We start from the raw sequence: 72,089 nt of genomic DNA, 5'->3' as shown, positions 1-72,089 counted from the left end.
GTATGTCATAGTTATTCGATACAATGAGAAACATTTTTTTCGACTGAGCTATTTCGTTCCACGCGCCTCTATAAATCAGGTCAGCTCTCAACATCTTTTTACATTTTTTTCTTTTATCATTGTTGAGGTAGAAAGAGAATATGCGATTCGTGCAGCAGTCGCAGACCATTAAAGTGGCGAATTTCGACGACAAGATATAGTTAATGTCTGAGAAAAGGCTACGCAAGCATGGAAATATACCGATTTCTATATGCGATATCATCTGTGGTCCATTAAACTGTGGCAAGACAAACGTGCTGATAAGCTTGCTAGAAAGTTCACACAATGTACGCTTCGAGAACGTGTACGTATACTCGAAATCGCAGCAACAAACCGAAATCGCAGCAACAACCGAAATATCAATACTTGGAGAATTTACTGACAAAAGAAATTAGTTATTTTACATTTTCCAATAACAGTGACGTCATTCCACCGAATGAAGCACTTCCGAATTCTATTTTTATTTTTGATGACGTGATATGCGTGGCAAGCAAGACGTTATAAGAGAATACTTTGCAATGGGCCGACACGCCGATCAATTGCTTCTATCTCTGTCAGACATACGCAAAGATACCAAAACATCTTATACGTGACAATGCGAATCTATTAATTCTATTCAAATAGGATGGTACTAACCTGAAACATGTATTTAACTATCACTAATACTGACATGTATGAGGATTTCTGTGAATTGTGTCGTACTTGCTGGCAGCAAAAGTATGGATTCCTAATAATAGACAAGGATAGTGCAGATGGGCGATATAGAAAAGGATTTAATGACTTTGCGGTACTATGACGTGGTTAGTTGTTGCCGATATGCCAACTAGGTAACGTTCTTCTAAGATGAACAACAGCAACAAGGATCGTGAGAGGATTTTGAAACAAATTGCGAAAACGAGCGATTCAATTCGCAAAAAATATCATACTTTAAAAACTGGTAAAATAGAGGCAGATATAGCATTGGAGAAACACTTTAAACCCATCATCGAACTTCTGAAACAGATCATCGAAACGCACCGAGGAGTCTCAGCCGATTAAAAAAGAAGCTAATGTTATGAAAGATATCAGTATTAAGAAAGAAGCCAATGTTGTGAAAAATATCATAGAAAAACTGCGAACATAGCGATAATGATGATGATAATGATGCATACTGGCTGGATGATGGATGGCTGAAATTAATATCTCAGCCAAAAAAGTACGAAACAATTGAACAACATGTCAAATTTATCAATGCTCAGTTCTATAGATTTACCGATAGAATCATCAATAGAATTATCGAAAACTGTCAAAATCATCAAAAGAGAAAACCATCGAAAATACCATCATTCGTATCGAAGGAAGAAGTTTTTGAAACAAAAGACGACAGTGAAATGACAGTCGCTCGAAACTTCGTCAGACAAACTCTGCAAACACAATAAGGTCGAGAGGCACTACTTAGTTAATTGAGATTGGCGCAAAAGTACGTAAGCACTCTCCTCGATGATGACAGAAAAAATGAAATTGATCACGTATACGGTGTCTATCTCGACAAAAATGGTACGATGCTCGGCGATAAACAATTCGACGTCGACAAAGATAAGACTCCATAATCATAAACAATGTGAGATACAATGGTACACCAGATTTATATGAATTGATCTTTAAAAAACTTCTCGATAATGCAGTTTTTACCGAGAATGACAAACAAACATATAAGAATATATTGTTAACAATGAATGCTCACAGACGTGGTCACAAGACCGATAAGCATCATAAGTAACAAGGGATATAAAAGTACAAGTATATCATTAGTTCGCTTGTATAAAACTGGCGCTAAAAAAAGGTGCAGGCGTGGGCAATATATTATTCAGCGTAAAGTTAACTGATAACATTCGATCGATTATATTTATTGGGTACATTTATTCGATCCCAATGAATTAGTGGATCGCCTTCGATTGCTCGATACTTCTCGTCGAGCGGGCAACAACGCTCATGATAACAAGATTTTATCGATAATCGAAGAACTTTGCGAAGTTAGTCTTATAAATTAAACCGTGCGATACGAGTCATTTAGTCAACGTCGAAATGCTGATCAAGGTTGAAATATCACTCGAAAAAAGTGGGGCGGAACCATACTACTAAGTCGGATTAGTCAGAAATTTTGTGCGTGATAACGTTCTTTGCATGGTTGCCACCAACTTTGACGCAAAATCAAGATTCGACGTTTAGTTCTGCAGTAGATGATGTTACCAACAAACGATATGTGCAGCAAAGCATGCAAATTTTGAAAGACCGACAGGATGAAATCGAGAAAAAGATTGCGGAACTCCAAAATAATGTGAGCCTACGCTAAAACGAGTTTCAACAAATGATAATTACTCATCTCGTTGAGAGTACGCACAAGTAAATAAATACGTATAATACACTTTGCGTCATTTGCGTCATTTGCGTATCGTACATCGTAATCAAACATGTCTGAAAAGAAGAAAAACTCCGAGAAGCGATGATTGGTAGAGGAACTGCATGTGCCGGCGAGAAGAAATTTTTTCACGAAGACTCATGATCGTGATCGTTTATGGATACGATGACTTGTAGCAGGCGGATGTATTACAAAAAAGTTCTGAGCTTTTTTTTGTAAAATTCAATCTTTATTCAAAAACAAACAAAAAAATATTAATCAGCGAAATATTCCCCGTTTGCATCAACGACCTTTTGCCATCTTTCGGGTAGCTTGTGAATTCCTTGACGAGAGAAGCTCACCGGCTTCGAAGCGATAAAGTCATCAATGCATTTTCGTATCTCTTCAAATTTCACGAAATGTATATCAGCCAAATGATGCTGCAGCGACCAGAATAGGTAGTAATCGGAAGGCGCCATGTCTGGGCTATACGCCGCGTGCAAAAGAAGTTCCCAGCCTAACGCAAAGATATGGTTCTGAGTCGCTTTTGCAACATGTGGTTGAGCATTGTCATGAAGCAAGATCACTTTACGACGTCCTTGGCCAGTAAATGGCCTCTTTTCTTCTAATGTATCGCTCAAATTGGTCAATTGTTGATAGCGATCTGCCGTGATTGTTTCACCCGGTTGTAACAATTCGTAATACAACACATCTTTCCAATCCCAGATACAGAGCAAAACCTTCTTGGCATGGATTGGGCTTTGGCGTCGATGTCGAAGGTTGATCAGGGTGAACCCATGATTTTCTACGTTTAGGGTTATCATAAAGAATCCACTTTTCATCGCCTGTAATGATCTTGTGCAGAAAATCTTTTTTCCGGAACTTTGAAAGCAAAATGAGTGCAGTGTCACGCCGACGATTTTTGTTGTCTTCGGACAATTCATGCGGAACCCATCTGCCTTCCTTCTGAACCTTTCCCATCGTATGTAAACGTACGGAAATGGTTTACTACGTAACGCCAAGCTGTTCTGCAAACTCCTTTTCAGTTTGCGCAGAGTTTATATCCAGCAGTGCTTGCAATTCGTCCGTTTCAATCTTTTGAGGGCGTCCAGCACGCGGTTTATCTTCAAGACTGAAATCTCCTTGACGAAATTTTTGATACCATCCTTTTACACGTAGTATGACTTACAGCGTTCTCTTCATATGCAGCACAAATCATTGCAGTGGCTTCAGCAGCATTTTTCTCCAGATGAAACGCGAAGTGGATGGAAAATCGAATATGCTCTTTTGTTATTGTGAACACTACTGATTTTTGAGGTTATGTCATCAAGCGCCAAACCGTATGGCATTTTAGAAGGCCAAATGTCAACGCTTTAAAACCGCAAAAGGGCGAGGAGATATATAAAATTTAAATTGTTATTTCGGTTGAAACCTAAAGCTCAGAACTTTTTTGTACACCTAATAGTTGAGATGCATTCTTATTCAACAAAGGTTACCACTACAGTCTCACCGTCAGTGATGTGCTAAGCAAGTATGCATGGGTCGTACCGCTCAAAACCAAGAGTGAAGATGAAATGGCTCGAGTGACCGCAAAGATAATTCGAAATGATGAAAGATGTCTGAAAAATTTGCAAACCGATATGGGAAAAGAATTTTACAACGTAAACGTGCAAAAATTCTTGAAGAAATGCTTGAAGAAATATAACATCATTATTCTACGTATTCTGTAATGAAGCGTCGATGGTCGAACGATGTAATTGTACGTTAAAGAACGACATGTGGAAACTATTTACACTCAACGGAAGCTATAAAGGATCGATTTGTTACCGCGTCTCGTGTTAGAGTACAACGCACGAAAACATCGAACTATCGTTATGCGACCCATTGCGTAAAGATTGCTGCACTTGCGCGATTCAAAGTGGGCGACTCAGTATGCGTTAGTAAATTCAAGACAATTTTTGAGAAAGGTTACACACCAAATTAGACCACGGAGGTATTTAAAATCATCAAAGTACAGAAAACTAATCCTGTGACATATCTACTGGAAGATTATAAGGGAAAACCTTTTGCTGGATTCTACGCGTACGAGTTGCATCGCGTCGCTAATCCTAACGTATATCTTGTAGAAAAAGGGGGATAAGGTTTATGTAAAATGGTTGGAATTTGACAATTCACACAATTCTTGGATACACGAGGATAATGCATTATAAAAAAATAAAAACATACGTTAGTATAATATATCTTATTACAAAGATATTTTATTATAAATTTATACTAATGCGTTATAAAAATAAATTTATTATAACATATCTTATTATAACAGCACGCGACATACTGCGAATCATCTCATTTTTGTACTGCTTGTACTGTGATTATCTGTAATGTACTAAGATCCGTTAGAACATCACTGACAGTATCATTCGGTTTTCTTTCGTGCGCGTATATTTTAGACGTAACATTTGTCATGAAATATTATCGTCATAAATATATTGTCATTTAATCGTTATTTTTAAGCCATTTTTAATAAATAAATAATAAAATAACATTATTAATTACTATCTTTTTTAATTAACCAATTAACTATAATATATATAAATAAGAAAAATATTTAATACAATTATTAATAAATTCATAAACAAATAAACAAAATATGTATAACAATTTATAAACAATTTTCATAAGAAAAATGATTCTCATCAAACATAATATATTCACGACTTTATATATGTAATTAAATTATCTACAAGAATTACATGCAATTGAGATTTTAAAATTGAGACTGTTTATACGACAATATTAACATTCGACTGTTTATACGACAATAGTAACATTCATTAATCAGATCTGTCATATTTTATGCCAAAATTCTGTATTCACTTATATCATCATTTCAGTAGTAGGTTTCATCCCAACATAGAAGTGAAGCAGCATCGAACCAGGATCCCAAGTTGGATGGGTGATCGTTTTAGAAACATGCGATGGTACCAAGATAAAAGATTTTCATCACTTTCTCTTATTTTTTTTTAATTTTTTCATTTTTTTACTTATTTTCCGTAAGGAGTGTCATTATAGATTTTCAGTACTAGCAATATCGAAACGCAACTATAATTTACTGAAAACTTCCCGTTTTCATCCTTTCCTAATACTGTCATCATGCGCTGCGAATATTCGCGGCGAAATTCCATAGAAGGTGTTACTCCGGACATAGGAACGTACTTAGTCGATCGTAGTACGTATGAGAATATTCTGAGATGATCGTAATATATCCATTGCGATCTTCTCAGAACATACTCAGAACGTACGCGTGCTGTTAGGGAAAATATTTTATTACAAAAATTTATACTTTAAATTATTACTAAAAATACGATTAAAAAATTATATGTAAGAATTAATAATTCACGATTTGGTTATAGAAACGTTAAAATGTATAAAAATAGTATTGTAAAACTGACATTGCGCGATACTTGTTTATACATGAAGCCATCAACCGTATTATTTTTATTTGAATTGGAACATTGCATCAAGCATACATATATTTGGTTATGTCAAAATATACATGGCATAAATGAAAAATTTAAATAATTTGTAAACTTTTTACGTCAAAATTGTATCATCGATAAATGCGATGCCGTGCAAGTTTTGCACACGATTTATGATAAAAATTCACATATAGAGTGCGAATAAATATCTTACCCTATAAATAATATTGTGCACTATGCGTTAAATAAAATAAAATGTGTATATTGAAAAATATTATTCTTTCGAATTTAAAATTTTTTAATATAAAAAATAAATACTGAAGAAATATATTAATTTATTAATTACTTTTTCCCTTCTCCACCATTCCCTATGATATTATTATTATTATTATAACAATGATATTGATATTATCAATATTAATATCAAATAATAAAAATCGGATAAATATAATCCAAAATAATCCGCCTGAATCATATATTTTTGTATTTATTGAAGACAAACCCTTATCCCTTCCCGCAGTCTGACAATATTAAATAACAATAATGTTATTATTCAAACAATAAAATTAAAAAAAGATCTTCGAAAAAGAGAGAACGCTTAAAAGAACTGTAATGGGGAAGGGGGAGAGCATGCAACGGTAAGATGAGAAGGAGAAGGAGAGATCCTATCTGTGATTCAGGTGCGTAAGTATACATGTGAAAGAGATAGCAAACATGCTGGATAGCGGCGAGCAGGGGCGGACCCCGACGGACCTATACCCTCCTCAATGCGCATCAAGAGTAGTTGGTAATAATTTGATTGACATTGATAGTAGTTTAACAATGATTGATAGTCGTTCAATAGTAGTAGTAGTACAACGCAGTTCGATTGACATTCAAAATGGTTGATGATAGTTTGATTGATAGTAGTTTAAATAATCATTGATAGCCGTTCGATAGTAATATGATAGTGATACAACGCAGTTCGATCGACGTTCAATATGACGCAATATTCGCTTTTTTCACGTAATCATTGATTGACGTTGATAGTAGTTTAATAATAATTGATAGTCATTCGTTAATAGTATGATAGTAGTACAAGTTTGTTCGACGTAGAGGGAGAGAGAACGCAAAGAGAGAGATTCCCCCTTTCCCCGTGGGTGCTTGTTACGTAACAATATTATGGACAAATATCGTGACGCACCCTTCTTATTCGGGGGCCATGCTTGATGCACTCTCTCCTGCCGCGCACCAGGAGATTATTTGCCAATGGCGTTGAAGGGTGTCGCCGTTGCAGTCCGACCTACATCCATCGAGAGACTAGGACCATCATCTCTCTGGAATACCGGTCGTGGGGATTCGAGAGAATGCATATATACATGTATATTGTAATATACATATATATGTGTATCATTGTATTGTTGACGTGTTATTCTAAACACGTTAATTGCGATAAATATCATCACATGCCTCGGTAATCGAAGGGATAAGATGCCTGCCCGGTAAGCAGGAGATTCAGATTCGATTCCTGGTTGAGGTAGTATTTTTTCGCAAAATTGTAACGGAGCGCATTCCCTCCGCTCCGTTCCTCCTCCGATTTTCCCCCGACCGACCATCCGTCGGGGACCGCCGAACAATAGGCGGAGTACGACAGTGGCCGCAAGAGGCATTTATGCCTCCTTTTTTTAATCATTACAATACGCAAACTCCGAAGCGTCGGAGAATACCATGAAAATATGTCTGTTTTCGTGGTATTTCCTCGCACCGCGCCACGCGTCGCGCCACCAAGCGCTAGCGCACCCCGCGCCACACCACGCACCAAGTGTAAATGCGTCCCGCGCCGCACCGACGCCGCGTCCAAGCGCGACACAAGCGAGCGAGCATCCCGCACCGCGCCACGACCGCGTCTACACGCGCGTGACCACCCCCGCATCGCGCCGTTACCTTCCCACCGAATTCCTTCCCTACTCTTAAATATCCCCCGCTCCTATTCCTTATAATCCCCAAAAAACCAATTATACCCGATCCTTTTTTTCCGCTCCTGGGGAGAGGGATGCTAACCCCGAGATCGACCAATCCGACTGATCCGACCGAAAATACCGAGGTCGATCTCGGGTATAAAAAGGCATCGCTCTCCACAGGAAATCACTCCTCGTTGACTCCTGTTCCTCGCTCGTTTTCCGAGAGTCTCAAGGAAGCGAGCATCCGAAATTGGTAGAAAGCCTGAGTTTTGTTGGGGCTTTCCCCAACGCGCCAAGTTCGCTTGGCCTGGCCGAAAGCCGTATCTCCGAATCTCTTACAGCAAGCCGAGAGCTGCTGGGGTCTCCCCCGCGCGTCGAGTTCGCTCGATCCGACTCCACCGTTCCCGAGATTTCTCCGCCGGACATCGGGGTTCTCTCCGATACCACCGTTTCTCTCCGAGCACCGGGGTATGCCCTAGTCGGCCGAGTACACTCAGCACTGATGCCTCTTTCTTTGCACACAGCTGGGGCCCTCCCCGGCTGGCCGAGTTCACTCGGCTCACTGAGACAGACGGGGATACACCCCCCATCAGCCGAGCCCTCTCGGCAAGGAAACGGGCCCACCCGTTCTCCAATCTAAACGATCCAACGACCTCGCGAATATCTCACCCTCGCGACAACGCCCGCAACACGCGTGCACGCTTTAAATCATCGCTGATTTAAAGGTTTGCGACGAACACGTGCGACGCCGCGCGCGCCTCGCGCCACCGAACTTCGCACAGCGACCAGTATCGCGTCGACCGAGCGATACCTCATTTGTATCAAAACAATATACGCGCGCTGATCGCCGTCTCGCTCGTCCACGGCCACGATTCGCGAAGATCGGTGCATTCCATCGCACCCCCCACTGTTATTCCTTTATTTGAATAAATCATTATCATTTCTTATTATTATCGCCTAACAACTTGATAACCAAATTTCTGTCTCCAACGTCCTCGCTTCCTCCTTCTGGTAACCGACTGACCGCTCTCCGCGCGGGAAAGCGAGACCGTTTTAAAATAATTACTAGTTTTCACGACTAGTCGGGCCCCGCCGTGACGCACATCCTCCCTTCTTATGGACAAATTTCGTATATAATAATATATGTTTATATATCTTTATATATATGTTCCCTGTACAATTTTTCGGAGAAAATCTCTTTTTTTATGTTACATATATATGAATATATAAAAAATTAATACATTGACAAATGTATATATTTTTATCAATGTTAATTAATATTTTAGTCTATAATAAAAGAAAATCAATCGATTCGATATCGATTCGACGTCGATTCCATTAATATTTCTCGCTGGGCTATTAGTTCATATTAGTTTCTTTCTTTTGTAAAATTTCTATTTAATATAAAAAAATAATATAATAGTAATAAGAAGATTAAAAATAATTAAAAGGATAATTTTCGCATTTTTTTTGTACAGGAAGTTAAGTCAACTTTGAAAAAAAAATCGCCTATATATAATCAGAAATATTTATAAAAGTATATATATGAATTAAAAGTATATATATGATTATATATAGACAATTTTTTTCAATTTTTCAAACCTAAACTTTCTGTAGAAGAAAAAACGGAAATTATCCTTTTAATTATTTCTTATATCTTCTCATTACTATTATTATTTTTTTTATACCAAACAAAAACTTTACAAAGAAAAACTACATGAGCGTTGTTATGTCCATTGTTGAACTCCGATTCTCTTCCCCAAAAGCGTTATTAATAATATTTTTTTTTCTTATATAAGAATATTGGTTTCGATCTTTTATTAATAAGTAGACATGAAGCAAGAGAAAAAGAATTGTAACTGCTCCAACTATTCAAGTACATTAGAAAAAGCTTTTTATTTAATGTGAAAAGAATATTATTAAATATTATTTTTAAAACTTCCACGGTTACTATTTTCAAAAAAGTAAATATTTTTACGGGTATTATCCGTGTCATTATACATTGTTAAATGCCAACGTTTCGTGAACATTGCAGTTCACTTCATCAGAGTGAGGAGCAGCCTGATATTATCACAGAAGTGAACTGCAATGTTTGGCATTCAACAATGCATAATGACACGGATAATACCCGTAAAAATATTTACTTTTTTGATTATTAAATATTATAAATCCACAGGTTGGATCTGTTGCAAGTCTGTATATTAAATATAAGTCTGTATATCAAATATACAACGGGCACGAGCGAAACACGATATCTAATGTAAACATTCTGTCTAGTTCGGATCCTGTCTTATGCCGCCTAGCTATCCCAGATTCCTAAAACCAACATCCCTCCTCTACAAGAATCAGACTCTGGCCGGCCTATAAAAACGGGGCTCTTCTGGGGCGCATAGTCATTTGTTTTCTATTTTTCATTCAGTACATTAGCGCATTATTTTCTAAATTTTCATTAAGTGTAAGTCAGCATTTCTTAGCCCATCATTCTTCATAAAATTTGATCGTCACAATTTAATTCAGTATTATCTATCCAGCATTCATTATTTTTATTCAAATTAATATTTAAAAGAAATGAACAAGTCAATCTTCCAGAAGAACATCTAGACTCATTCTTCAGCAACCTCGATCTTAATCGATTATCAGTAAATCTTTTGTTGATTATGAAATAATTACAATTTTCGAATTCTCATTCCATTTCTCTTACTTAAAGCTTACTTAAAACATTTCTCTTTTCTTTATCTTCTTCCCTCTTACCTTTACCTTTCTTTTTCTGTCTCTCTCTTTTTTACCGGTGCGGACTGCCAGGGACTTCCAAATTTCGTTGAAGGCCCTTGGAAGGTTCCCGGTTATTTTACCTTTCCTTTTCTTTCTCTCTCCTACCGGTGTGGATTATCAGGGACCTCCGAATTTTGTTGAAGGTCTTTGAAAGCTCCCGGTTACTTTACTTTTTTTTCTCTCTCTCTGTTACCGATGCGGACTGCCAGGAACCTCCGAATTTCGTTGAATGCTACTAATTATTTTATCTTTTTTTTCTTTCTCTCTTCTATTGGTGCGGACTGCTTCTTCGAATCTCGTCGAAGGACCTTGAAGACTCCTGGACGCGTTTACCTACGCATTTCTCTCTCTCTCTGTCTCTCCTAGTTTTCTTTTCTTCTTTCTATCATGTGCCAAATTTCTTTTTATTCTTTTTTTCTCTTTCCTTTTAGTGAATCAATCAGAAGTGCCGCCTTCTAAAAATCGACAATCTGACCATTTATTAATACAACTCCGTCATAGTTATAGTCATCATAGTTATAGTGATGATGCCCGGCGAGTGTTCAGAACCAGAAACAAAGAAACGAAACAATCTATCGACGAAACAATCTACCGAACCGCTACCGTCAACCTGTTCTACTACATTTCTTGAATCTCCCTCTTTTCTTCTTTCACAATCAACCTCTACTATTCCCTCTTCTGAATCTCCTCTGAATCGATTTCCCAACTTTTCCCCGAGTTTTCTACTGGTTCCTCTGAAAATCTATTCTATGCTTTCGATCCCGAACCTATCATCGACTTCGAAGCCCTATCCCCCAGTCCCTTGTTCTCCGATGACGAAAAATCTCTGTTTTCAAATTTTGAAATAGATTTCCCTGAATTATTCAATCTTTCAACTCCTCCTCCAGAATAAATCCAAGCCTATTCTTCTCCCTTTTTCATTGCACACATACACATACACATATCAATTAATAATATCATATTTTCATTTTTATTAATTTAAGTTAAGTAATTTATTAAGTTAAGTTAAGTAATTTATTCCCAAATATATTTTGTATTGTATTAGGGTAGGATCATCGCTTAATACACTCCTACACTCAGACTATCCCTACTAGAAGTCCTATCTCATGGCCGCCAGATGATTGTATGGACGGGTCTCGAAACTTTCTTTTTCCTCGAGATAACCATCCCAGCCAATCGACAATAAGTTCTACATTTATTATTTATCAATTTCAATTATAAAATTCGGATTTTCATTTCTTCTCTTTGCTCCATTTCACTCACGACTATTTCCCTTCTTTTCTTTTCATTCTTTCTCTCTCTCTAACTTAGGAGAGCCGCTTGAGTTGCCGATTATCGTAGCACCTTGAAGGCTTCTCTCTTTTCTATTTTTCCTCCTCTGTCATTAATACGGTTTCACCCTTCTTCACTTATTACTTCCATTTTCCTCGCAATGAATCAATCAGACGTGTAATCAATTTCCCAACCTCAACAGCCTAACCGCTCATTTAAACAAACTCGACGGGGCGGTCAGAATCGATGGGGGTCCAAGAACAAAACTAAAAAATCTAAACGAATGTCGAAAGCAATAACCGAAACGTCAAAATTAAGATTAGAACAAGTTTTAAGACAATCGTCCGAACCATTGCAGTCGACTTCATCTAATTCTGTTCCTCCTTCTGCTCCGAACATCAATTTCAACCAAATCTATTATTCTCCCATATATCCTTCCCATGTAGAATCCCTTCTCGACTTCTACGTCCTATCCCCAGGTCCTCTATTCCGAGATGACGAACCCCTCTTTGAAAATTTAGAAGAAGACGAAGAATCCCATCCTATCGACTTAATAATCTCACCTCCCGAGAAACATCAAGAATATTCTCCTCCTTAACGCTCATATTAATCTTTCACCATACATGTATTAATCCTACACCATACACATATTATATACAATTTCTTATTTTATATTTTGTAATCTTTCCTTCATTTAGTTTATTATGTAATAATGTTGCCATTAGTTTAAGTTAATTAAAGAATTATAATTGTATTGAGTAGGACTATCATACCAAAGATTGACTTATACATTCACACTCTCCCTTGTAAAAATCTTACCCGATAGCCTTCATATTTATGTAACACCCGCGATATCACACATACATACATACACACACCTACACAAATGCTTCTTCTCTTGTTTCTTCCTTTTTTTTATTATGTATACCTTTTTTTATTCATTAAAATAATATTTAGATTTTAATTTTAATTTTAACTTTTTTTTAAAACCCTCGATCTCTTTTCCCTATCCCATTGATTGCACGAGGTCTTTCCCTAGTAATAAGAATTAAATTTCTTGACCAAAAAACGATCGACGATCGTCGGCGAGACGTCATAACGTTTCTTTATCGCTGACGCAATGCCGAGACATAAACAGTGCGTTCGACTCGAGATCACATTTCCACGCCAGTGCCGAGAGAACAGCTGTTCATGCTTCCAAGCCCATTCAATTCTCGTTCATTCTTAATTTACTCTGGGCTGGACATAACATTTAATTTTCCTTCTTTTATTAGATATTTCCAAGTGAAGGTACGCCTTATATAATATCTAAAACAGAATAACGAATATTCAGTTCGATATCCATTTTTTTTAGTCATGTTTATATAAATTTTGCACACTATAGAGTATTTAAATTCTTGTGTTAGCTTTTGACAAACTTGTATACATCACTTTGACAAATTTATATCACTGTGGTTATGGCGTGTACAATTTCTTCGAACCGCCACATTGTTGAGTGTGCATTTCCGTCATGCGCGAGTGACAACTATTTCACGGATATTAAGCTGAGTCAACATACTGTATTTATTTATACTGTGCCTGTGGTAACGCCACAGAACATATACTAAGAGAAATGAAAGCTTTATATAAGATGGGTAACAAAAGATGAGACACTGCCATCTGGTAATGGAGTGCGAAGTAAAATAAATTATAGGGTTTCGTTTCATATATACATGTAATCTTTTCAATATTGAAATTTGAAATATAATAGATATTAAATGATAATTAGATGATTAAATAGGTATATAAAATTAATAAAGACAAAAATAAACACTATACAAAATAGACATATTTATAGACATTAATAAATAAACTGCACAAATACAATATATTTGCATCAATATTTACATGTACTTATAAATAGAGATAGATCATGCTTCGTATATTTATCACACTTATATGCTTCAATAATATCACAGAAATTATCTTACATACTGTATGTTGTATTATATTATATATTAGCATATTACTTGTTTATGTAGTTGAATCTCTCATATACATTGAATGTTCCATGTAATTGAATATGTATAAGTTCCATAATGTATGTTCTGGAAAATACATTCTGGAAAAATAAAATATAAAAAATTATAACACAAGATTTATCGATTAAAATATATAAATTTGTAAATTTGATTATTTTTTTGCTCGTATTTGCAGACACATGTTTCAATAATCTAGTATTGCTGGATCAACGAAATAATCTGAAATAAAATTTATATTAATATCCCAGATAGCAAAGTTTATCTAAAACAAATCTTGCTACAAAGCTTAGCAGGAAGGATACAAATTAAGTACAAAATTTGATTTATCAAATATTGTCAACAATTTGCTAACAGATATGTAACAAAATCTGTTGACATAATTTGACAACAACAAATTGACAGTAACAAAATATGGACAGATGTATCCCTATTATCAAACAGCAAATTGACAGCAAAAACCAAGCAAGGTTTATCATTTTGACGACAAATTGTCGCCGAGCAAAATCTGTACTGCTCCATATTTATTTCGATTTATCAAAAGATGGATAGCAATGAAGAATATTGCAAATGTTATTAGAAGTAAAAAATCCGTGTTTAACAGTTTCCTTAATATTTCTTACATTTCAAGATATTCTAAATATTTTAATTTTAATGGAATATTCTAATTTAAATAGATATAAAAAAAATATAAAAATAATGTTAATATATGTGTGTACATGTAACATATACTTGAATTACACACACACACACACACACACACACACACACACACACACACACACACACACACACACACACACACACACACACAAAACATAAATTCTAAAAATAATTCTAAAAATTATATATATATATATAATTTGGATATAAAAGAGAATAATAGCTATCTATGGTAAAAGCAAAATCTTGTGACAAACTTTTCATTTTTCTCTTTTCTCTTTTCGTGAATATAGGCATTCCAGCTGAAATCGGCCAAGCAAGAAAAGCGTATTTTTTAAATTGACTGAAATTTTTCTTACACAAAATATACACTAAAAAAAGAGATACGTGTTTTTTCGTTCCAAAATATTTTTTTTTCATTGTTATTAATTTTTGAATATTAGTGAAATTAGCGCACGCATATTTTTAACATTTAATATTTACGGTTCTATTAATCGTAGCACAGTGAACAAAAACTCATTTTCAAATTATAATAACAAGATTTGAGATGATAATTTTTGTAAATTAAAGAAATTAATTTTTTATATTGTTATTAACAAATAAAGTTATAATTAATTTTTTTCTTTAAAATTGTCATTTTTTAAATTAAACAAAAAATCCTGTTAAATAGCACAATTAATTAGCTAAAAATATTTTTTCCAAGATGGAGATTTAATGGAATGAAATGTTTTCTTTTTATTTTTATACCTTTAGATATGTCATGTGCACACGAACCGTAGCGTATATGAACGTATACTTGGAAAATAAAGTTAAGTATACCTTTCTCCCTTAAGCATTTAATATAGTATTTAATATAATAATACGCTATAATACCGTATTTTCTACTATAATTCACAGGGAGGAGAGAGGAAATTGTCAAGATTGGATAAATAAATTTAACAGGTTTTTCAAAAACAATTTTTATTTTTAAAAAATATTATTACATTTCTTTCATTTTTTCATTACATTAACATTTGAATATATTCATGAAATATATGTAGATATTAAATGTTAAAAATATGCGTGCGCTAATTTTTCATGAATATTTAAAAATTAATAACAATGACAAAAAAGAATATTTTAGACAAACAAAAAAACACATATCCTTTTTTAGTATTTTGTGTAAAAAAATTTCAATCGATTTAAAAAATATGTTTTTTGCTTGTCGATTTCAGCTGGAATGACCCATATAACATTTGTTGGATCCAAAAGTTATAAGAATCAATTATACGGGGGCTCGAGCCATGCTTGATGCAATCTCTCCTGCCACGCACCAGGAGGATTATTTGTATATTTGCCAATGGCATTGGAGGGTGTCGTCGCTGCAATCCGACCTGCATCCATCGAGAGACTAAGATCATCATCTCTCTGGAGTACCGGTCGTGGGGATTCGAGAGAATACATGTATATATGTATATTGTAATATACGTATATATGTGTATCATTGTATTGTTGATCGTTATTCTAAACACATTATTTGCGATAAATATCATCACATGCCTCGGTAATCGAAAGGATAAGATACCTGTCCAGTAAGCAAAAGATCCAAATTCGATTCCTGGCTGAGGTATTTTTTCGCAAAATAATTACGAGTTTTCACGACTGGTTTGTAGTCGGGCTCCGTCGTGACGCACACCCTCCCTTCTTTTCTTCATTGTTATTTAAAAACCTTCTTTAAATAACCTTCTTTACACAGATTTTTATCTCTCTTTAGTGTCGTTCCACAATTGGTTTAAGGTTTAAATCATCTATTAGTCCTGATCTACAATAGATGCTTGAAGCTTTAAGTCGTGAAATATTGACCAATCACAATTGATTAGTCTTCTATAAAACGATTGTGATTGGTTAATTTCTTAAAGCTTAAAGATTAAATCATCTATTGTAAACTGTGATTTATGGATTGACATTTAAAATTGATTTATGGAGGCCATAATCTATCAACTTATATCGGAACCGTAAAAAATTGACCAATCATAATCGATTATTCTTCTCATATTTAATTATGATCGGTTAATTTCTTACTTCTTAAAGTTTAGAATCCTATTGTGGACCGACATTTAAACAATCATTGACTGGGATAACTCATAAAGTATTTTCTGGATTCAATTATTTTATGTCAATTATCTTATATTTTTATGCAGAAGGATAAAAAGAATCCATTTACAAAAGAGTATATAATTCAATAAAAAAATGTTATTGATCTGTGAGCGTGCACTACTTTAATCAACAACTCAGAACAGATCTAGAAAATACTGCAAAAAGAATAGTGAGGATTGGCTGAGATATTACCAAAGCTTATGATTGGCCATAGCTTAACTGACTTTCCGTATATGCTGCGAGATGATCATTCTTTGTTTAACCGTTACCGCAGGGTGATCAAAAGGATATCTAGGAAGCGTATTTGAAGCTATTTTCTTCGAATAAGATCTTTGAAAGAGATATATGCTGTTGCTATAATTCATTCGAGGAACAACGTAAATAATTGAAACCTAAATTAAAGTTATCAACTTCACGAAAATCACTAAATACATTATCTGTAAGACAAAGAACAAGAGTTATGCTTGAAGTTAGACGTAACTTGCGTTTATTAAATTCTTGCAAGCATGATATATTCGCTACAAATATTATTAAAACTCATTATATGCATGATCTTCCTAGTACATCAATCGCAGATAGCGAACATTCCATTAATATGAATATCTAGTTAATGATACTTATAGTAATATGACTATAAATAATAATGAATCTTGTTCTTCTTCTTCGTCAATTTGTAAGGTCATTGATATAGTTTCATCATCTTTTGATACTGTTCGTAACATGGAAATATCATTTCGCGGACGTTTATCTTGCTTCGTTGATAATGGCTTAATACATATTCAAAGTAATAATATATTATCTGTTCTTCAAACATTAGTAGGCAAACAAGGAGGGTCTCAAACCCCCCAGGGAAAGAGGGAGGATGAAGGGAAGGAGGTCATGGAATCCCCGGGGAATTCGCATCCGGAAGAGGTGGATCCCCCTGGCGGTCACCGGAGTAATTTTTTTCTTCTCGGTCGGAAGAGGTGGATTCCCCTGGCGATCGTGGATCTGGTGATCGGGGGTAGTTTTTTCCTCTTTTTAGGGACTGGTTCTTTTCGGCGTCGCCCGCGGAATCCGGTGAGAGAATGTTGTGCGTCCTGTTTTTTAGGATGCCGCGGTTAGGCGCTCGTCCTGTGTCTAGGCGTCTTCTATGGGGCCTAGCGCATCCTGTTTTTCGAAGGCGCGTGTCCTATTTTTTAGGATTCCGCGCGTTCTGTTTTTTTAGAATGTCGCGGTTAGACGGCATATTTTACGAGGCTGGAAAGGATGCTATCTTTGGATGTCGCGGTTTGGCGCGTCTTCGACGCTGTCTTAGAGTATATATTGTATTTGACTAAAGATATCTACGTATTGTTAGTTTGCGAGATGGAAAGTCAGTCTAAAGTTCCAGAGAGTCAATTGAAGGATCCGGAGATAATAATGCTCTTAGATGAACCATTCGAGTTCTCGAGAGATGAAACGCGAGGTGGAATAGGAGAAACGCGCGATGACGATGGAATGAGAGAGACGACCGACGATCGAGTGGGAAGAGGAGGAGGAGGACGATCGGCGAAAGCCGATAGCGACGCGATCAATTCGCTCGAGTTGATACGCGATATAGACATCTACGCATTCGACGATGTGTAATTTGCGGCTGATGGTGGCATTTCTGTCTAGACATCTGGCGCTTCATCAAGAAACAGATCGCGCGTACACGCGAGGCCGAGCGTATGAGAAATGCTATACGTATCGTCGTCGACGTGTGGAATCGGAAAGGCCCGTTGAACTCGTTCTGTTTAGGGGAGCATGGTTCGCTTCGTTGAGAGTTCCGCGACGCCGAACGAGCGCGCGTCGCTTACGGAGATCGAGAGCGAAGGAAGCTTCCTCGAGGTGGATACGAGAGTACGGGGAGCACGTCTGAATACGGCGAGGAAGAGGAACCTCGACGAGATTTGTGGCAGCGGTTTAGACGCGTTGTTCGCGTCCTTGTCTGGAGACAAGGAGGAGACTAATTGATTCATTCAGTACGTGACGAAGTTGGAGGGTGGGCGACAACTCGAGGCGAGATCTCTGGTCGAGAAGGGGACGATTGCGAATTGGTTTGATTGTACGTGTACAACGTATATTAAGAATATAGTCAAGAAGAAGAAGCGCAACTGGTGGAAACACGCGAAATTGAGAGTTCAATTTTTGAACTCCGTCGGATCGGAAGAAGGAGGTAGTGCGACAGTTGATAGATCGAGCCGTTGATGATCTGAGGAGAATGCACGGGGAAGCGAAAAGTGTCAAGTGCGATAGCGAGTAGAGATGTATTGCTATGACGCAAAGGCTCGTGCAAATTATCGCGAGAGAGATCGATTGTAGTAGAGTGTGCGAATTTGCGCAAATATATGACTATGTATAAGACTATATAAATATATGTATAAGAATATGTATACGAATATGAATATATAAATATACGAGGGTAGTCTGAAAAGTTTTGAGCCTTAACATGAAGATGATGTTACTCATCAAAATTCTAGTGCTACATTCTAGTACTACAATAATATATGTTTTGAAAAACTTTTGTGAAAATTTCAACTATTTTAGACGCTCAGTTGTTGTTTGACAATCGTTTGTGTCAGTCGATGTCAGTGTTTTTGTAAAAATGGAAAAAATTGAATATCGTGCCGTGATTAAATTCTTACATTTGAAAGGCAATACGCCTGCGTAAATTAAAATCGAGTTGGACGCTGTTTACGGGGACTCTGCCCCATCATTTGTCACCGTAAAAAGATGAGCAACTGAATTTTAACGTGGTCGTACTAGCTTGGCTAATGATGATGGCGTTCGGGACGGTCAAAAACTGCGACCACCGCTGATAACATCGAAAATGTTCACCAAATGGTACTGGATCATCGAGTCAAGATTAAAGAGATAGTAGAGGCTATGGGCATATCGAAAGAACGCATTTGTCATATATTGACTGAAGAATTGGATATACGCAAGCTATCCGCGCGTTGGATGCCGCGCTTGCTCACTTTGGACCAAAAACGAATTCGAATGAACATTTCCAAGGCCCTGTTGGAGCGATTCAAGCGAAACGAGTCAGATTTTTTGCGTCGATTCATAATTGTAGATGAAACTTGGATTCACCACTCCAGAGACAAAAGAACAGTCAAAACAGTGGACTGCAAAGGGTGAATCTGCTCCGAAAAAGGTGAAGACGGTTCCATCAGCTGGGAAGGTAATGGCAACTGTTTTTTGGGATAGTCACGAAATTGTGTATATCGACTATCTTGAAAAAGGTAAAACAATAATGGGAGCGTATTACGCATCATTACTTGATAAGCTGAAGGCATTGCAAAAAAACGGCCGCAATTGAAGAAGAAGAAAGTGCTGTTCCATCAAAACAACGCACCTGCTCACACTTCGGCGGTCGCCATCGCCAAAATTCACGAACTGCACTTCGAATTGGTTGACCACTCACCGGGGTGGTATTCACCAAATCTGGTCTCCAGCGACTTTTTCCTGTTTCCTAAGCTTAAAGTTTCGCTTGGAGGACAGAGATTTTCATCAAACGAGGAGATCATCACATACGTAAACGCCTATTTTGCGGAGCAAGACGCTAACTACTATTTGGAAGGGTTAAAGAGGTTAGAGTAGATGGGAAAAGTGTATCGACTTAAAAAGAAATTATGTTGAAAAATAAAACTATATTTGACCGAAAAAATACTTGTTTCTATGTTAGGCTCAAAACTTTTCAGACTATCCTCGTATATATATAAGTATATGCATAAGTATATGAAGTATATAAGTATATAATGAATTCGTATAAGTATATATTGAGTAATAAAAAAAATGAATATATCTACGAGATGCTAAAATAAAAAAAAGAATGTAAATTGCCATTAATACGCATCGTTGTTACAGTGATTAACTAATCGCGAGAAGCGGAATTCCCTTTCCCTTCCTCGTTCGTTTATATATCGTAGAAACGAGAGGCAGGTCAGCGATTTGCCGAAACTTTTCACTTGCGATACCGACCGAGGGCGATGTTATCGGGAATGTATGAGAGACGAGAGGTAGGAGTCGTGCGAGGAAAAAATCGTTTTAAGAGTGTTAATAATGAGAGAATATTTTATTAGGAATGTAAAAAGAGGAAAGAGGTAAAAAAGTGACGCTTCACGAGGAAAAAAGGGACTTTCAGATGATTTCGCGCTCGCTACGAGCGGTTACCGGAAATTCGACCGCAACGGCAAAAGAAGATTCGTCTATCATTTATTTATTTATTTCGACCGCAACGGCAAAAGAAGATTCGTCTATCATTTATTTCGTCTATCGTTTATTATTTTTTCTATTCTATCGCTTCTATTCTATCGAGATCATCGTTCGTTAGTTTTTTAATCATGCGACAAGAGATCTTATCTTTTTTCGGGATCGCTCAATGAGAGCGATCTCGCTATCGCATACGTTTCTCGTATTCGACAATTTATCGTCGATTCGAAAGAATAAGGAAAAAAATCTTTAAAATGTAATATAAAATGTATAACATAAACGAATAATAAAGTGTACAGTATAATATATAAAGTATAATATAAAGTATAAAATAAAGTATAAGTAACAAAAAATGTAAATATATAGTATAAATGTGTGTAATATATAAATGTGTAATATAAAAATATGTAATATGTGTGTGTATATATATATATATATATGTGTGTGTGTGTAAGTAAAATGTAAATATATAAAATGTGTAATATATAATATATATAAATATCTATTTTGAGGTTTGAATTTAAAATTATTTGTGCACCTTAATTGTAAATATATATATATATTTTTTAGAGATACAAATGGAAAGGCCGAAGCGATTAATTACCAAGCCGGCGCGCTATATCACCACATCTTCGGACGAAGCTCCAAAAAAAGAAAGGTCACATCGAACAATCCCGCAGAAGATATTCAGGAGGATATCGATGAAATAAAAGAATATCTGGGAGAAGAATAAGAATCATAATAATTTTAATAATACTAATAATATTAATAATATTAATATTAATATAATAATATTAATAATTAAATTATATATACACATTAATATAAATAATATTAATAATGAAATTATATATACACCATACATCATCACATATATAATATAAATGTGTAATATAATTTACTCCCAACATTGAAGTGGCTCCATATAAAGAGAGGTTTCAAATTAAACAAATCTCCATCTGATAGATTCATGTCGTATATATTACTCCCTTCTTCGTCTTCGTACCATACATCGCACAAGTGTTGTCGAACCCATTTCCTCTTTAGTTGGATTCACTTCATATGTTTTATGTAAATATATCCCTCTATCTTTATATCGTCGCCTCATAAGAAACGACCCAACGCGAGCTGAAAAGAAATATACAATAGAAAAAAATTCGCGTACTACTATTACATCCAATATATAATACTATGTACGATACTTACAAAATTATCTTCCTCCAAAAATTGATAGTTCATGCAAGGGTGGGGGAATTGGGAAATCGTGCTTGACCACTGTAAAAAGATATAAAATATCGTATCAAAATATACAAAATAAATAATATTTATCTAAAGATAATATATATTCATTTGCAATTTGTTATTCTTAAACGATAGATAGAATGATATTTTAATAATCACATCTTGCGCAGGCGCCGTACGCCTATGGTTATAAAATGGTCTCACTTTCCCGCGCGGATAGCGGTCAGTTGGTTACCAGGAGAGGAAAGCGAAGACGTTGGGGACAGAAATTTGGTTATCGAGTTGTTAGGCGATAATTATAAGAAATGACAATGATTTGTTCAAGTAAAGGAATAACGTGAAAGGGTGTGATGGAATGCATAGATCTTCGCGAATAACATTGGCCGTAAACGGGCGAAACGGCGATCGGCGCGTGTGTTGTTTTGACAAATAAGGTATACAAATAAGGTATACTCATACAAATGAAGTATCGCTCCGGCGATCGGCGCGATACTGGTCGCTGTGCGAAATTCGTTGGCGCGGGGCGCGCGCGGCGGCGGCGGTGTCGCACATGTTCGTCGCGGATCTTTAAATCAGCGGTGATTTAAAGCGTGCACGCGTGTTGCGGGCGTTGTCGCGAGGGTGAGATATTCGCGAAGTATTTAGACCGTTTAGATCGGAGAACGGGTGGGCCCGTTCTTTGTCGAGAGAGGGCTCGGTTGATGGAGGGTGTGTTTCCTCGTCTGTTTTGAGAGTGCCGAGTGAATTCGGCCGAGGAGGGCCCCAGCTGTGTTCGAAGAAAGAGGCGTCGGTGCCGAGTGAACTCGGCCGACTAGGGTGTACCCCGGTGCTCGGAAGTGATCGGTAGTATCGGGGAAACCCGGCGGTGGAGTTTCGGAGACGGCGGAGTCGGATCGAGCAGACTCAATGCGCTGGGGAGATTTCAGCAACTCTCGGCTTGTCGTGAAAAGTTCGGAAACGGTTTTCGGTCTGGCCAAGCGAACTTGGTGCGTTGGAGAGGGCCCCAACAGAACTCAGGCGTTTTACCAGACTCGGTTCGGAAACTCGCTTCTTCGAGACGTGTTCTCAGAAGGCGATCGTGGAACAGAATGATTTCCTGTGGAGAGCGATGCCTTTTTATACCCGAGATCGATCTCGATATTTTTCAGTCGGATCGGTCGGATTGGTCGATCTCGGGGTTAGCATCTCTCTTTCTAGGAGCGGAGAAAAGGATCGGATATAATTGGTTTTTTGGGATGATAAGGAATCGGAGCGGGGGTAAAAGAGTAGGAAAGGAATTCGGTGGTAAGGTAACGGTGCGGCGCGAGGTCGGTTACGCGCTTATGGACGCGGTCGTAGCGCGGGACGCTCGCTCGCTTGCGTGGCGCGATGCGGCGCAGGACATATTCGCGCTCGATGGTACGGCGCGTGGTGCGGTGCGAGGCGCGCTAGCGCTTGCTGGCGCGACGCGTGGTGCGAGGGGGAATATCACGAAAATAATCGTGTTTTCGTGGTATTCCCGTGCTCTATTCCGACGCTTCGGAGTTCGCGAATATTGATAGATTAAAAAAGGGCATAAATGCATCTTGCGGCTACTGCCGTATTCCGCGTGGTGTTCGGCGGTCCCCAACGGATGGTCGGAGGAAAGCCGGAGGAGTAACGGAGCGGAGAGATGTGCTCCGTTACATCTCCCCTCCGTTGTAAGCCAGGACTTAAGTGGCTTTTACGCCGGTCTGCTGGACCTCAATGTCCCGTTCGCGTTGAAACGCAGGACGTATTTTTTCCCGCATACCTCGGTCCGTATTTTCGATTTTTGTGTACCGCGAAATATGATACGTGCACGATGATTCCCGGCAAGACTTCTACCGGGATCGGGCTGGCTGGTTGTAGCGGCGGCATGGTCTGTTCGGCGACGATTTGGGTGGCGGCATCCACCATTCGCGGTCTTAGTAGCGTGTTGGTAACTACCGATACCGTTTTGCCGGCGGTAGGACGGACGACGTACTCTTCGGTGGTCTGACGGCATCGTTTCAGCGGTGATGCTTCGGTGAGTCAGATAACCTTTCTTCGTTGGACCGCGTCTGAGCATTGGATGCTCGTTCCGACTTTAGGTGCTCCTTGCCGTGGTGTCGTTGGCCTGGCGTTGCTGGTTAGACGGTGGCTCAATTCCCGGGAATCCGACCCGACCAGATCGAGGTAGACTTCCTCGAGCCCCGGTCGAGTCGGATCGTACAGCGGTGGTGTGTTCTTCCAAGAACGCGTCGATCTCGTCGACTATGTTAGCGCGACTTTTCATGACGGTGGTTCGTAGCTAATTAATCGTATCTAACGAGTTCGTTCTTCGCTAGCGTCGTCGACGGTCGCGATTTTTCCCCTCCTTTCGTTGATTTTTCGGCAGTTATATGTTGATTGTGCTCGAATTTTTCCGCGGACGTCCGGGGCCTCGGTATTGTCTTTCGTGGTCATCACACGATTTGCTCCTTCTCCCTGGTGCGAATGCCGGGGGCTCGTCGATGGTGGTGACGGTCGACGCCGTGTCTGTCGTGTCGGCGTCGATCGGATCGTTGTCGGCGTCGTCGTTCGACGTTTCGGCGGCGCTGTCGGTCTAGCCCGTCATCGGCCATTTCGCTTCCGTTTCCCGTCTCCGCGGTCTTGTTATCTTCCGGTCCCTTCGGGTGCCATAAAACGGTCTTGCTTTCCCGCGCGGATAGCGATCAGTCGGTTATCAGGAGGGGGAAGCGAGACCGTTTTATGATGGTAAGCAGGAGATCCAGGTTCGATTTCTGGCTGAGGTGGTATTTTTTCGCAAAATAATTACGAGTTTTCACGTGGTCCACGACTGGTTCGTGGTCGGGCCCCGCCGTGACGCCCACCCTCCTTATTCGGAGGCTCGAGCCATGCTTGATGCAATCTCTCCTGTCGTGCTCCAGGAGGATTATTTGTATATTTGCCAATGACGTTGGAGGTTGTTGTCACTGCAGTCCGACCTGCATCCATCGAGAGAATAGGACCATCATCTCTCTGGAGTACCAGTCGTGGGGATTCGAGAGAATACATGTATATATGTATATTGTAATATACGTATATATGTGTATCATTGTTATTCTAAACACGTTATTTGCGATAAATATCATCACATGCCTCGGTAGTCGAAGAGATAAGATGCCCGGTAAGTAGGAGATCCAGGTTCGATTCCTGGCTAAAGTGATATTTTTTCGCAAAATAATTACGAGTTTTCACAACTGGTTCGTGGTCGGGCCTCGCCGTGACGCACACCCTTCCTTCTTACCTGAGGGTTCAGGATTCGAGTCCCCGTTCGGGTGCCATAAAACGGTCTCGTTTTCCCGCGCGGATAGCGATCAGTCGGTTACCAGGAGGGGGAAGCGAGGACAGAAATTTGGTTATCGAATTGTTAGGCAATAATTATAAGAAATGACAATGATTTATTCAAGTAAAGGAATAACAGTGAGAGGTGCGATGAAATGCACAAATCTTTGCGAATAGAATTGGCCGTGAACAGGCGAGACGGCGATCGGCGCGTGTGTATTGTTTTGATACAAATAAGGTATCGCTCCGGCGGTCGGCACGATACTGGTCACTGTGTGAAATTTATTGGCGCGGAGCGCGCGCGGCGGCGGCGATGCCGCACGTGTTCGTCGCGGATCTTTAAATCAGCGGTGATTTAAAGCGTGCACGTGTGTTACGAGCGTTGTCGCGAGGGTGAGATATTCGCGAGGTATTTAAACCCTTCAGGTCGGAGAACTGGTGGGCCCGTTCCCTGCCGAGAGGACTCGACTGACGGGGAGTGTATCCTTCGTCTATTTTGAGAGTGTCGAGTGAACTCGGCCGGCCGGGGAGGGCCCTAGCTGTGATCGGAGAAAGAGACGTCGGTGCCGAGTGAACTCGGCCGACCGGGGCGTACCCTAGTGCTCGGAAGTGACGTATCGGTGGTATCGGGGAGGATCGATACCCGGCGGTGGAGTTTCGGAGACGGCGGAGTCGGATTGAGTGGACTCGATGCGCTGGAGAGAGCGCATCGAGCCCCAGCAGCTCTCGGCTTGCCGTGAAAGGAGACGGTTTTCGGCTCGGCCAAGCGAACTTGACGCGTTGGGGAAGGGCCCAACAGAACTCAGGCGTTTTACCAGACTCGGTTCGGAAACTCGCTTCTTCGAGATGTGCTCTCAGAAGACGAGCGTGGAATAGGATGATTTTCTGTGGAGAGCGATGCCTTTTTACACCCGAGATCGACCTCGGTATTTTTCGGTCGGATCGGTCGGATTGGTCGATCTCGGGGTTAGCATCTCTCTCCCCAAGAACGGAGAAAAGGATTGGATATAATTTTATGATTTTTTGGGATAATAAGGATTGGTTTTTTGGGATAATAAGGAATCGGAGCAGTGGATGTAAAAGGAAAGGAATTCGGTGGTAAGGTAACGGCGCGGCGCGGATCGGATACGCGCTTATGGACGTGGTCGTGGCGCGGTGCAGGACGCTTGCTCGCTTGCGTGGCGTGGGACGTATTCGCGCTCGATGGTACGGCGCGTGATGCGGTGCGGGGCACGCTAGCGCTTGCTGGCGCGACGCGTGGTGCGGGGAAATATCACGAAAATAATCGTGTTTTCGTGGTATCCCCGTGCTCTACTCCGACGCTTCGGAATTTGCGAATATTGATAGATTAAAAAAGGAGACATAAATGCCTCTTGCGGCCACTGCCGTACTCCGCCTAGTGTTCGATCATCACGGATGGTCGGTCGGGGGAAAGCCGGAAGAGGAACGGAGCGGAGGGATGCGCTCTGTTAGTTATCCACTGAAAACAATGTTAAATTATTAAAAAAATTTTTTACATTGAATCGTTTAACACATTGGCTCCGCAGCGTCTATTCAGTAATTTATTAAAATACACCAATCTCAAAGCATACCAAAATTTATTCCGTAGCCAATGCGTTAAATAAAAAGTAATTAGATACTTACCCCATTCAACAGATACTCCACCATTAATACTTTGCCTTCTCCGTTGTTAATAACATTGTTCAGCATATCATACGAGTATTTGTTGTTGTTCATTGTGTACGTCGCGTTTATCGTGATCTAAATGGATACTGACGAGCATTTTTTTTCCTAAACGCATTAATACGAGAGACGCGTAAATGATAACAAACGCTCTTATCGCGCGAATTAGGTGCGGTTAGAAAAAACGCACAATCCCTGAGAAAAGATTTTTTTCCTCGTTCTTTCGAATCGACGATAGATTGTCGAATACGAGAAACGTACGCGATAGCGAGATCGCTCTCATCGAGCGATCCCGAAATTTTAATAGCAATCTTTCTTCGAATAGAGAATAGAAACTAAAACAGTCTCGATAGATTAACAAATAAGAAATAGAAATTAAAAAGAAAAATAGAAATTAAAAAAATAGAAGCTAAAAAATTTATCATAGAGGTAGAACCGCGCGATTAAACGAAAGCTAAAAATAAGACTTCGTGTAGAGTTTTGTTGATAGAACCGCAAAAAATGAAATAAAAAAAATAAGATTTTTTTTTAACGATCAATGAAAGGTTTAGAGCGATTCGCTTTTGCTCGATAGCAGAAGTACGAGTAGACGTATCTCTCTTATCAATTCAACTTTCGCTTTGCGCGATGACGCCCGCGCGCGGGATCGCCGTAGTCGCGTGCGCGATAGCCGTTATCGCGGCAATTCGCGACTCCGCCGATAGCAACGAGAAGGCGATTCGGTTTTTGCAAATTTACGGATACTTGGACAACGTATATATATATGTATCATTGTATTGTTGACGTGTTATTCTAAATACGTTATTTGCGATAAATATCATCACATGCCTCGTTAGTCGAAGGGATAAGATGCCGGTAAGCAGGAGATCCAGGTTCGATTCCTGGCTGAGGTGGTATTTTTTTGCAAAATAATTACGAGTTTTCACGATTTATTCGGGCCCCGCCGTGACGCACACTCTCCCTTCTTATTTGGGGCAAACGATATCGTCCGATAACACGACGTTGGCTCTGAGATACGCGAGCGCGCTTTTGCAGGAGTATTACCGTATATCGGGTTCTTAACAACGCTACGTTGAAACAGATGCGTAAACTGCGATGTGGCGTTAGAGATATATCGAATTCCGCCTTGGACAAGTTTTCGAGGAAATGGGTGAAGATGCGCCTCGCTTGGAACTTTCACCTGGTGAGCGATGTTCTACGAGTCACCGAGATCGCGTTCGACATGTGGGCGGCAAATTCGTCGTTGACGTTCGAGCGCGATTCGATGAATCTCGATATCGTGCTATCGTTTCAGGAAGGCTTTCACACGTTCGTAGATTCTCGACATCGTGGTAGCCGAATATGCTCGTCGTTGCTGGACGGACCAGATAACGTGCTCACGCTTTTTTACCATCGTCCGAAGTATCAAAGATGCACGTAGATAATTCGGAGAAGTGGTACATCGAGCTTACTACTAATCCTAACGATACGCACACCCTCTCTTCATCTACTATATACGTTGACGCATGAGATCGGTCATGCTTTAGGATTACACACACAGTCCTCAGAAGAATTCGATAATGTACGCCTTCGTTCTCTCTAAAACTTTTCCCGTGCGTTTGAATGAGGCGGATTTTCTCGCCATTCAGAATTTATACGGTTTAAAGAATAAGAGCGAAGTCTCGAGATCGATACTAGCGACGACCACAATCGCGACATGGCTCAACGAACGTGGATCTGTGCGCGTTACGACGCGTCGACGCGATGTTGGTGTTAGAAGCCAGAATGTACGTGGCGTATCGACGTCACTTATGGTCGGTCAGCGTAAACGGAAAATCTTATAGTAGATCATTGTTACTGACGGACTATCTGCGTTTCCTTTCCTATAATTTTACGCGTTTAGCGGGCACGTATCGACGACCCTCGGGCCAACTCGTATTATTCGTAGATGATACAGTTTACATGGCAGAATATCCGAGTTTCGAGTTGGTACTGGGTTGACCGAAAAAACTAAAGGATATGAAACTTCCTCCTAACGCGAAAATTAACGCTGTAGTTAACACTAATGCGAACGTTCGCGATTTACGAGAGCGTAGCCGAGATCGAAGACTACTCGATGATAGCCGTTAGACATAACTCGTTGCACACGATATTTCCGGGGATTCTACCCGCCGTAACGTCCGCCGTTTGATATATCGACGATAATCTGCACTTTATCATTAAACGACAGTTCTTCAAGTACAACGAGTTTATCAGAAGTGTAACTATAGCTGGTAAATTCGACGCGGAAATTTTTGGTATCGTGTGTCCAAGGGATGGACCGTTAGAACAATTGCACGCACTTCTGAAAAGACTCGCTCAGATGAGGAACGTATTTTTGAGCGAGGACGATTTAGAGGAGAAGAGGGAGGAGAAGGAATTTTTCATACATTGTATAGAGGGAAGGACACGAAACAATTACGAACGATCAGTATCGCGCGATCTTTCCGGTCGTAAAGATGTACGGTATCGAATATATACTCGCAAGGTTCCGAGACGTATCGAGTCGACGAGAGCGACGATACGAGGAAGAGGAAGAGAACGCTCGACGATAACAGGACCGCGTCGAGTTATAACAACGTCGATGGTACGAATAGTCTAGTCAGAGTTTTAGAACGAAAATATCTCTTGACTAAAATAGGATACAAGTTTCTCGATGCGTCACTCTTGAATGTTCCTCGCGCGTGAACATTATTCTGGAAGATAGTCATGGCAAGGAGATCTCGATGTCCCCCAATACGTGGAGCTTCTCGAGCAACGACACGTTCTCTCGAAGTATCTGCAGAGTCAACGGAGAACCGTCCTTTCCGGCTCTGTCGCATATCGGAAATATGACCATGCGTTTCAAAAGAATCAACAAGCTGACGATATTATGTCTGGAAACGTCCGCGGCTCACTTGGTCATGTCGAAGGAAACGGTGAATAACATGTTCGAGCATTGCGTCCGACTCGTTATCTCGTTGACCAAGATATTAGAAAGATCGAAATTGGCGCGTTTCAAGGATATCGCATCCACCGCTAAGGATACGGAGAACGTCTCGAGAGTCATATGCGATAGGGATGCTTTCGATCGTAACCGACATTATCGACTGCGAACTCGTTGCTCTGTTCTTTGGAATGTAAGATTGAAATAAAATAAAATGAGAGAGATATTAAATAAAAATGTTTTTTTATTTGTAACTTATTTGTACTTCCCCACGCATTTAAGCATGTAAGTGATACGAGCAATAGAATATTATATATAGTATTTATATTTTTCAATATTTTTAATATTAACTCGATACTATTTAATATTTTGATACGAATAATATAATTAATAATTTAAAAACAATCTGATATATAATATGATATATGATATAATATGATATAATTTGATATATAATATAATATAAATCGTTAACGCGATATTACAGTTCGGTGATACATTCCTGTTTCGTTTCGACCACCAGTCGTACAGCTTGCACACGTTCTCTATGGCACAATTCTTCGCGTGACGCTCGCAGTGGAAAGAGTGGATGTCGTCCAGGGTATTCAGACGTCCTATATCCTCGAAATCTGCGTCGATAGTCTCGACGATTATGTCGTGGTCCACGATGTCACCAAGAATCTCCTCCAACCACTTCTTCTTCTCCAAACCTTTGACGTCTAGGCGCGTCTCGCGATCGGTCGTACACACCGCTTCAAATCACGGGTTTCGAGAATCTGTAGGCGACGTCATCGTTGCTCCACTGCAGGCCGTGATGATTGGGCGGTTACCCACGCTCGAGATTTCTCCGCCTTTGTAAGAAGATTCCAGAGTATCGCTTCTCGAAACTCGATGAGCTCCTTTCCATTTCTCAATATCGCCACCTCTTTAACCGTAAATTTCTCCCGAACGATAAAACCTTGCAGATCGACGAAGACCGGTAACGTTTGACATCGTCGTGACACGGAGAAACTCGATATTTTCGCGCTCCGCGCTCTTCTTCTTTATACGTTCGTTGTCGATATCGCATACCAAGGGAAAACCACGATTTCCTGTTTTATGTAAGTTTATGTACGACGTTTGTCAACAGGTTATACTCTATCACTCTATCGTGAATGATGAAACGATAAACCGTTGTGTTACCCGGAACGTTCTCCTTGCATTCGAATTCTACGCGAATGTCGACGGTGGCGCTCTTGATCGATTCATTCTGGCGAGAGCAATCGATGATCACGAGCGGACCGTATTGCAGAAATTTGGTAGTCATGAACGGTTCGCAGGTCTCGCACCCGTAATATGCCTTTCGAAATTTCAGATACATATCGTACAGCACGGCAAACTTGTTACGCTCGAAATCTAAGTTCATATCGTCGTAGCGATAGAACTCGGAATTCAAATAGAGTTTTACATTAGTCAGCTTACAATCGTCGAATTTAGAAACGTCTTCTGACAGTACGTTTTTCCTTCTGGTCTGTAGCACGAAGGTCACGTATCGCGGTTTCTCCAATTGTGTCGCCGCTTTTACCGCCTACGAATGCTTGGTCATACTTTATAATAGGGGAAATTTGTACAGATCCCATGAACGAAAGCCTATCCTTAAATATCGTCCGCTCTTCATTTACAGAAGTGACAGTTTGTTGACATCGTTCAGTATCAGTGCGACATGTTCGCCACTGTACAGCGTGATCTTTGGTCTCTGATCCGGATGCGCCACGACACAATGGTTATCGTTGCGAGCGCGTATCAGAATGAGTTCGTGCCGCGCGTTTATCACTATGCGCTTGTAATCCTCGCAGAAACCGAGGAGTATGTTAAAAGGCACGCAAAAGTTGAAATCGTCCAACGCTATAGGCAGGATCTCCCATCTGGAGTTCTGTAAAGCTCTATCTTTCTTAACGATACATAGTTTTTCATCAAGGTCGTTATCTCGACGTTTTTGCTCTTATCGATCTCCATGCTATTGAGCTCGTATCGAATCTCGTCGAACATAAACACGACGAAGTTGTTGGCTACCTTCGCTTCTTCGCTTTCTTCGCCGTACCTTCCTTCGCGCTCTCTCTCGTCGCGAACTTTTCCTCGATGTACAGAAAACTTTCGCACGGTACAGATCCTGCTGTTGTATAGGTATTCGTATCTCGCTGTATCCGAACGTGGTGTTAGCGTACGGATTGTAAGTGTTGATCTCTATTCTTACGATACGATCGTCAAAGATCGGGGCATTTCTGATACTTAAAATGTCGCTCGCCATGTCGATTCTTCATGACGAAACCTAAAGATCTTAAGAACGCGGCGTTCAATTCATTCGCCTTTCCCTCGCGCACCTTCCTCGTCGTGTCGTTCCGCGGTAGGGTCGCGGAAGCGTAGCGTTTGTGTCTCCTCTCGCGTATGACTCGTTCAGAACGAGCATCTTTCGCTCTCGCGCATCTCTTTTTACTGTCTTCGTCGTCGCACGTGAAGTCGCACCGTTATCTCCTCTCCGAGGCGAAAGTCGATCGGTCGATCGTTATAATTCACGAGGATCAGAGCGATGCGTGAAATTGGTGAGGTTTCGCGCGATGATCGGGAAATAAATGATCGACGTCGGAGCGTTCGACAATTTATATCCCGGAGGAACGTTCGAGGAAAACTCGTGTATTATGTGAATCGTCGTTGCTGTACGCACCCGCGGTGATATTGCATTCCACTCGAATGATGTTCACGTTCATGATATTCACGGGTCCGTCGGATGTGTGCCATTTATTCAGTCGTAACACGCGCGACGACAAGAATTCCAGGAGCGAACCGATGTTATTCGATTTCGCAAAGTTGACTCGATGCTCGCACTTAATCTCGCTTCTCATGGTGTTCTCGTTGGCGCGAATGATTAGAGATCGCGTGCCCCTCTCGCCCTCGTCGCTCTCATTATCGTCGCTCGTCCTCTTGTTCTCGTCGATTCTTCGCCTCTTAGAGATAGCGTTCACATATCTGTCTGTCGCACTCAACTCGTACGAACCGTCACGATCGTTTTGTTGTCGTCGTCGTCGTAATAAAACTTATTATTCGTGGAATCGACGTTCGGTATAGTATTGTACGTTTCGAAATTCGAGACCTAATTCATAATCATCGTCGCTCAGATCTAAGGCGGGAAAATAGTACCGTGAGGACTCTTTCCGGTGAACGAAAGGCTCAGCGACATCGCGATCGATCCCCGAGAGAAATCGCAGGCACACCTGACCGCAGATGCTCTGATCGTACATCTGATACGATTCGTGATTGTACGTTATATTTACGTCGTCGCCGAGATATCTCTCGAATTCCCTCAGCGGTCGAAGATTGCCGAAACCGTCGAAGTAAACCGTCGTTGCCCCTCTTCGCGTAGGCGACCCAATGAGTACCCGAACCCATCGAATTGTCGAGATTTACGATGCCACTCTCGTTGCGTCGCGCCTTCGATGGTAACACGTTACGCATAAACACTCCTCTGAAGAAGGGTATTCGCAGCCGAGCGGCGAGTGACCTTCAGTTGCTCATTCGTCATGATGCCGGAGAGCGGTAACTCGACCGATCTTAACATTTCTTTCTACGATTTTTTTTTTTTCGTTCTTCTCGTCATACTGCTGCCACGTTTGTAAGGCGTTAGGTGCAATCCGTGACCGGCAACCCTCCATCGCCTGATTGTGACGTTGCAACTCCTTCAGTTGACGCCGAGCGGCCTTACTGGCGTTCATCACCTTCGCGACGCCCGCCGCGCCACCGATCAAAGAACCGAGCGTGCCTAGTATCGGAAAAATGGGCAACAAGCTTTCACGTTTCGCCGTCGGAAGTATCCTCCTCGTCGTCTTCCTCTTCTTCTTTTTCAAATCCATGCCCAGTTTTGTTTTTGCTTTCATAGCTGCCTATACGGCGGTCGCGACGGCCCTCTCGTCGAAGATGGAATCTCCGACCGTTATACATTCGCGCGCCTTCTCGGCGAGAACTCGATCAGATCGGCGAGTTCCTTATTTCACGAGTAAGCGATGTCGTGTTCGCGGCACGCCACGTCCAACGGATCGACGCTTCGATCGCCGCGCGCCAATCGCTTCGCGAGACAGGTGCCAGGTTCGCAAAATTGATACCGGGAATATATAGTTCGAAGGGAAGCGCGTTTATCGCCGTATCGAGTAATCCCGCGCCGCTGAGCTGCAGTTCTTAATAAGAGGCACTGGACCGTCTGTGTGCGATCGTTGCGATCGTAATGATCGCAACGATCGCACCACGTATGATTATCGTAATCATGGATGATTGTAATGCTCCAGACACACGCGACAATGTTGCATCTCGGGGTCCACTCTCAGATGATCGGGTAGTCTGTTCTACAGTAGCTCCACGTATCTGTCGAAATCGCGCACGAGAACGATCTTCGAGATAAGTCGCTGTTCAGCGGATAGATTGAGAATATCGCGTTTGTCAATAGGGGAAACATATCGATCACTGTGCGCGATCGAATCGCTATCGAGTATAAGTAGAGCGATTATCGGTCGCGTCTCCTCGAAGCGAGCGCATGCGCGTAAATGCGATTTGTTCGACAGTCGGCTATAAGAGTGTCCAATCTCGATCGTAAGGCTCGACGAATCTCGAGCGACGTGATCGGGAGGGCGCACAGACACGGCTCTCTACTACCGAACACGATACGTTGCATCATTTGCGGCCTCTCCAATTGCGGTAAAACGAACGTGTTGATAAGCATGCTCGAAAGCCCGCGTTTGTTTCGAGAACGTGTATGTCTACTCGAAATCTTTGCAACAACCGAAATATTGATACCTGGCGGAGTTGCTCGAATCGATGGACGAGATCGCGTTCTCGAACAATCGACATCGTGCCACCGAGCGAGGCGTTTCCCGATTCGATATTCGTGTTCGACGATGTGGCCTGTGACAAGCAGAACGCGATCAGGGAATATTTCGCCATGGGTCAACACTCGAACATCGATTGTTTCTATCTCTGTCAGACGTATGCTAAAATTCCGAAACATCTGATACGCGATAACGCGAATGTCTTGGTTCTGTTTAAGCAGGATGGTATTAACCTAAAGCATGTTTACAACGAGCATGGATATGTCGTACGAGGATTTTTTCACCTTGTGTCGCGCGTGTTGGAAATGCAAGTACGGTTTCGTAGTCATCGATAAGGAAGTGCATTAAGGAATGATAGATACAGACGAGGATTTAACGATTTTGTCGTGGTGTAGAGTATCAGTTGACGCTGCGGCAAGTATGGACATCGCTCGACGGGAAAAAACGGCGCGAGAGATCGCGAAGACTCAGAACTCTATATGTAAAAAGCATAGAACGTTAAAGACCAGTGAGATAGAGGAGGAGATCGTACTGGAGAGGCGATTCAAACCGATCGTTCAGCCGTTGAAACGAATCGCCGAGAACACCGCGCGAGACGATCGAGGGAGTCGACCCGATCGCACTCATCGGCGCTAAGAGGAAACGTGAGATCGATGACAAGTCACCGTCGAGATCGACGAAGAGACGCCTCTCGACGAGATCATTCTCGATCGTGACAGATAGTCCCGCGACTAAAAGCGAATCGGAGGAATCGATCTCGAACGCATAATGGGAACCGTTAGGTCGCAAATATATGGGCGCGCTTCTAAAGGGGGACAGACAGAGCGAGATCAATTACGTTTACGGGATGTACTTCGATGAAGGTGATGCTCGGCGACAAGCGATTCGACGTGGCCGCCGACGACAGCGTGATCGTGAGTAACGCGCGATATCCGGGTACTCCGGGCTTATACGAGTTGATCTTCAAGAGACTCCTCGACGACGTCGTGTACACGGAGAACGACAAGCAAACAGTATACAAGAGTATACTGTAAGAATTAGACGACCGTAAGCGGTCATGAAAGAAATTCGGAATATAAACAGCTAACAGAGAGGAGCCGTCGTGGTCGTGCAGACTAAGTGTCGGATTGGTAGACGAGGGATCCCGAGTTCAAATCCAGTCGGTCTCCGTTAATTTTTTCCGAATCTAATAGATCTTTCAATCTCAGAAGTGGGATTCAGCCTATGTTACCTCAGAGAAGATTCAGCCTATGTTACCTGACAGGTCGATCGTTCAGGAGTGAACGGTTCCTCTCTGTTAACTGTTTATATTCCGAATCTCTTTCATGATCGCTTACGGTCGTCTAATTCTTACAATACTGTTGACTACGAACGCCCATCGGCGTGGTCACAACGCGCTTATGCCCGTTCTAGGGAACAAAGGTTTCAAGCACATCATCGCGCCGCTTTTGCTCGATAGAGACAAAATTGGCACTGGTATATTGATAAGGTGAGAAAAAGAAGGATCGACTCTATTCCATCCGCTATGAGAGACAATAGAATCGAATACATTCACTGGGACGATCCCAGCTAGTCGACCGTCTTCGATTGCTCGACGCCTCTCGATGAGCGGACAACGACGCTCACGACAACGAGATTCTGTCGATAATCGAGGAGCTTCGCGAGATCGACGTGATCGAGTAAAACGCGGCGCGCGCTCGCGGCGGCCGGTATTTCTGTTATGTTGATGAACAAAAGTTCGGAAGACTGTTGGAGTCGTTCGGCAGAGGCAGGGTACGCTCGCGACCGTCGATCGAGTCCCTACGTCATTACGTGCATAACAACGTACGATACGCAGATTGCCGAGATTACGAGCAGATTATCACGCGTGGTAGATTCGTCACCTACGAAAGCTTGATGTCCGTGAACAAATTCGGGAAGACTCTGGAGAGTCAGCGCGACGTCAACGATCGTCCGACGATTTCTACGAGCGTACGTCGCAACGCGCTCTGCCTGAATCCGGACGACATCAACAGATGCAAGATACGGCATCTGGACGCGCCGCTCGACGACGCCGATCAAGGATTACGTCGACGACGCGCTTCGCGTAAGGAGCGAGGAATCAAAAGCTCTAACGAACAAGCTACGAAAACAGCCGGAAGATATGAATAAGCGGATTTGGAATATTTTCCTACAGTATTACGACGTAAGAACTGAAGTGGACGTTCTGCGACACTTCGAAAAGGAGAGGCCTCGCTCGTCGATCACGACAAACGAATAGGGGAGACGAGAGATGCGATAGAACGAGCGCTCGAGAAACGGGACGAAAATTCGCACTCTACTACAATCGACCTCTCTCACGATAATTGGCACGAGCCTTTGCGTCATAACAATACATCCTTACTCGCTATTGCATTCGACGTTTCTCGCTTCCCCGCACATCCCGGGCATCCTCTTCTTAGGTCATCGGCGGCCCGATCTATCAACTGTCGCACCAACTTTTTCTTCCGATCCGACGTGGAGTTCAAAAATTGAATTCTCAATTTCGCGTGTTTTCATCAGTTGCGTTTCTTCTTTTTGATTATATCTTTGACGTTGTACATATACAGTCAAACCAACTCGCAATCGGTCCCCTTCTCGAGCTGTCAGCCCATCCTCCAACTTCGTCACGTACTGAACGAATCGTTCAATCTCATCCTTGTCTCCAGACAAGGATGCAAACAACGCGTCTAAACCACTGCCATAAATCTCGTCGTCGAGGTTCCTCCTCCTGTATCTAGACGTGCTAGATGCTCCCCATATTCTCCTCGAAGAAATCTCCTTCGCTATCTCGATCTCCGTAAGCGACGTGCGCTTGTCCGGCGTCGCGGAATTCTCGATGAAGCAAACCATGCTCTCTCCCGAACAAAACGAGTTCAACGGGCCTTTCCGATTCCACACGTCGGTGACAATACATATAGCGTTCCTCATACGCTCGGCCTCGCGTATACATGCGATCGGCTCTATTCCTCGACAAAGTGCCAGATGTCTAGATAGAAACGCCATCATCAGCCGCAAATTACACATCGTCGAATGCGTAGACGTCCACATCGCGTATCAACTCGAGTGAGTTGATCGCGTCGCTATTTGCTTCCGCCGATACCCTGTCCTTCTCGTCTTCTTTCCGCTCGATCGTCGGTCGTCTCTTCCGTTCTATCGTTATTGCGCGTTTCTCCTGTTCCACCACTTTGCGTTCCATCTCTCTCGAGAACTCGAACGGTTCGTCTAAGAGCGTTATTATCTCCGGATGCTTCAATTGACTCTCTGGAACTTTAGACTGACTCTCCATCTCGCTAATAATACGTCGTCGATACCCTTAGTCAAATATATACTCTAAGGCAGCGTCGAAAATGCAAAACCGCGGCATCCAAAGACGGCATCCTTTCCAGCTTCGTAAAAGATGCTGTCTAACTGCGACATCCTAAAAAACAGAACGCGCGCCTTCCTGTCGTCACGAAAAACAGGACGCGCTAGGCTCCGTAGAAGACGCCTAGACACAGGACACGTGCCTAACCGCGCTTAATCCTAATAAATAGGACGCGCGACATCCTCTCGCCGGACCCCGTGGACGACGCCGGAAAGAATCATCCCCTAAAAAGGGAAAAAACTATCCCCGACTACCAGGGGGAAACCACTCTCCGACCGCCAAAGGGGAAACCATCCGACCGAGGAGAAAAAAACTACTCCGTCGATCGCCAGGGGAATCCACCTCCCCGATGCGAACCCCCCGGGAATCCCATAATCCCTTCACCTCCCTCTTCCCCCGGGGGGTTTGGGGCCTCCCTTGTTTGCCTACTCACATTTTTGTTTGTCCACCTTACCCATAGATGTTAGGACACTTCTTAATATACCACGAAATTGTCGTAGTATCCAATGTGAAATGGGTGAATATGTTTATTTTGATTTAGAAGAAAGTATTATTCAATATCTTACACGTATTCTATCTGCATCCGTTGTTAATCACTTGGAAATAGATTTAATATTGATGGTTGTACTTTAGATAAATCAAGCATTATTCATATTTGGCCAATTCAAATCAGAATTATAAATATACAACATACAAAGTCAGTAGTAGTAGAAATTTATAAAGGCACACAGAAGTTACTAGATCCAAATATATTTTTTGACAAATTTACATTTCCTCACGGAAATGTAAATTTGTCAAAAAATTCTGAATGTCAGAAATATCTCGATACATAGTCGTCGCTATTGTACATACTAAGAAAATGTAAAGATTATTCAAATTTCTGTACTTCTTCTTTTACAGCAATTTTACAATATGTAAAATGCTTCTTTGCATGTTAAATGTTTTATATCATTTCTTATATTTCTTTTTATATTTCTTTGTCTTTTTTATATACATATTCTTCTGCAGAACTAATTAATATTTCTTGCATATATATCCACATAGCGGTACAGTACTACTTTTTGTTGTTGTGTACTACTTTCTATTTTCTGTTAGAATTCTATTTTCCATTGATTTTCATATTACATTTGCTATTTTGAAATATTTTTTAATGATTTCTCTAATTTCGCTTTGAAGTGTCCTTCAAATAATTTGTCACAATTTTCATTAACATTTTTGTACAAACAAGCCTTAGGTATCATTCATGGAAAAGAAAATGTCAAATAAATACAAAAGGTAAGAATTATCTGCCTGAAATATCATATTTATATAATGTTGTTAACTATTGTTTCTTATTATTAATAATGGTCAACATAACGATGACATGATGGGGACAAGGAATGCCTTAACATTCAGAATTGCTTGCATATCGAAGAATACTTATTTTGTCTTTATAAATTCATACATCACGAAAAAAGGCGAAATAAGTATTCTCCGATATGCGTGTAACTTTAAGTGTTAAGGCATTCTTATTCTTGTGAGTATACATGTATTGTTTGAAATACATTTTAATTACCATGTAACAGACAAATAATAATATTAGGTGTACAAAAAAGTTCTGAGCTTTTTTTTGTAAAATTCAATCTTTATTCAAAAACAAACAAAAAAATATTAATCAGTGAAATATTCCCCGTTTGCATCAACGACCTTTTGCTATCTTTCGAATAGTTTGCGAATTCCTTGACGATAGAAGCTCATCGGCTTCGAAGCGATAAAGTCATCAATGCATTTTCGTATCTCTTCAAATCTCACGAAATGTATATCAGCCAAATGATGCTGCAGCGACCGGAATAGGTAGTAATCGGAAGGCGCCATGTCTGGGCTATACGCCGCGTGCGGGAAAAGTTCCCAGCCTAACGCAAAGATATGGTCCTGAGTCGCTTTCGCAACATGTGGTCGAGTATTGTCATGAAGCAAGATCATTTTACGACGTCATTGGCCAGTAAATGGCCTCTTTTCTTCTAATACATCGCTCAAATTGGTCAATTGTTGTTGGTAGCGGTCTGCCGTGATTGTTTTATCCGGTTGTAACAATCGTAATACAACACACCTTTCCAATCTCACCAGAAAACCTTCTTGGCATGGATTGGGCTTTAGCGTCGATGTCGAAGGTTGACCAGGATCAACCCATGATTTTCTATGTTTAGGGTTATCATAAAGAATCCACTTTTCATTGCCTGTAATGATTTTGTGCAGAAAATCTTTTTTCCAGAACTTTGAAAGCAAAGTGAGTGCAGTGTCACGCCGACGATTTTTGTTGTCTTCGGACAATTCATGCGGAATCTGCCTTCCTTCTGAACCTTTCCCATCGTATGTAAACGTACGGAAATGGTTTGCTGCGTAACACTAGCTAAGCTGTTCTGTAAGCTCCTTTTCAGGTTGCGCAGAGTTTATATTCAGTGCTTGCAATTCGCCCGTTTCAATCTTTTGAGGGCGTCCAGCACGAGGTTCATCTTCAAGACTGAAATTTCCTGGCGAAATTTTTGATACCATCTTTTACATGTAGTATGACTTACAGCGTTCTCTCTATATGCAACACAAATCATTGTAGTGACTTCAGCAGCATTTTTCTTCAGATGAAACGCGAAGTGGATGGAAAATCGAATATGCTCTTTTGTTATTGCCATCGTGAACTACTGATTTTTGAGGTTATGTGCATCAAACGCCAAACCGTATGGCATTTTAGAAAGCCAAATGTCAACGCTTTAAAATCGCAAAAGGGCGGGAAGATATATAAAATTTAAATTGTTATTTCGGTTGTATGAAATCTAAAGCTGAGAACTTTTTTGTACACCTAATATATATGTATATCGTATATACCGTATATACCATATATATATATATATGGTTTGGCTTTCTAAAATGCCATACGGTTTGGCGTTTGATGCACATAACCTCAAAAATCAGTAGTTCACGATGGCAATAACAAAAGAGCATATTCGATTTTCCATCCACTTCGCGTTTCATCTGAAGAAAAATGCTGCTGAAGATATATATATATATATATATATATATATATATATATATATATATATGGAAACAAAGCGCCTCGAACGGTTTAGAAAGATCCTAAACAAATATTCAAATACAAAAATTCCTCTCGAGACATGTCTCGCTATCAAAAATAATTCTTCGTGAAAGACAGCTTTGTCGGCGCCGAAAGATTTATAACATACTAATAAAATTCGAAATATTAACAAAATCAAATTCTTGACGGATGAAAAACGCATCGAATCATTCGAAGGCGACACTCCCCAAATTGCTGGGAAAATTAAGGAAACGCCAATCAAGAAGAAGCGATTAGCGACCGTTGGTGGGCACACCAATGAATAATTGAGGGTGTGAAATATGAAATGAAATTTTCACTAACTAATTCCGTCATTCGCTAGGAAACCCGGAAACATAAAAACAATCACAATCCATAGAACATCGCTCCTCTCCTTCCTCTATACTCGCAATTTTTCTAAACTATCATTCGACAGCCAACGTGGAAATTTATCACGCCCTCAGATATTTCCACTCTTCCGGAACTCTTTATAAATCGCGACTTGGAGCGGATCGCTCTCTTCTCTTCGCTCTACGCCTTCACGGACAGGACTATTCGAAACTGTTGCAGAAATATTCCAGTTAGAATCTGCGCGCGAAACTTTATTTTCCATGTGATTCATGATCCAGCCAAGCCACCTCTCGTCAATCATCTGTGGCTCGCACAACAAAAGTAAGTCCGTCTTTATCATTCTTTTTCACGGTTGACTGGCTGTTTGGTTCGCAAACTTAAATCTTAACTTAATTGTTTCCTTAAATCATTCCCCACATTTCAAATTGGCAAGCCGCCGTCTGACTCGGTGAAGTTGCCTCCCCCGACTCCTCAACATTCCAAATTGACAAGCCGCCGACTGACTCGGTGACGCTGTCTCCCTTGGCTCCTCAACATTCCAAATTGGTAAGCCGCCGATTGACTCAATGAAGCTGCCCTACCTCAATTCTTTTACCTCTCTCAAATTCACTCACTTTCTCTCTAACTTAACTCTTACACTTACTTATCATAGTGAACCAAATGAAAGTAATGACCATCCCGAATAAACAAACGAAGCAGGCATTGCGACATCGTCGGGAGAAATATATATATAAACAAAACAAGCGGATTCGTCGCGAAACTGAACACGCCGGGGAACTCGCGGAGCGGTTAATCAAGATAGAGCCAAGACTCGCGAATATTTCTTTACAAGACTACACCATCGCCCTTCGCTCCGCGGCAGAATTTAAAAATCAGTGCACTCCGGAGAACTTTGACGTGGAGAAGTTCTATCAGCTCGTCCGCCAATTTCCTCGCTCTCCCATTCATCCATCACCGGGAATTTTTTACATAAAAAGAAAATTTGAGCCCGATAACCAATTTTGGGAACAAATCTCAAAACATCAACTTCACGATACTGTCCCATTTTTCGTGATCCTCTTCTCTATCTCGTTCCCGAAACGCTGAAAGCTTTCTGCAGCGCTCACCCTAATCCTCTGCCACACCTTCAACCCGATCCCGTTGACATGCCCGCCATAACCAGCTTTTTGCCCCAATTAGAGCAATTGGGAATCGGATCGGATTTTCAATTATATAAGTTTTTGTAAATGAAAGTTTTGTACCGGATTTTCAACTATATAAGTCTTTTGTAAATGAAGTTTTGTAAACAAAAGTTTTCCATGTAACGAAAATATTCAAATGTATACTCTAACATTCGTCTTCGGTTACTATTTCATAAGACCGTAGAGTTAAGATGTTTGTATTTTCTTCTTTTTATTATTAAATCATAGTTAATCCGAATTGCGTTCCAATTTATTTATTTTAAAAGAAAATCTTGACCCCGAACCATTTTTGGGCCCCTGAAGATCTCACGAGGTCCATTCCTGGTTAAAGAAATTCGGTTCTCTGACTTAAAACGGACCGCGCTAGCGCAGGTAAGGATTATAGCGTCACCGACGTTAATCCCTATGCTCTTAGGGCGCGTTCGATTCGCGAATCAACCCCACGTCGATCTGGGAGAGCAAAACAGTTCCGTGCGTCTACCCGAATTCCCCCTCCTGACTAAAAATATTATCTCTCGAACCTCGGACGTAACAATATAATTATCTGATATTATATCTATTTTTCGATATAAAATTTGATTAATATATATACAGAAAACTTTAATAAATTCCTCAGCAATTAGTTGTAGTAAAACTGCTTTTATATGTGTGCATTGTGAAAGAACAGATGAAACGTATTTTTCTTCCAAAGTACATGTTAATTTTTTAACAAGTTTTTTTCGTAACAGATATTGTTAATATTTCTTTCAAAATGTCAGGAGCATCTTGTATTAATTTCACTATTTCAGGACTATTCAAATAACTTGTTGCATTTTTCACACTGCATTGTTTTGTTCTTACAATTTGTATTATCTTTTTCTCATCCAAAACAAGTTGACTTTTCGTTGCTTCCGTATTTTCAATTTCATCTTTTTCTTCTGAGTTTATTTTTTTCATTTCTTCGCTGAGATTTATTAATTGATGTAGAGCAAATGTGGTTCCCTCATTATTTTCTTGACAGTTTGCTCCTATGGAATGTTTCGATGTATAATTACAAACAAGTAAAGACTTGAAAGCACTCTCATTGAACGAGACTTGGATTTCGATTCGCACAACCATTGCTTCTTATTTGACTGAAAAAATTTTCTAAAACATCTCGATTCAAAAATCTTAAATTGAGGGCATGAAGCATGAACTTCAAAATTGTTGGCATGAAATATATTCCATACATTTATTGCTGCTTTTATTGTTCATATCCAATTTATTAAACACCTTTGAGCATTTTTTTCATAACTTTTCGAGTGTCTTTTTCAACAAATCGTATGTTGTTTATTTTCTCAAGCATCTTGCCAGAATTGAATATGTCCACTATTTTCAGATATTTTATTGCTTAATCCTTTTCCCTTTTTTCCATTAAAGGAATCAAACAGATCATTGAAGAAATACAACGTATATGAGATTACTGCAGCGCTTGCTGATAAAGTCATCGTATCTTTTTGAGCATGGACAACTCCTATAACAACAAATGCAAATTATAAAACATTAATTTAAAATATATTTTAATATAATATTTATTAATTTTAATGTTTTTACAGTCTTACCTTTACTTAAATTTAATATAACATCCATAACATCCATAAAATTTGCAAAAGTCTTTGAGAAAATTTGAGATGCATATTTAACTCTCATTTTAATTAATTTGGAATTAATTTGGAATTAACATGTTTTTCAGTGATCTTGGGTAATTGACGTTGTTTCTAAAAAAACTATTCCTATCTATATGAAAAGCGGTGCAGATGTCATTTCATGATGCATATTGTTTTGTTTAGATGTGTTTTTCTAGTTTATATCTAAATCTTTTACCAAAAAGTTGTTTCTCGTTGCTTTTAACAAATGTACATAATCGAAAAGAAGTACTACTTCTTGGCCTTTTATAATAAAAATATTTTCTAAAAAGAATTTTAAGTTTATTTTACATTTTCTTATTGTTATTATTTCTATTACATCATGATTTATTTACTTGGACCTAAATTCCTTTTTGCGTGAGTCCCCTACATGTTAGTGTCCCCTATTAATACATTAATAGCAGATATGTTTGCACTGCCTTGGTCACATATCGTTACTATGGATTTTAATCCATATATAATAATGTTTGATAATCATTCCTTAATGCAAGAAATTAGTTGATATGTTTTTGTAGCACTTTCGCAAAATCCATAGCCTAATGACATCTTTTGTCCAGTTTTTAAGCTTTTTAAATAAAAAATAAAAAATAATAAGCTATTTTTCTTGTTCTTCTCATACCCAGTCCTCAAAATCGATTTTGATCAATTTTAACATATACTGTATTATATAACAAAGTAGATTGTAATGAGACTTCATCCCATAAAAGTGCAACATATTTTTCTCTGTTGTCCTTAATGTCTCGTACAATGTTCTTTATAAACTGTATTACGATTTTATTACATCCAGCCTGTATAGGAATATTGGTTAGTTGATAATTTAACATTGTTATGAAAGGACAGGTCAAGTTGGATAGAAATTTATAGCGGAATCTTTTATAAATGCTGATACAGAAAATTTTATCATCAATTGTATATCTCCGAGTCTATGAAAATATTAAATTAAATTAATAAAAAATTCATTCTTCATTTATATATAAAAAATTATTCATAATTATATATATTAATAATCATAAAAAAAGCAATATATTTCACACAATTGAATAAAATATACGATTGTGATTAATATATGATTATGATAAACATTAAAATACTAATAATCACAAAAAAGCAATGTATTTCACATAATTGAATAAAATATGATTGTGATTAATATATAATTATGATAAACATTAAATATGTAAAATTATATAAACTTGAAAAAATGTAAAAATATTAATTGTAAGAAAAATGGAGATAAGATCTTTTGTAAGATAGGATTTAAAAAAGGATTTGTTACAAATTATTTCTTTTTTTTATGTACCTGAGGAAGTACTTCACTATTTCTCTGTATCATATCAATAAATTGTCTGGATATTATTTTTATTGCATATCAATGTTGCTTTTTTTGTATGTTCCTTCGGGTTTTTCAGACGTTTTAATCGTCTATTTGCACGTCTTAATGAAAGAATAGTGTTGTATAACATTTTAGCATTAGGACTAACAAGGGGAGGACGCAGACTTGGGAACACCGATTTTAAAAAGACTTATATATGTTAAAGTACTCTATTAGAAGAGCACTTGAATAAATGGATAAAACGCCATATTCAGTTGTTTTTGAGAAAAACCGGTTTAAAGTTTATAGCGTTCCTTATATACCGACCGCGTTGAGCTCATTGTCGCCGAGATCGGGTAGCTCGGGCGTTCGGCCCTGTATTACGAATCTGTCCGGGTTCGATTCTTATGTTATGTCCAGCCCGAGATAATTATATTTTTTTTTTTTAAAGAGAAAATAGATGGGCTAGGGAGGACGCTCCAAATACCCTCTCGCAGGTGGACGCGTTGAGGCATTCCTACGAGTCGGACGCACTGTGCAGATCCACGAGTGCGAGTCAACGTCTTGAAAAAGACGCTATGACTTCGACTGCGTGACGTGCGTCCGTCGGTCCGTAATTTAGGCAAGAGAATTTAATCTCTTTTGCCAGAGACAGGATCATGTACGAATCTTTGGATAGCGGAGAATGAAAGAGGGAGGAAATAACTAAACGATAAATAATTTGAATTTTATATATAATTGATAATTTTAAAACGATTACAAGTTTAACTAACTATAAGATCCGCGTCATTATTTCTTGTGTTGAAGTACATTTGCTTAAGGTGTATTTGATCAAAAAAAAAAAAAGAAAGGTGTTACAAATGTTTTTTTTTATGTTCGAAATGAGTAAAAGAACGGAGATTTATACATACGGAAATTCATATAATATATTTCATTGAATGTTCTAGAAAATTTACGGATGTATTATTTAATTTTCGTGTACAAATTCGATTATATTTGTATGTTTGTCTACATTCTAATTATTCTTATCTTACGTTGTTTAATATATTTAAATTTATATTTTGATATCCGTGTGTGGTTGTTTCGGAGAGGAGGTCGGATTTCTGGTAGTGAGATCTAGAGGAGGAGGGGAAGGAGTCCGGAGTTCGCAGAACTCGTCCAAGGATTCCTTAGTGAGGAAATCTGGATATTGGAAATTTGTGTCATGGCACTCTGGGAAGAGTGCGCTGAAATCTGGGGGTAACCCAGATTCGGATGGTCTAATCGGGGAATAGGACGGAGGAGACATGCACAGTGAATAGGGTCTGGTGTTGGAACAACTCGTGGTTTCTTCAGCGCGTGTAGAAACCTCGGATGTCCTTGGCAAGAGGTAGTTGGCTGATCGACGAGCTCGCTTATTACGACGATAACGGAGCCTCTTCAGGGCTCGCCTCCGTCTCTGAGCGTTGGAAAGAGAGGATGATGTAGATCTCACTAGAAGAAATGGATTAGTTGGAATATGAAGGAAATATCATTGGCCGTAAACCTTAAGGCTATCTCTGAAATATTTCAGGAAACCGAGAGATCCGACAGAGGAGAGAAATGAAGGGAAAGAAAAAATTGTAAGAGAGAAAAAAAAAAGAATAGATTTCCCGAATTATTCGGTGGCCATGAACCTGCTGAGTGCTCCACAACGCATAGGGAGTCAGAGAGGTACGCCGGCCGAAGCAAACAGAGAAGAAGCAGATTTTGCCAAATTATTCGGCGGCCATGAACTTGCTGAGTGCTCCGCAACGCATAGGGAGCCCGAGAGGTCCAACGGCCCAAGCAAAGAGAAGAAAAAAAAAAGAAAGGAGAAAAAAAAGAGAAAAAGAAAAGAGGAATAGAAGTGTAAAGAGAACGGCAGAGAATAGAAAGGATGTAAGAAATGAGAAAATATAAGGAGAAGAGACCAAAAATTATTATTAGAGAATTTTACTATGTGTAGTCAAACTTACTGTTGTTCTGGAATGCCGGAGACTTGGGACCTGCGAAATGATGAAGGTGGAAGCGGTGTCGCTAGGAAACTTGATCACTTGTACTTGGTGAAAAAATATATGTCGACTGACATCGACTGATTGAATTACTGACAAACTGACGGACTGAAACTGACCGCGTAAAAAAAGGAAGTAGCAGTGCCTACCGTGCCTTTAAGAGCACTATATATATATATATATATATATATGATTTCGTTGAGGAAAACATCTGTTGTTCTTCCGCGATTAGAATAATAGGGATATTCGCTTAGCCAAATTCTAGTAACCGATCCCCGGAAGAGATCAGTTGCGTAACCGTCGCGATCTAACAGCGTAACAGAACATATGTCATCCGTTTATCTGCTTAACTAAATTCTAATAACTGATATCCGAAAGAGAAGAATCGTGCAGTCGTCAAGATGTAACATCGTTGTACTTCCGCTATTACGATAATAGGGATTATTCGCTTAGCCGAATTCTAGTAACCAATCTCCGGAAGAGATCAGTTGTGTAACCGTCGCGATCTAACAGAGTAACAGAACATGTGTCACCCGTTTATCCGCTTAATTAAATTCTAATAACTGATACCCGAAAGAGAAGAATGGTGCAGTCGTCACGACGTAACACCTGCTTATTATACTTTTTTTTTACTCTAGAATAAAATATTTATTTATTATATATAATATAATATTTATTAAAATATTTATTTATTATATTATTATGTTAAATATGTATAATATTATTATATAAAATAAAATTAATTAACAATTGTTTTACTTGAAATTTTCACTTTTAACTTCAATTAATAATTTACTTGAACCTAATTTTTATTCAATTATCAATCTTATATTATTTTACACATTCTGTCCGATATAAAACTAATAATCGGAGCAATGAATAACTTAACGTTGAGTAAAAAATTACGGATCAAATAAAATTACAATGAATAAAATATTTCTTGTATTAAATAATAATTAAGAAATAATAATTAATAAATAATAATAACTATTTTAAATTATTAATTAAAGTTAAAAGTGAGAATTTTAAATATAAACAATTGTTAATTAAATTAATTTTATTTTATATAATAATATAATACGTATTTAACATAATAATATAATAAATAAATATTTTCTAGATTAAAAAAAAAGTATAATAGGCAGGAATCGAATCTAGGTCGACCCGGGAGATTGGTAATACAGGGCCGAGCGCCAGAGCTACCCGATCTCGGCGACAATGAGCTCAACGCGGCCGGTATACAAGGAATGCTATAAACTTTAAACCGGTTTTTCTCAAAAACAACTGAATATGGCATTCTATCCATTTACTCAAGTACTCTTCTAGAGTACTTTAAAAAATATATACATTTATACATAATATATACATGTTAATGTATAAGTCTATATATATATATATATATATATATATATATATATAGAGTCTACATATATATATAAGTCTACATATATATATAAGTCTTTTTAAAATCGATATTCCCAACTCCGCGTCCTCCCCTTGTAAAATTTCTTTTACAAGTTACTTCTTATAAGTTATTTTCTTCAAGTTATTTTTTTGCAAGATCTTTTTCGTAATCTTTTACTTCTTTTACAAGTTATTCTTAATTGTTCCTCTATTTTTGTTAATCGATTTTGTATAATACTTTGTATTTTGTACATGTTGTATAATACTTTGTACTTCTGTCTCATGATTTGTATATAAATGTGATTCATTTTTCTCTGTACTTTCTTTAGCATTGATTTTTTTGTTCAATATCAGGAGACACGGTAGTGTCTCGGGTGTTAAGTCAAGATCAACCGAGAACACTGCCGTGTGACTTTATGCGAATCGTCGAGGTTCGAGCATCTGAAATTATCGAATTTCAATAACGGCTAAATCGATCAAGTTCTAAGTAGGCTTGATCGATAGCTTGAGTCCGACTTGCATAATAAAAGTATTTTTATTTTTCTGCTACGTGCCCTACAAGCAGAGATATTACTATGCAAAGTCCGATTTGGAAATTTTTACTTTAAGAAACGTCATCATCGTCGCCTTTATATGGCTGCAACGTCTATCACGAGATGTCACTATTAATCTTATCGACCCAGCGAAAGAGAGTTGGGATACGTGTCTCTCGATACCTTTAAAAATCGTAAAAGTTATTAGGATAACATAATAAGATAGGAGATTATAAGAAAAAAAAATTGGAAAAAAAATTGCTATCTATTTTATCGATTGCCGCCGGTAATATAATAATATTTTATTATCTGCATGGCAAATTTAAGTTGTACCACTTCTTGTAACCTCCTACCTCATCATGTTATCCTCATGTGTCTCTCGATATCTTCGAAAATCGTAAAAGTTATTAGGATAACATAATAAGATAGGAGATTATAAGAAAAAATAAATAAATAAATAATTGAATAAAAAAATTGCTATCTATTTTATCGATTGCCGCAGATAATATAATATAATACTTCAAAATGTCTGATATCACTATAAAATTACCTTTTTTTTAAAAAAGGTAAAAAAAAGGTGTCAAGTATAATGGAATACTTTAAAATGTCTGATATCACTATAAAATTTAAAAAAAAGGTAAAAAAGGGTGTCAAGTATAGTGGATATTGCCAACTCAAATGATTATGTAAAATTTATATAAAAGATTTGATCTCAATAATTGGCGCCAAGTTATAGTTCTACAAACATGGAGCTACAAGTCCATTTTAGTCAAATTATATATTTCAATCGTATAAAAGATTTGATAAACCACTGTTTTAAAAAAATAAAACTCAAGTAGTTTCTTTAATTTAAAAATAATGAAAACCAAATTACGTGTATATCTTTCTATCTATTAAAAACTTCTTTTTCTAACCAGTGGTAGTAATTATTTATTTAGCTTTAAAATATTATTATATCACAAAATTGCTTTACTCAATCTACGTTTTTATCACAAAGAATTATAAAGTAACAGTATAAAATAAATGATAAAATTTTATTTAAATAAAAAAAATTTTTATGTAAAAACACTTGGCGCTGCTTAGATCAAACGAAAATGCAAAACTGATGATGAGATTATTTGAATGTTACAAATAAAGGCAAAATTTATTATTTAATATGATTAAATTATAATTACATACCACACACACACACACACACACACACACACACACACACACACACACACACACACACACACACACACACACACACACACACACACACACATCTTATTCATGTTCTTTTTAGAGGTTGGTCAGCGCCAAGTGTTTTTACATAAAATTTTTTTTATTTAAATAAAATTTTATCATTTATTTTATACTGTTACTTTATAATTCTATGTGATAAAAACGTAGATTGAGTAAAGCAATTTTGTGATATAATAATATTTTAAAGCTAAATAATTACTACCACTTGGGTAGAAAAAGAAGTTTTTAATGGATAGAAAGATATATACATAATTTGGTTTTTATTATTTTTAAATTAAAGAAACTATTACTTGAATTTTATTTTTTTAAAACAGTGGTTTATCAAATCTTTTATACGATTGAAATATATAATTTGACTAAAATGGACTTGTAGCTCCATGTTTATAGGACTATAACTTGGCGCCAATTATTGATATCAAATATTTTATATAAATTTTACACAATCATTTGAGTTGGCAATATCCACTATACTTGACACCCTTTTTTACCTTTTTTTAAAAAAAAGATAATTTTATAGTGATATCAGACATTTTGAAATATTCCACTATATTTGACACCCTTTTTTTACCTTTTTATATATTCCGTTTGTTGTACGTCTATTGTTTCTATTATATCTTGCTACCTCTCTAACTGTTCATTATGATGCTATACTTATTGTTGTACATGTGAGCATATATCCATGAGCACAAATTGAGAGTTATCACTATGCTCTTTGTTTTTTTCTAATATATGTTACAATGATTGTTGTTGCACATTATTATCTGTTATATCGATATTATTATTATTATGACGAACAGGAATTGCTATATGTTTTAAGAAGCGATTATGTGGAGAACAACTATAATCTTTTTCTCAAAAGTGCTTATAATAAACCCTATATTTTTTAAAATCATTTGCACAAACGTTTTCCAAAAAATGCAAATTTAAACTTTGTATCCATGCATGACATCTCGCAGAATCTTTAGAGAACTTATGACGTGATGCTAATACTTCAGATTTGCAACTGGGAACACAACAGGTTCTAACCATGTTGTTATGCCACTAAAAATAATATTCTCTATATTACTAATTTTGTATTTCTTTGTCTCGTTAAATATATGTATACATATGTGCATAAAAGATGTTGCATTTATTGCAGTCTATTTTGTCAAGAGAGGAAAGGCGAGAAAAAGAGAGAGAGAGAGAGAAGGAGAGAGAGAAACGAGCGATCAATTAAATCAGTTAAAAATACATTTAATAGAAACAGAGAAATGAAATAAACTAAAACGGTTTATAAACAGGTTAACAATTTGCGACTCAACAGAAATTTAAGCCAATTTTTGCCGGACAGAAATAAAGAATATAAACTCTTAAAATAGCAACATTAAACTATTTCCAAATTTGTTGCAAAGTTAAAATTTTTTTTCTGCTTGTAACACAGAAATTAATTATGTTAAGTTTGTTTGTGGAACACAACAGTTTTTTTGCTTTTATATGATGAATAAAAATATTATATTTATTCTACAGTATTACAAATGTATATATTTTTTACTTTACATGCACTTAAAGATATACTCAAAGATTGCATGACCTTATCTCAACCTACTCTCAAACTTATTTAGCGCACTTAAATTAAAGAACAAGGTAAAAAGCGAAAAATAAGCTTCGTAAGACACAAATGCTGCGATTCAACGCGATTGACTTTATATAGCGAATTTGATTGGGCGTACTAGTGTGCACTGAGTGCATCTGTCTCACTTTTACTAATAGCGATAAAAGCGAGAGAGGGAGCACTGGTGCACACTAGTGCACCCAGTTGAATTCGCTAATGATGTCGCCATATTAGATTTTTTTCGTTATTCACTTTACATTTCACTTACATTTCACACTTTACATTTCGTAATTCATATTTCTGGGCTTGTCAACTTATAGATGGCGCCAAAATACTAGGCAAATTTTTTCCATTTGAGTTGAACCACTCTGGTCCACCCACACCGAGAGCCAGCCAGCACCGACCGTGTACACCGACACCAGGCAGCAAGAACGCTTCATTGACACGCACTACTACCAGCGCAGCCAGCCGACACATCAGCACAACAGGGACCAAGCGAGCGTATTCGATATGTCTACTAATGTAAATCATAAAAGTCATATTTTGTAAAAGCGAATGTCCACAACGAAACACATCATAGTGTATGCGACCTGGCCAAAGCCGCGGTCAACGAATAAAAACGTAAAGTTTCCGAACATTATTTCCGCGATAAATACCGCAAGAAACGCGTTAATAGAAATACGTGCGCCGCGTACTAAAATACGAAAGCGATGAAGACATTCATAACCGAACGTGAATTTCCATACAACGAAGAGGATTATAGTTTGCTCGCATTAAATCATTCCGATTCCCAAATTAAAGCGGACTCACTCACACAATACTGACTAACAAATTTACGAGATGGAAGCATATTTTATTCTCTTGGCGTATATCAATCATTAATAAACGAAATGGCCCACTCGTCCGCTGATCAACAGAACGAAATTGATAACAAAATCTTGCAACTATGGCATTCAATAGATAGAAACGGTCCACAAAAGAACTGAACAAACCGCCGCGATCGACGCACCAGATAATAGCATATTCCGTGAACTAATGGACGAAATATGCAATCTCCGCGTACAAACGGACTAAGCCGGCAGGCACAATTATTTATGAGAGAGCAAACAAGAATATCACAAGATTTTCTGCCCCATCCGTTGGATTTAACTTACGGATCGTATCAGGATATACGAAACCAACCGGGAAACGTTGGCATTTCTAACATTGGACGCGCGTAACATGATCCCAGAGATCGACGGCACGTCACGACGTGAATTTCTAAATGCAAGCACATAAGCTAAAAACATTTACCCCGCGGACGAACAATTCTTATTGGAGGCCATCCTTTGGAGGCACCAAGTTCAAGGGCAAAGCCGTAATGGACTTCCATACGCGAGACATAGTAAATTTAGAGCAATTAAAGCGAGAACTAGAGAAAGAATATTTGATCAAACGAAGCACTGCTTACCTACAACTCGAATTTAACTTGAGTATTAAATTACGAAATTCAAGGGCAAAGTCATGATGGACTTCCGTATGCGAGATATAGTAAACTTTGAACAATTAAAGCAAGAATTAGAAAAAGAATATTTAAACAAACGGAGTATCGCACATTTGCAACTCGAATTTGACTCGCTCAAGCAGAAATCGAATGAAAGCGCATAAAAATTCGGCAGGTAAATAGATAACCTAGCCATAGAATTCTACGAGTCCATGGAAGAAGAGTGATACTACTCGAACAGCAACGACAGCGCGATTTTAGAAATTATAAAAGAACAGGCATTGCACAATTATCAAAATGGTTTGCATAAAGACATTAAATTACTTGTACGATCGCGTTATAAAACATTGCAAGAGGCAATCACAGGAGTTAGTGCAAAGCAGAAAACACGAGAATCCAACACGCGAGTATTCGTACATAGAAGCCGTATAACTCAAACCCGAAACCCGCGTTGCGACAAATGCGGAAAAATCAGTCACTATGGGCGCGATTACAGGACTAGCCGTTTCGCAAATGAATTCACTCTGCCTAAGCCGGAAGGGCAACCCCGCGTAAACGCGATAGAAAAACAATGTAGTTATTGTAAAAAGATAAGACAAGAATGTTGGGCATTAAACGGAAAACCCGGGAAAAGTAGTAGAAATCCGCCAGAAAAAATTTTTTTTAATTTGCGAAGAGAAAATTCCGAGGAAAATTTTAAAAATAAAAATAAAAAAGGCGAATGCGAAAATAAATCAACCGCGTCCCGCGTCAGAGTATCGCGTGACACATATCAAGGGGACATCGTTTATTAACACCGGACTAAATGCGATCACATTACTTGTTACGGAAGCTAACGGTAGAAAAATAAATTTCTTATTTAATACGGGCGCATCAGCAACAATAATAAAATTGAAACATTTATTAGATCACGTTCTAATTCACGAAGAGAAAACAATTAACAGGCATAACAGGACATGAAATAATAACATTAGACAAAACACACATTACAGTTCAACTATCTCAAAAAAAGATACGACACCCAGTATATATAGTGCGAGATAACGCAATGGAATACGACGCGATCTTAGGAGCGAATTTCATTTGGTGATATATAATCGCATTTGGTCGTAAAACAAATTCTGTACAATTTAAAAATACAAATTTCAAGTTCTATTCATACAGGCACGTAATCTTAAGGCCGCGCAGCGAAACAATCGTACAGGTCACGACTAATCAAAACAAAATCGGATTAACGAAACCAGAAGAAATGATACCTGGAATTTTTATAGGATGTTGCCTAGTCGAACAAAATTATACATGTCCAATCAACTACTGTAATAGAAAAAGAAAAAATTATTCAAGTACCGCAAATAACATTAGAAAAGATAGATATGCAAGAAAAGATAACACAAGCATCCGTGAACGCAATACATACAAGAAGTAAAAGTACAAAATTAATCTCTCGAGAAGAACGAATAAAGAATTCATTACAGAGCATTTAAATCAGAAGGAACGAAAATCTTTATTAGAATTATCGCGAATATAACAATGTGTTTCATTTGGAAGGAGACACATTAACACACAACAAAAATAAAGCACAAAATATCAATACGAATAGAATCGTCACCGGTAAACGTGCGTCCTTACCGTTTACTCGAAAAGCATAAAGAGATGAAGTAAACAAACAAATCCAAGAAATGTTAGAGCAGGACCGAGCGTCAGCCAATGGAACACACCATTAGTCGTGCCGAAAATGACAGACGCTTCAGGTAAAACAAAATTACGAATTTTGCTTGATTTTAGGAAATTGAATGATCTCATCAATCGGAAATTCATTCCCATTGCTCAACATAACGGATATACTTGATCAGCTGGGCAACGTAAAGTATTTCACGACATTAGATCTCGCATCAGGTTACCACCAGATATCAATGGCGGAGCGAGATAAAAATAAAACTGCATTCTCTACGCAGTCAATTACGAATTCAATAAAATACCATTTGGTTTGAAAAATGCACTTGCGACTTTTCAACGCTTAATGAATTCAATTCTAACGGGCTTACAAGGGATTAAATGTCTAGTATATCTCGATGATATTGTAATATACGGTCCTAGCCTTAAAGAACATAACAAAAGATTAGAATTAGTTCTTCGAAGATTAAGAGAAAACAATCTAAAGCTCCAACCAGACAAGTGCGAATTCTTACGAAAAGAAGTAGTTTATGTAGGGCATATAATTACTGAAAATGAAATTTTGCCAGATTCATCAAAATTACACGCCGTAAAAAACTTTCCTACGCCCAAAAAGGTAAAGGACGCAAGCATTCATTGAATTAGCCGGATATTACAGAAAATTTATAAAAGATTTCTCGCAAATCGCAAAGCTATTAACAAAACTCACAAAGAAAGAAGAGAAATTTGAGTGGATCACAACACAGTAAAATGCACTTGACACGCTAAAAAAATTAATTAACAATGGCACCGATATTAAAATATTCCGATTTTACAAAAGAATCTTTTCTTTTCAAAAAAATTTTTTCTTCTAACTACGGATGCATCGGACTATGCAATAGGAGCCGTGTTATAGCAAGGCGAAATAGATCAAGATCAACCCATCGCGTACGCCAGCTGCGTATTATTACGAGCGAAACAAAATTATAATCGAAAAAGAATTACTCGCAATAGTATGCAAAGTAGTATGCAAGTATTTCAGACCCTACTTATACGGGACAAAATTTAAAATAATTATCATAAATTTTTAATATGATTATTCAATGTAACAGATCCCGGTTCGCGTTTAATCAGGTAGAGATTAAAGTTAGAAGAATACGATTATGAAATAATACACAAAGCAGGGAAAGCCTACGCTAATGCCGAATGCTAATGCGTTAAGCCGTAACGTGGCAGTAACGAAGGAACAATAGATTGACGATGCCGCATCAAAAAAATAGTACAAAGAAAAAGATAAGAAACAAATATTATATGAATACCATGATGCACCTGTAAGAGGACATCAGGGCGTTGAACGAACAATAAATAGAATTCGATTACATCACAATTGGCCAGGATTAAAACGAGATGTTGAACAATCTCAAATTGTGGACATTACCAGAAAAATAAATTGTAACGATGCGCTAAAGCACCTTTAATATTAACAGATATACCGACAAAACCGTTTGAGAAATGCGCGTTAGACATCGTAGGACCTTTGCCTATAACGACAACGAGAAACAAGTATATACTAACATTCCAAGATAGTTTAACAAATTTAGCAAAGAAATATCGGTACAAAATCAGGAAGCAGCAATTGCTAAAGAATTCGTGAAAAAAATCGTATTAGAATACGGAATCCCAGATAAAATCCTAATCAAGGAACATCAAGGAAATTTCACCAGTGAATTCTTAAAAAATACGTGTAAATTGTTAAAAATACAAAAACAAACGAGTCTACCATCCACAAACGAAGCTCTTGAAAGATCATACCAGACCTTAACAGAATACTTACGACATTATATTAATGAGGATCAGACGAATTGGAGTAGATCCCGTGATTTGCCTATAACACGACCCCGCATATCGCCACGGGTTTCACGCCTTTTGAACTAATCTACGGGCACCAAGCACCGCTACGCCCTAACTAGCTCACCCAAATCCTCCTATACATACGACGACCATGCAAGAGCTTCGCGAAAGGATACAAGACGCGAATCAAATAGCAAAAGAAAGCGTTAAAGAAGAAAAACAAAGGAAGGAACGCTATGATAAAAAGACCAAGACAAAATAGGAGACAAAGTACTGCTACATGACGAGACGATACGCAGAGGACGATCGAAAAAACTAGATGCAATATGGATAGGACCCTACATAATATTAGAAAGAATAGACGATATCAATTAAAAATAAATAAAATAAAAAAGGGCCGCTGAACAATAAACGTACACGCAAACCGGCTAAAAATATGAAATACAGAATGGACTTTTTCATGAGAATGCAATTCATAATTTTTTTCTTGTCTCTCTGATTGTTTACAAATAATTTCTTTGTAATAACCAGTACTATCAGAACTCACGCTTTTGGCATTTATTTTGCAAGTACCGTCAGAACAGATGCTTCTAATTATAATTTTTATCAGTACCATCTAAATAGATGCTTCTGACATTGACGACACACTTTTCATCATTGCACTAATTATAAAAATATAATTGTGGATAAAATGGTTATGAAAAGAGCATCTTCTTCAGAGCACGTAACTTCGTGTCACGCTCTGTCTCGATTCTGATTGTCTTGACCAGTGATGCTAGATTCAAGACGAGAGTCATGAGAGAGTCAGGGAGTGGAGATGCCGCACACAAGGAGAAAGCATGTCCGTGAGAGTTCGGAAGTTCGGTCGCCGTCGGGTAATAGACGAGGCTAGCAAATCTAATCCTGACTCTTTCACTCTTTATTCTCACAACTAGCTCGATTCTGATTTCTGACCATCGAAACGATCGCGCTTTACGATATAGGTTACGTTCGCTTTAGCGCTTATAGTTGTAAGTATTATATTAATAACATTGACATACAATGTTCGTTATATTTAAAAAAAATGGAAATTATATCTGTTATTAGAAAGAGTTATATCTATAATTAGAAAATAATAAAGAATAGATATAAGAAGATAGAAGATAGAATAATTAGAAAAATAAAAAATTTTATTATATTTTTTTGTATTTTTGTATTTTTGTATTTTTTTTATATTTTTTATATTTTTTAATTTTATTTTTTATTATATTTTTTACACATTTATCTTTGTAACAAGTGTGCACATATATGTTCACATTAAAATAAGATAAAGTCTTATACAGATGCAATGTTCCTTACAGTATATACACTATTGTATATTATTTATTTAAACTTATTGCTATTATTATTATTTACTATTATTATTAGTATTTATTTAACTTAATGCTTTAATGCATTTGATGAAACACAAGCAATTATCCTTTTTATTGTTGCATATTAGACAAAGATGGACCAGCAATATCGTTTGCAGCATGTAGGTGAAAACTTTTCTTTTGCTTTACCGAAGAAGTAACATATAATTTATCTGCCGACATAAAAGATAAATGCTTTTTATCGAGCTTCATGTTTAAAGCAGTTTCGTTTCTTGCTTTTAATGCTGACTTCAATACACAAATGGCATTTACAGTAGTCGACGATAATCTGTTTCATTTTTTTGTTTTAACATCTGTTAAGAGAGAAAATATTCTTTCCGGAGCTGCATTTGAATTTGGGAGTGTTCTAATAGAATTCAAGAGGGCTCTTAAATGGGGAGGGCTCTTATTTGGTTTCATTATTTAAATATTGTCTTTGTAAAATCTCCTCCCACATATTATCAAAATTTAATTTTAACAAATCTTGTTTCTCTGTTACTGAAAAATCTGAATTTAAGGCAAACCATTCTTTCTTTAAATCGTTTTCAAAACCACCCATGCTTGCAGCAATAAAAGAAAGTCAGAATCATGAAATGATGTTTCCCTATCAGTACTCAATAAAGCTATATGTGGTAAAAGAATTTGTAATTTTGATAAAAATGTATCACTTACTGGTAATCTTTTGAAAATTTCTTCGGCTGCAGTTATGTAAAATCGTAAATAGTTCTCTCGAACAGTTGCAACCATGTTTGCGTATCCATCCTCTATCAATTGATGAAGATATTCTTCGCACTCCGATCCTAAAAAAATATCATTTAAAGATTTATGATTTTCTGTCTTACAAAATGTTATATTTGGCAAATGTTTCAAAATTTCTGGTTTTATAAAATTTGTACAAATTTCTTTTAAAAAATCAATTGATTTTGACTGTAACAGATGTATTCTCGTTTCCTCAGCTTGGAAAAATGCATTAAATACATTAAAAAAATGTAATGTATATTTTAAGAATAGCAAATATGCTTTTATATCTACATTCTGCATGACACGTAACAAATTTTCTGCAGATGCTTTCTCGCTCACGATCATTTCATTCAAAAAATGTTGTATCGTATTCCAAGATTGAAGAAGTCTGCCGATACACGCGTGGTGAGAAAACCATCGTGTATTACATAACTTTACAATTTTGTGAGTCCTTTCTTCAAAACATTCACTTAATTCGGTGAAAATAGATCATCGCTTAGGACTACAAGTTATATAATTTGTAATTCTTTTCAAGAATTCCTCACAAGCTTGAGGTATCTTAGCACACGCGGCATGCGAAGTTAATGAAGCAGAATGGCATGGACATGATAATGGCAATACATTATTGCACATCTCTTTCAATTTTTCTTGAAAGATAAATGTTTTCCGACCATAACGGACGCATGACAAGGCAACAATATTTGAAAAAGGTATTTGTAGTTTTCACATTTCATATTTAAATGCATTAAACAATTTTTCCGCGCTGCAATCTGTTGCATCGATATCAATTAATTTTACTATAAAATTTTAATCATATTAAATAATAAATTTTGCCTTTATTTGTAACATTCAAATAATCTCATCATTAGTTTTGCATTTTCGTTTGATTTAAGCAGCGCCAAGTGTTTTTACATAAAATTTTTTTTATTTAAATAAAATTTTATCATTTATTTTATACTGTTATTTTATAATTCTTTGTGATAAAAACGTAGGTTGAGTAAAGCAATTTTGTGATATAATAATATTTTAAAGCTAAATAATTACTACCACTTGGGTTAGAAAAAGAAGTTTTTAATAGATAGAAAGATATACATAATTTGGTTTTTATTATTTTTAAATTAAAGAAACTACTACTTGAGTTTTATTTTTTTAAAACAGTGGTTTATCAAATCTTTTATACGATTGAAATATATAATTTTAAAACGTCTCTATCTCCGCGTCGATCGGTTTTGCAGGATAGCGTCGATCGATTTTTGGTCAGGATTCGGTACGAGAAATAAAATATCGTATCTCTTGATATGTCTAGGTTTATATTTACAATGCCGACTGGTTGTTTTTATATGTACAGTATTTACAGATATTTCGCCGTTGGTACGGCGAAAAGACGCGCGGTTTCTACGTATTATATACAATCGTTTGCTCGTGGTCGGTTCTTCGAATTTCGTCGCGTTCCTCGATAGGCGCGGCGCGGGCGCGACGGTGCGCGGGGATTTCGGTCGTCTTGTTTTGACGGATCAGCTGTGTGTAGTGCTATGACAGATCAGCTGTGTGTAAGGCTATGATGGCTCGAATGCAGGAAGCTCCCTGCTTCTCGCTCGTCAGAGGAATACGTGCACAAGGACTTTCTTTGTGGAGCCCAGGTTGAGAAGCTCCTCAACCTGTGAATACTTGTGCACTGGTGGATTTAGAGGAGCGATCGGCCAGAAGCTCCTGGCACGATAGGTAGCACCCTAGATCGCTTTTTCTGGAGAGGATTCGGAATATCGAGAGCAGTATCGGACTGGTTACTGTCTTGCCGGAAATAGGTCTCGTTTATTTCCCGGACTCGCTTAATATACCCGAGCCGGCCATCGGTCGGGAGTCGTCGGGAACGGGTCGGCCGGACTCGGATCGGGGTAGTTCCGGGGGATGTCTTTGTCGGAATCGCGATAATTCGCCGAACGCGCTCGGGAATTCCGCGAGGATGTTCGGTGGCGCGGTAGCGGGGCCGGCGATGGTGACCTTACCGTGTGTCTATTGTTTCACGCGGCGCGCACGTGAAGCCGCGTGATCACCGGTTTGCCGCGTCCGCTGTTCAACGGGCTTTTCGCGACGGTGGGATCGCGGAAGGATCGCCATGTCGGCGCCCCGACGGTTGATCGGTCGGGGACTTTTAACATTGTTAATAATTGTTAGTAATTGAGGGGGGTGAGTCGGGTGTCGTTATAATTTTACTAAATATTATAAGACATGCAGAATCTGCGCAACATAAAAGAAATATTGACAAAGATGTATCATCATCTGATAATGATAACGTAACTTTTGAACAAAAACCATTGCATCCGAATGTATTTAAGCAGCAATGGTTAGAGATCGAGCAATTTAAGCCGAAATCCGAATGTATTTAAGCAGCAATGGTTAGAGATCGAGCAATTTTGGCTACGCGAAATGCAATGTGATGTAAATTCATTTGCATCATGTACGATTTGCGAAAAAATTATTGCTGGTGGTTTATCGCAAATCTACCGTTACGCCGAATCTAAAATACCTAAGAATAATTGCGAAAAGTTTGATGAAACAAGCAAATCGAATGAAGATTGTAACATAGAAATTAGCGAACTGTTTTCGTCCTTTGAGGAGCGGAAAAAATTCGCGGAGATTCGATATGCTGCTTTAATCGCTGAAAAAAATATTTCACACGAAAATGCAAAAATAATACTCGATTTTTTTAAAGACGTAGGCAAAGATCCTAACGTTTTGAAAAGCATGACTGTGAGTCGACAAAAATGTACGAATCTAATTACGAACGTTTTATATCCAGTTGAGACGGATCGTGTGATAGAAAATATTCAAAATACAAAATTTTCTATTTTTATAGATGAATCAACAGATATTTCTAGTGAAAAATGGATGACATTTCACGTTCGATACGTTCATATTGAAACATTAGAAGTTCATTCGTAACTAGTAAAATTAATTGATATCGATGCAACAGATTGCAGCGCGGAAAAATTGTTTAATGCATTTAAATATGAAATGTGGAAACTACAAATACCTTTTTCAAATATTGTTGCCTTGTCATGCGTCCGTTATGATCGGAAAACATTTATCTTTCAAGAAAAAATTGAAAGAGATGTGCAATAATGTATTGACATTATCATGTCCATGCATTCTGCTTCATTAACTTCGCATGCCGCGTGTGCTAAGATACCTCAAACTTGTGAGGAATTCTTGAAAAGAATTACAAACTATATAACTTGTAGTCCTAAGCGATGATCTATTTTCACCGAATTAAGTGAATGTTTTGAAGAAAGGACTCACAAAATTGTAAAGTTATGTAATACACGATGGTTTTCTCACCACGCGTGTATCGGCAGACTTCTTCAATCTTGGAATACGATACAACATTTTTTGAATGAAATGATCGAGCGAAATGAGCGAGAAAGCATCTGCAGAAAATTTGTTACGTGTCATGCAGAATGTAGATATAAAAGCATATTTGCTATTCTTAAAATATACATTACATTTTTTTAATGTATTTAATGCATTTTTCCAAGCTGAGGAAACAAGAATACATCTGTTACAGTCAAAATCAATTGATTTTTTAAAAGAAATTTGTACAAATTTTATAAAACCAGAAATTTTGAAACATTTGCCAAATATAACATTTTGTAAGACAGAAAATCATAAATCTTTAAATGATATTTTTTTAGGATCGGAATGCGAAGAATATCTTCATCAATTGATAGAGGATGGATACGCAAACATGGTTGCAACTGTTCGAGAGAACTGTTTGCGATTTTACATAACTGCAGCCGAAGAAATTTTCAAAAGATTACCAGTAAGTGATACATTTTTATCAAAATTACAAATTCTTTTACCACATATAGCTTTATTGAGTACTGATAGGGAAACATCATTTCATGATTCTGACTTTCTTTTATTGCTGCAAGAATGGGTGGTTTTGAAAACGATTTAAAGAAAGAATGGTTTGCCTTAAATTCAGATTTTTCAGTAACAGAGAAACAAGATTTGTTAAAATTAAATTTTGATAATATGTGGGAGGAGATTTTACAAAGACAATATTTAAATAATGAAACCAAATAAGAGCCCTCCCCATTTAAGAGCCCTCTTGAATTCTATTAGAGCACTCCAGTAGTAATATAGGGCTGGTTCTAACTCAGAAGCGTTGAGGGAGGTGCGGGTGTGCGGAGGGAACTGTGCGCAACCGAGGAGCTCCGGTGTGGGGAGAGGGGGGACGGCATGTGTTGGGCGACCCAGTGCCATTGAATGTAAACAGCGTGCGATTGAAGCGATGATTGATGCCTTCAACATCGTGATAAATAATTACGAAAAGGTAAATAACGAAGATGATATAAAAAATTGGACAGGGCGCGTGGACATGACGTCAGAGGGGGGAGGACCGCCGCCGGCGCCACCGCTGCGCCCGCCGCCCGCCGCCGCCGCCGCCGCCGCCGCTGTCATGTTCTCTCTCTTACCATTTTTTCTTCTCTCTTCCTCCCTCTTCTCTCTTCCTTCCTCTTTTCTTAAGTTCTCTCTCTTTCCACCAAGGTATCTCGTTTTGTCTTGATATCTTTTGTAATTTTAATTTTTTAAATTAATTATTTTATTTAAAATTAATTATTTATTTAAAATTAATTATTTATTTAAAATTAATTATTTATTTAAAATTAATTATTTATTTAAAATTAATTATTTATTTAAAATTAATTATTTATTTAAAATTAATTATTTTTTAAAGGAGATTTTTTTAAATATTACTTAGTAATTTATTATTATTATGACTGATATTATTATTCGCGACAAGATGCGTCGGCACGCGACTCGTTATCGCAGCGCAACCTGAAACCGCTGAATTGAAGAGAAGAATGGAGAATAAACCGAATAATATTTATCATAATATACACTTATTGGTCATGTAATGCATAGTGTACAATATTATTTATTGCGTATGCTAATAATTCACAATCTATAATCGAAGTTTTGTTCTTAATTTTATGGTTGATATTATTTATTTTTTTATCTATTTTATATATCATTTGATACACTCCGAAATTAGATATCACATGCGAAAATATTCCACATAGGTCGACGGTATGAAATATATATCTTTAAAATGGTAAGATCATTTTATCGGACACGTGTTAAAAATTACAAACTTGCAATTTTACGTAGGTCAATGAAATATATTTTATTAAACATAAATAACGAAACATAACGAAATATAAAAAAACATTAATTTAAGAATGTAATATGATGGAATACAACATATGTATACAATATGTTAGAAAATAAATTCTAAAATACTGAAATATAACAAATTAAAATATAACATATAAAATATAAAATGTAAAAAATATTATAAAATATTATTTAGTAACTTAAATTTAATTTTCTTTGTCTTGTAATATATCTATCTCATTTAACCAATAATATTTTTATATTGAAAAATTATTAATTATAAACTCTTTAATACACTCGCGACAATCTGAAGCTATATTATATTCCATTAAAAGTTTATGACAAATAAAATATTTTCTTTTTAATTCATAATTTTCTGGCACTACTTTACATAATGTGTGCCAGTTTGTTATTGCTACTCGAACACGATTAAAGTCTTGCACTTCTGCATGAAAGCAGTCTTCGCATATCCTTCGAAAAGGAGCGTCATCTTCTCTGTAGATGATACTGGCAGAGTTTATGTTATAGCTTTTACGCATGTTCCCAGTAGAAGTGGTTCGTAAGTTTCCGGATACTCCTCCAGGATGACTCCGTCTACTACTTTCACGCTTTCTTGGCTCGTTGGCGGTTTCATCTTTTGATTTTATTTCACAATTAATATTATATTTTATTTAACTCACTTAAATTTTTTTCTTTTATAATATTTACCTTATAAGTTACTCGCACGCACTTAGTTTTCAGTCAGTAGAACTTGCACTTAATACTTGATGAATCGAGTCTGAACGTCTACTGACGGTTAAGGACTTCTTCATCTCAGTCGGTATCGTCTTCAGTCAGTATCATCACTGTCATAATCAGAGTCTTCGAGCACTTCTTCATCCACATACCGCGGGATTAACCCGCGGGAGGAACTTCTAAATAATTGTTCTCCTCTTCCCCCTCTTCCTCCTCTTCCTGTGCCGAAGCCAATGAACGAATATATTCGTACAAGGGTATTGACCACGGCAATTGTGCAACACCAACGAGGGTTGTTATCAATATAATAAATAAGTTATTCCTCCACATATACCACAAAGTTACCACGGTATTCTGCCCCGTTGAATCTTGCGCAGATAATGACGCGTGGTAATGCCATTGCGAAGACGTTGCACTCAAAGTTCTTCACGCAAAAGCAATTGTTTTTCGCGCACTAGTAATTCTTCGCGCACAAAATTATTATCGAGGCCACGAAGACGTTTCAATGATATGCCTCCACAAGACTCATTGCATGAGACTAAACGCGGCGTGTCAAGAGAAGCGCTGATACTCCGGCTGCTATAAACAAATCGGGGAGACCTATGATGACTTTTTTTCGTAGAAATCGACGTACGTGTCGTGGCGTGTCAAGAGAAGCGCCGATACTCCGGCTGCTATAAACAAATCGGGGAGACCTATGATAATGATGATGTTCCGCTTTAGACAAACAAATTGTCGATGATATATAATGGGTCATGGGGTGTGCAGGATCACAGTAAATGGATTTTTTAAATCATGATTCAATTTCTTTGTCATGTCCATGACCGACACACTGACCTACATTCCTGCTCGACGCGTGCGAGTCACCTCGGCAAGATAAACTTCTCGACGTTATATGATAAGAAGCGGTACGTCGTTAGAATTATCAACGCATGAGAAAGAAATAAAATACATAATTCGTATATCATATTTATTTTATTCATAGTTATCTGACCACCAATTAAATAATTTGAATACATTTTGTAATGCGCAATTAGTATAGTGATATCCGCATCGCATAGTATTATCAGCGTCCAGATTGTTTAGAGAATCTTCGTAATCAGCATCCAGAGTCTCGATGTACACGCGCTCATCGTCCACAAACAAATTTCCACAGCCATTGTCGTTTTTCATGTCCCTTGACAAATACGACAGCATATCATCGTTGTCGTCGTCGTCATCGTCGTCGTCGTCTTCTTCCGTTCCATGCACAGCCTTTGTAATCAAACTCTTAGCTTTGCTGTATGAAATCATTCCGTCGTCTCATCGCAGTCTATGGTGATGACGTATCACTCAGCGTGCGCGAGACTTGTCGGCACTTGCGAGGAAATGTCATGGTATAGGGCTTGCGTGTAGTGAGAGAGAACGATTTTCTGAGAGCGGCAAACTTCTTTATAACAAACTGTCCTCCAACGAGAAAACCTTGCAGGTCTACGAACGTTGGCACGACCATGACGAGCAATTTTTCGAGACTGCGGTCGATTTCGATGTATCGTAGATTTTATTGTCTCTTTCTCTCATGTGCCAGCGATGCTCTTAGGTGATCTTGCGTACAACATTGGTCAACAGATTGTAGTGAACCACGCGATCGTGTCTAATGAGACAGTATGCGGTGGTATTCATCGGTACGTTCTCCTTAGTCTCAAATTCCAATCTCACGTCCACGGTTGCGCTCTTGACCGATTCGTTTTGTCGAGAACAATCGATGATTACGAATGAACCGTTATGTAGAAAAGGCGTTTTTTTTCTTTTTTTCGCTGTTACGCCTCGTCCGCCTTTGTACGGGGCGAGATACAGTCCTCGTCCGTATTTGTACGGAGCGAGATACAGTCCCTGTCCGCGCATTTCCATCGCGCGACGTTGCAGTTCCTCGAGTTGACGTTGCGCGACTTTCCTGTCGTTTACCGTTTTCGCCACGCTGGCCGCTCCGCCGATTAAGGACCCGAGAGCGCCCAAAATTGGCAAAATCGATAACACACCAACCTCGTTTCGCCGTTGGAAGTATTCGTTTCTTCTTTTTACCGGCTTTTTTCTTCGCCTTCATACCCATGCCGATCTTAATCTTGGCTTTCATCGCTGCCCAAACGACTGCAGCTGCAGTTTTCTCGCCCAGAGCCGAATCTCTCGCGATGACGCGTCCTAAGGCTTTATCGGCGAGTACCTTATCCGCCGCGTGTCTGTTGGTGAGATCGTTGCTCTGAGAATACGCAATGTCGTGTTCACGGCACGCCGCATCCAGTGGATTTATGCCCGTTTCATCTCTGGCTAATCGCTTTTTCAGCCGAATACCCGGACCGCAAAACTGATAGCCGGGGATATGTAGTTCGAAAGAAAGCGCGTTTATCGCTCGATTGAGCAGACCTCCAATGTAGCCTTCGTTTGACGCTGCTGCTGGCATAGGCCACAATCCTTTATCTTCGGTGCAGGACCGTCTATATGATCTCGATCCCACGATTGATTATAATGCTCGACGCAGCGACGATAGGTTTGAACCTCCAAATCCGCCTTTATATACTCCGGAAGCTTGTCCCACACGTGATCGATATAATTACCGCACACGCGTAACACAGTACGACCTTCGGTATATATTGTAACTGCTCAGTGCTCAAATCCCGAATATCGGAGGGATGCGACAGCGCGAGATATATTCTTGCTACTGAGCGATTCGTGGTTTCGCGCGCCTATAAATAGGCGTTCGATCGAAGCCTAGATAACGCAGTGCGAACATAAAATTTGTACGGCAGCTGCTGCGCGTCGCGAACTGTGACGAGAGTGCGCGATAATGGGAGACATCGCGACGGAGCGCAAGCACGGTGAAATGTTACCGAGTACTATACGCGCCATCATTTGCGGACCGTCGAATTGTGGTAAAACCAACGTTCTCATAAGCTTGCTCGAGAGTCCGCACGGTGTATGTTTCGAGAACGTGTATGTATACTCGAAATCGCTGCAACAACCGAAATATCGATACTTGGAAAATTTACTAACATTGATAGAAGAAATCGGCTACTTTACGTTCTCCAACAACAGCAACGTCATTCCACCGAGCGAGGCACGTCCCAATTCGATCTTCGTCTTCGACGACGTACGATAAGCAAGATGCTGTGAGAGAATACTTTTCTCTCACATGGGCCGCCACTCGAACGTCGATTGCTTCTATCTCTGTCAGATGTACGCGAGGATACCTAAACATCTGGTACGCGACAATGCGAACCTGCTGATTCTGTTCAAACAGGATGGTACCAACTTGAAACATGTTTACAACGATCACGTGAATACCGACATGTCATACGATGAATTCTGTGCGTTATGCCGCGATTGTTGGCAGCACGAGTATGGATTTCTAGTGATAGATAAGGACAGTCCGCTTATCAATGGGCGATACAGAAAGGAATTTAATACGTTCGCGGTATCGTAACGTGGTTAATCGATGTCGATACGTGGAGCAGGCAACATGGATAACATCAAAGATCGCGAAAAATAGCGAAACAGATTGCGAAAACGAGCGATTCGATTCGCAAAAAATATCGCGCTTTAAAAATTGGTAAAATAGCTGAAGATACAGCGTTGGATAAACGCTTCAAGCCCATCGTCGAACCTCTAAAACAGATTGTTGAAAAAATCGAGGAATCTCAATCGATTGAAAGAGAAGCAAAGGATCTCGGTATTAAGAAAAAACAAAAACGTGAAGACAGCGATGACGACAACGATAACGATATTACTACTACTAACAAGGATTCATATTGGACGGATGTTGAATGGTTGAAATTAATGCCGCAGTCTAAAAAACGACGTACAACGAAAGAATTGAAAGCCGCGTCAGATTCACTCGTGTTCGAGTCTACACCGATACAACTATCGAAAGACCCACCGAAAGAACTACCGTTGTTCCTGCAAAAGGAAGATGTTTTCGAAACAAAAGACCGTGAACCGTCATTCGAAACAACCATCAAACAGAGTCTGCAAACGCAACAAGATCGAAAGGCGTTGCATAATCAGCTGGGACCATTAGGGCAAAAATACGTAAGTCCTCTCCTCGATGATAATGGAAAAAAACGATACATTTGATCGCGTATACGGTGTTTATTTCGATAAAAACAGTGGTACGATGCTTGGTGACAAGAAATTTGACGTTGACAAAAATGACTCCATAATCATAGACAATGTGAGATACAATGGTACACCAGGATTGTACGAACTGATCTTCAAGAGACTTCCCGATGACGCGGTTTTTACCGAGGATGACAAACAAACGTATAAAAGTATATTACAAGTATATTAAAAGTAAATTGTTAACAACAAATGCTCATAGACGTGGTCACAGCGTCGATAATCCCATCAAAGGCAATAGGAGATCCAAGTATATTAACATCATCGCTCCGCTCGTATCTACGTATGGAAGTACCGGACGTAAAAAGGATGCAGGCGTGAGCAATATACCAACTGCCATGAAGTTAAACAACAACAAGATCGATTACGTGCATTGGGACGATCCCAACGAACTGATGGATCGACTCCGATTGCTCGACGCTTCGCACCGAGCTGGTAACAACGCTCACGACAACGAGATGCTGTCGATCATCGAGGAACTTCGCGAAGCCGGCATTATTATAAATTAATCGCGTATCGACGAAACGAGCCAGTCGATTAATGTCAGTGAGGAAAAAAACAATTTTAAATTGTATATCTTATTTACTATTAAACATTGTCGAAACATGCGATCCGATGGACGTGAAAAAAATGTTAGCTCCGAGAGACGACGACTCGTTGAGAAATTGCACGCTCCGGTGAGGAGAAATTTTCCACGAAGACGTGTCATTATTTGGGGATATGACGATCTGTGGCAGGCTGACATCGTCGAGATGCGTCCGTACTCGAGTTTCAACAGAGGTCATCACTACATACTTACCGTCATCGATGCGTTGAGCAAGTACACCTGGGCCGTACCGCTCAAGAGCAAGATTGGAAGCGAGACGGCTAACGCTATCGCTAAGATAATTCGAGAGAGCGGAAGATGCCCGAGAAACTTGCAAACGGATATGGGAAAGGAATTTTACAATGCCGATGTACAAAAACTCTTGAAAAAACACAACGGTAATCATTATTCCACGTATACGGTGTTGAAGGCATCGATCGTCGAGCGATTCAATCGCACGCTTAAGAACGACATGTGGAAGATGTTTATGCTCAACGGCACTTACAAGTGGGTCGACGTGCTACCGCGTCTCGTGTCAGATTACAACGCGCGCAAGCATCGCACTATCGGCATCCGTTGACGTAACTCCCGCGATCGCCAAAAGACTCTTGGTTACGGTATACAGCGCGATAAAGATCGCAGGTCCAGCAAAATTCAAAGTAGGTGAATCGGTACGCGTGAGCAAGTACAAGACAATTTTCGAAAAAGGTTACACGCCAAATTGGACCACCGAGATGTTTAAGATCGTTAAAGTGCAGCGTACTAATCCTTAACTTATCTGCTCGAGGACTATCGCGGAAAATCGGTCGCGGGCGCGTTCTACGAGCACGAATTGCATCGCGCGACTCATCCGGACGTGTATCTCGTGGAGAAAATACTACGCAGGAAGAGAAACAAGGTTTACGTCAAGTGACTGGGATTCGATAAATCGCATAATTCATGGATAAACAAAAGCAGTGTGATTTAATTCATTTTTCTTATTTTTATAATGTATTAAAAAAATAAATATACACTGTATACATGTATACAAAGAGTTTTTATTATTTTTTTCTTCCATTACATTTTTTAAACTATACATGTATGCAATTTACGAGAACACATGTAAAACTACATGTATTATAAACAATATATGCATTAAGCCGAGTATACATTAAATAAATCGAAGAGAGAATTAAAGCTACTCAGCAAGCAGGATCTTGGTTGCTATTATAAATTTTATATACAAAATAAATTTGAACAGCTAAATTTTATTGTAAAACTACATATAAAAACTATTAAAAAATACATACATCTATACTACATATATAACAGTATCGTATCGTATAAAACAGTATCATATAAAACTACAAGAATACATACGTTCATACATACATACATAGATATGATATATAGGTACGTACATACATACGTGCTTATATGCATACATATAAACTATATAAAAAATATAAAAATATATGTACATTGTATAAACATGTATATATATATATATATATATATATATATTGTTGCGGCCGTGCGGTATTCCGTTCGGCGCTGCTAAAAAATAATCAATATCAATCGATAAGAGTTCGAATAGAGGATCGGCCCTTGGCAACGCGTCGTTCTCCGACTGTT

At 38.6% G+C, this 72,089-nt stretch overlaps 2 pseudogenes; both read right to left on the bottom strand.

Annotated features, from left to right (window-relative positions):
* Positions 1-43,646: 43,646 nt before the first annotated feature.
* LOC148936777 (uncharacterized) lies at positions 43,647-45,163 on the bottom strand (annotated as a pseudogene).
* A 776-nt stretch (positions 45,164-45,939) lies between these two features.
* On the bottom strand, positions 45,940-52,143 carry LOC148936776 (uncharacterized; annotated as a pseudogene).
* Positions 52,144-72,089: the final 19,946 nt, after the last annotated feature.

Source organism: Pogonomyrmex barbatus, unplaced genomic scaffold, assembly GCF_055798465.1.
Source record: "Pogonomyrmex barbatus isolate J1 unplaced genomic scaffold, ASM5579846v1 scaffold2, whole genome shotgun sequence".
NCBI lineage: Eukaryota > Metazoa > Arthropoda > Insecta > Hymenoptera > Formicidae > Pogonomyrmex > Pogonomyrmex barbatus.
Note: the sequence above shows the minus strand (reverse complement) of the source record. Positions and strands in the feature narration are given on the sequence as shown.